Source organism: Equus quagga, chromosome 10 (genome assembly GCF_021613505.1).
Source record: "Equus quagga isolate Etosha38 chromosome 10, UCLA_HA_Equagga_1.0, whole genome shotgun sequence".
In the NCBI taxonomy this organism is placed as follows: Eukaryota; Metazoa; Chordata; class Mammalia; order Perissodactyla; family Equidae; genus Equus; species Equus quagga.
The window spans coordinates 68,477,120-68,548,633 of record NC_060276.1 but is presented as its reverse complement, the minus strand read 5'-3'; the positions used below and the strand labels follow the sequence as shown (position 1 = coordinate 68,548,633).

Sequence of the window (71,514 nt, the reverse complement as noted above, 5' to 3'; positions counted from 1 at the left end):
TTAAGAAAAAAACTGGAATCAAAACAGTGTTTTAGTCTTGGGATAATTTTGCTCCACTACTGAGGCAAAACCCTTCTCAGTATTCTACCCAGTGTCTTGTGAATTATGAAGTTTTCCCACTCGGGCTGGTGGGAATACAAACTATCTGGTCTCTGTGTGAGTTTTGAGTATTTTTCCTTCTAATCCTCTCAGGTTGTTCTTTCTCCAGCTTTAGGTAGTTTCTTTACATGCATTCACTAACTGGTACTCAGCTGAAGACTCAAGGGGGATCCTCTGCAGATCTCCAGAGCTTTCTCTCTGTACACCTCTCTTCTCTCCAGTGCTCTGTCCTGTAAACTTTAGCTTCCTTGGCCTCCCCGGACTCCCAACTCTATCTTTTCAACTCAGAGAGACTGCTAGGCTCTGCCTGGGTTCTACCTCTCTGCACTGTGGCCTAGAAACTCTCTGCAGACAGTACACTAAAGCAATCGTAAGACTCATCTCACTTGTGATCTCTTTCTGTGATCGTTATCATGTGCTGCCTGATGTCCAATCTGAAAACTGTTGTTTCATATAGTTTGTCCATTTGTTGTTGTTGTTTCAGGCATGAAGGTAAATTATTCAGTCTTAGCCACAAGTGGAAGTCCCCTCTGGGTTTTTGTGAAACTGGAGTTTAAGATTTCAGAAGTCATATTATTTCTGGGCAATGAACAAGTCCAGGATATGGCTCTGAGAGTGGAAGCTGAAATGGGGTGGAGAACAGAGTTCCTGCACTGAAGGCAGAATAGGAAATGAAAGGTTAGATTATTAAATGAATCATTCATATGGATGCTGAACAGGCAAACTAGGTGGAGGTGGAACTGACATTACAGACAGAGAGATGAGGATGAGAAAGGGCCTGGAGAAGTAAATTAACAGTGGCTGTGGAAAACTGTAAAGTATTTCTTATAGCTGGAATATAAAGTACCTAAGAAGCCACATCAGGAAATAAAGTAGACTGATGACTGTATTCAAAAGATGCTATCATACGAAGGAATTTGGATATTTTCTTGAAGGCCATTGAGAAAGTCAAGAAATTGGGAAGGCGGGGAGTCGGATGGTCATCTAGATTAATTCTGGAGTCTTCTAGCTGATGACAGGACATGGAGTAGAAAGGAAAACTGAAAGCTAGATTCAAAAATTATTACTGAATAAGGAGGCTGGGAGGATGGTTTTAAGGTTGAATAGATGTTATAAAGCCAGATGCCATGAGACTCAAAAGAACAGAAATTGTTTATCCATGAGAGATGGACTTGGCAACAGGGAGCAAAGAGAAAGCTTCATTTATTCCCCCCTCCCTCCTCGTCTTTGTGGTAGACAGAGCGTGAAAAAAGAAGCAATGCCCTTCTGGAGAGGTCTGCAGGAAGGCAGGAGCCTCAGGAGAGAGGCCCAGTTCAGTTGAGGCAAGGGCTGGAAGGGAAAGTTTAGCGAAGAAAGCCAGGGTGTAGGGTAGTTTGTTTCTCATGAAACAGGAGGTACAGAGGGGAGAGAGGAAAGGGTTCTGTGAAAAGCAAGCAGTGGGCTAAACAGATTGGGGGGTGTATGTGAAGGAAACAGAGCATCTGCAGCTCTGGTATTGGTTTGCACCTCCTTTCTAGTCTTGTGAAGGTGGCAACACCTCCACTATTGTCATTTTTTAAAATGCCTTTCTTAATGTGCTCCATTACAACCAATTTTAGTTTCGCTGGAACATATTTCTAACGCTTACTTGGCTCTCTGTTTAAAATCCATATGATCAGATTGGCATGTCTCCAAATAAATGCTCACTCTAGCCCTTATAAAATGTGCTCTCTCTACAACTAAAACCCTGCCATTCTAATATGTTAAGTCATGGTCCAAAAGGCCAAATTGTTTTCTCTGACACTGTCAAATAGCTGTGCATTCACCACTGCTCATGTCCTCCCTGCTCTTCTCAAACCTCTGCTTTCGGTTGGGTGAAGGGATGGAAATGCCCCTGACGCTCCCAAGGTCTCCAGATTTTGCCCAGGCATCATTCTGTAGAAGGGCTTTGCAGCTGACTTGTGGAAGTGCTATTCAACCCTGGGTGAGGCACCAGGGGCAGACAGAGGCCAGAAAGTTTGATCGATGCTATGACGTCCTCCCGATTTACAGTCTGGGAAGACGGCGCCTCATCGCCTTTCAACAGTACTTTAGATCCCGGATTTAATTTTTGCATACATAATGTATAGTACAAAAATGAAAATCTATGAAAAAGTACATGGTAAAGAGTAAGTTTCCCTACCTCTCTATCCCCCAATTCACTTTCCCTCCCTAGAGGCAGCCACAGTTATCAGTTTCTTGCATATTCTTTCGGAAATATTCTATACATTTATCAATGTGCATCTATATATTCCTTTTAAAAAAACACAAATTGTGACATTATATGCCCACTGTTTTGCACCTTGCCTTTTCACTTAACAGTATGTCCTGGAGATCTTTCCAGGTCAGTCTGTATAGAGCTGCTCATTGTTTTGGTGGCTGCATAATATTACACTGCTGGCTGCACCACAGTTTATCTAACCAGTTTCCTGCTGGTGGACTTTTAGGTTACTTCTCATTTTTGGCTCTTGCAAACAATGTTTCAGTGAACATTTTTGTATATGTGTCACTTCAAATATTTATTTATAGAATATATGTAGAATACATATATAGACCGTATATATAATAAATAAATATAGAATACATCCCTCGAAGTGGAATTTCTAGATCAAAGACTATGGCATTATCATTTTTGTTTGGCCATGAAGGCTCTATCCAGTAATCTCTTGAACACCATGGCAGCAAGCCACCCACTTCCACAGTCTCTGCTACTGCTGCCGAGGGCAACTGTTTCCACTTCTTTTTGTTTCCACTTACAGAATCCTCCCTCTTCTTCTGTGGAGTATGTGATAAAACGTGTTGTCTAGTGGGCCTATATAAATCCTTCATGGAGGATGCTTTGTATCTCTGGTGTAATATGGCTGGTTCAACTTGTTTGTCTTTTCACATTCTTCTACTTATCATCATAGCCTTGGTTATGGAAACCCTCTGCTGACCTCCTGGCATCTTCCCTCCCCTTTTCCTCTTTCCCCTCCTCCTCCCCCTCCTCCTTCTTCTTCTCCTTTCCCTTCCGTTTCTTCCCCTCTTCTCCCTCTTCCTCCTTCTTCTTTGTAATGGTCTTTTGATGTGTTAATTTAGCTAGGCTACAGTCCCCAGTTATTGAATCAAACTAATCTTGGTGTTGCTGTGAAGGTATTTTGTAGATCTGATCAAAGTCCATAACCAATTGATTTTAAGTAAGGGAGATTCTCCCCGATAATCTGGGTGGGCCTGATTCAATCAGTTGAAAGGCCGTAAGAGCAGAGCCGAGGCTTCTCTGATGAAGAAGAAATTCTTCCTGTGAGTAACGGCTTCGGCCTGAGCCCAAGAGCTCCAGCTTACCCTTCTTGACAGACTGCCCTATGGATTTTGGACTCGCCTAGCCAGCCTCCACAACTATGTGAGCCTATTTCTTGCAATAAATCTCTTAATAAACATCTTCTACAGGTTCTGTTTCTCTGGTTGAACTCTGACTGATACATCCTTCAAAGTATTTTCTCTTTCCAGTCTGGGAAGTCTTCATTTCATTGACAAGTGTAAGGAGGCACTCCCCAAACCCTTTTATCTGTACCTCAAGGGGGAAGATCAACTTCAGTAAATACTTGCAGAGAGCTGTCATTGCCTCTGATAAGAGGGAAAACATTCTGCAGGGCCCTGGAAAGGCTCCCCAGTGTCAGGAACAATGTGCTAGAGCTGTCAAGTGAGGCACCCTGTGATCCGTGGGTTGGTTGGTTGATGCCAGACTGCTGTTAATTGCATAAAAAAGAAAGTGAAAGTGGTTGAGCATAAAAATGGGAGTGGGCAAAGTATAAAGTAAGTATCTATGGGTCTATACTGACATGAATAAGTGATTGAATAAATAGATAAATAAAGAGGAAGAGACAAATCTCCCATGCAGAAGAATTCCAAATAATTTGTGTGGATACCTTGCCCTCGAGGAGGAGGAGCATGCTGCCGCACTCCTTAGGCGTGGGCTGCACGTAGTAACATCTTTCCAAAGAGGACAGTATGGAAAGGGGAGCAAAGAGGAACTTTGTAGCAGAGAAATCTGACAAACACGACCTCAGTCAGGTGATCAAGATCAACACCGATAGTGAAAAGTCATGTTGCTAGTGTGTGTCATGGTTGTAATGTCACGAAAATAGCACTTTACCTCTGTGGGCTTCCTCCCCAAAGCCCATAACCCCAGTGTAACCGTGAGAAAAACGTCAGAAAAATCCCAGTTGAAGGACGTTCTACAAAATACTTGACCAGCACTCCTCAAAACTGTAAAGGTCATCAAAAACAAGAGAAGTCTGAGAAATCATCTCAGCCAAGAAGAGCCTAAGAAGGCGTGACGACTGGGGGCTGTGACGTGGGCGGCGGCCAGGACACTGGCATGAGGCGGTCGGAGTCTGGGACCCCAGTGGCGTCCTTGCGCTCCCCCCTGCTCTGGTGTTCGCAGGTGAAAAGATGGCATTGTGAAGAGTGGGTGGTTGCTGCGACAGAGTAGTATTTGGAAGCGCTGGAAGAAATAGTTTGGCCTGTGGTCAGATGGTCACCTGATCTATTAGGATGACCAAACTCGGCAGAGTGTCGAGGATAAGGTCCACATGCCGGTGGACTGCATCAATATCTGCACAGGGCGTGAATGCCAGGATGTGCAGCCTCCAGATGGGAAGCCGAAAGACTGCATGCTGCAGATTCTTCGCCGAGATGGGCGAACTATCAGTCTTTGTTCAGAAAGCACAGAAGATTGTTTGGCCCAGAAATTTATGCTTCAGGATTCCAGGATAAATACAGCTTATGTTGGCTTAGAAGTCAGGTATGATGAGATGGCTGTCGCTTCTTCCCCACCTCCTTACACAGCCTATGCTGCACCGACCCCTGAGCAGGCATATGGCTATGGTCCATACGGTGGTGCATAGCCGCCAGGAACTCAAGTTGTCCATGCTGCGAATAGGCAGGCTTATGCTGTACCCTACCAGTACCCACATGCAGGACTTTATGGACACCAGCCTGCCAACCAGGTCATCATTTGTGAGCGGTATGGAGACAATGACAGTGATCTGACAGTGGGCATGCTGGCTGGAGCAGCCACAGGCATGGCCTTAGGGTCTCTGTTCTGGGTCTTCTGGAGTCCTTGAAATCTAGATATGCATAGCTTCTGATACCCTGTGTGCAATAATATAATTTGCAGGGCATTTCTGTTTGTGATGTTTTGAATGATGGTTTTAATAGTTCTTTTCAAAGTAGTGACATCATAGCTATAACTAATCCATATAAGTACCACAGAGAAGGCTTTGGACTGCTGTTTTGCTAAAACATGGACTCTTGGGGACACTGGCTCATTTCAAATTTCCTTATGGAACTCTCATAATCCCTTATTTGAACATACCTGTTAGGAAATGCATTTTCTTTTTAGAGGTAGGAATAGTGCTTAAGGGATAATTTAGTGTTATGCTGGTTGATAATATGGTGACTGTAGGGGAGGAAGACATTTCCTCTACCCGCCCTGGGTCCTTCTGGCTGGACAATGAATTAAATTCACATGAGACAGAATAACAGGAGAAAATTAAACAAAGCTTTATTACATGTATACATGGGAGAGGCTCAGGCAACCTGAGCAGCTCAGCCAACTGGCCGAGGCTGCCTGTTTGAGTATCTCCAGCTACAGACAAGGGGAACATTTAGGGTAGTGGTTTGGGGCTTCACAGGGGAGGAAGGCAACCCACATGGCAATGGAAAAGCAAATGTTTGGTAAATAGAACTTTGATAAGAGTGGGCTTAGCAAGGATCCTCCCAGTCTACCGGAACCCAAAGTTACCTATGGTGATGGCCTGTCCTGGGGACAGGCCTTTGTTTTAAATTTCTTTTAGGCAGTTGGGGGGAAAGGTCTAATGTTCTTGCTGAGTCTGAGCCCTTATTGTCTTCAGCTCAAAATAATCCACATACCAGAGTGGCGCATCTTGGGGCGGCCTGCCCTGAACCCCCTCAGTGACCTATGAGTGAGTAAGTTAGTGTGGCAAGAGAAACTGCAGCTTCTTTTGCTTTAACATCAAACCTTGAAACCTCAGACAGAACTGACTGCATGTTACTTCAGGAGTTCTAGGCTGGTGAGCTGCCTGGGAACCTCCCCGAGGCAGTGGTGTGATGTCCCCACGGCCTGTGGGGCTGTACAGACCTCCAGCCAGGCTGACTGCTCAGGATGACGGGGGCAGTTCCGCCTGGGGTGGGGGGCAGTTCCACCTTTAACAGTGATGCTTCTTCGTTTTCTTCTTGTTTGTTTTTGGTAGTGATCTTTGGAAAACACTCCAAGTTAGGAACTGGCTTGAGCCACAGAGTGTTAGGGCTTTATCCCTTAAAACTTGAAGAAGGCAAAACAATGACAAACAAGTATGCAGAGGTAGATTTGTTTTATTCAGAGACATTATGTTTTTAGTATCTGCTTTGAGTATTTTTATTGCCAACTCAGCCTACTTATAGCTTCTTTTTCTACTTGTTGAGAAAGTCATATTAAGAGAGCAGTGGGGAGAATGGAATGAGAGCCACAGTTCCAGTGCTCCCGGCTCAGGCCTTCCAGAGAGTGCACTGCACAGAGCATGCTCCTTTCCATCCTTCCAAAGGCTGTTAAAGAGCAGACTTCCTGTCCTGTGCAGGACCGGGGCACTGTGGCTGTCCCCCACCTCTGGGCTGTGTGTGGAGCCCCGGTGGTGGCACGGTGCGTGGCCGTGGGGGAGACTCAGGTTACAGACGGGAAATAAGGCCTAAGGACGTGAATGACCTCAAGATATCACTCACTGGACCAGGGCACCAGCCTTGTTTTTATTTCTGACTCAAATGTCATAGAGAAGCTTAAACCATTTAATTTTGAGCCCAACTATGTGTGAAGCTTGGGAAAATCCACAGTCCTGCGTTTCTGTTATTTCTTTATCTATGTGATTTTTTTTTTTTCAGGAAGGTTAGCCCTGAGCTAACGTCTGCTGCCAATCCTCCTCTTTTTGCTGAGGAAGACTGGCCCTGAGGTCACATCCGTGCCCACCTTCCTCTGCTTTATATGTGGGACGCCTACCACAGCATGGCTTGCCAAGTGGTGCCATGTCCGCACCCAGGATCCGAACCAGCGAACCCTGGGCCGCCAAAGTGGAACATGCGAACTTAACCGCTGTGCCACCTGGCCGGCCCCTATGTGAATTTTTAAAGCTCCTCATTATTCCAGTTTTCTGTCCTGCATGCTTTGAAAAATTCACTTTTATGAAGGCAGATTAGCACAGGGAGGGTCCCTGCTCCTACACTCCATGCAGCCCTATTTTCCATAGAATGTACTCCTAGTAGCACCAATTCTGTTTTTTGTTCTGTGTGGCCAGTTACATACACATATGCTCTTTCGTTTTACTGGCCAACCGACTCCATCTCTGAGGCAGACTTAAGTAGATCTGCGTGTGAAGCCAGATGCCAAGTGAACTTGGTGATGACTGCAGGTCTGTTTGCCTAGCCGATTCTAGCAGACTTGTTGACACTGGAGAGTCAGTTTCCAGCAAAAAGCAAGTGTAATTGTCATCTCTTTGCATGTTTGACATGGTGGAAAATTGCCAGATATGATGTATGTGGTTTTGATGGGTAAAAATGTTACTTTTATGATTTTATATCCTATGTAATAAGAATGGCTTTGTTTGGATGGTAATCATTATTAAATCTGTACGCTTTGCTTACAAAATATTAAACTCAGTTTTTAATGTTGCATTTGGGTATTAACTTTGAACTTGGAGTTACTGGAACCACACAGTATTGAGTTACGTCACTGAAATGCCCTTGAAGCAAACAGTCTCCCGGTTTTCCCCTGGCTGCCCTCTGACTGAAGGAGGAGAGCTGTAGACTGAAGCTTGGGCACACATGTGTGTGCCCCCATCCTCAGTCCCTGTCCACAGTAGGGCCAGCCCCATTGAGCAGCCATAGTTGAGACTGGAAGTTCACTGTCACGAGTGACTAGATCCTGATGTGAAATGCATACCAAGTGTAAAGATGGGCTGAGACTTCATTTCGCTGGCCTACCTCCCGTAGATGCCAATCGTTTGATTGCTTCACTTAGGTAATCCTAAATCAAGAAGTTCAGTGAGCCGGAGGGAACTTGTTCATGTTTGAGTAAGCATTTTATTTCCACGTGCACTTTTATTTCTTTTTGTTGTTGTTGTTGTTGAGGAAGTTTCGCTCTGAGCTAACATCTGTGGCCAATCTTCCTCTTTTTATTGGCTTGAGGAAGATTGGCCCTGAGCTAACATCTGTGCTGATTTTCCTCTATTTTGTATGTGGGATGCTGCCACAGTATGACTTGGTGAGTGGTGTGGGTCCGCTCCTGGGATCTGAACCCATGAACCTGGGCCACCAAAGCGGAGCATGCAGGACTTAACCACTACAGCACGGGGCTGGCCCTGCATGTGTACTTTTAAATAATGTACCTGGAAGTTGGCCGTTGACATTGTACACATGCCAATCTGATTGCTTTTTAGCTCTGTGCTTTTAATTCCTGGAGTTAACTTTAGGGTCTTAGCTGGTAAAGAGAAGGGAGAGACCAGAGGCTGTGTTTCAGGTCACCATCCGTGAAAGAGGGCAGACCAGGACCCAAGATCGATCATAAGGAGAAGTTCTTGCAGGTGAGACAGAATGACCCAAGTTTATTTTCCACATCAGTTGTGATCTTTCTTTCTCCTTCTCAAGTTTATGTAGACACAGGCATGGAATGCAGTTCCATTTTTTCCCACTAGAGTTGATCTTTTTTCTGATTGCTTCCCTGTCTCTTGTATTCCGTGTCCACAGAACCTATTTTTTCCCTGTGTCTGCAAATCGTATGTTTATAAGTGAAAACGTTAATTCAATAAGTGATTGTTGACCTTAAAAAAAAAAGAAAAGAAGACGATGACTAAATGTAATGTGGTGTCCTGGATGGGATTCTGGAACAGAAAAGGGACATATTAGGCAAAAATTAAGGAAGTCTGAATAAAGTATGGACTTTTTTAAATAATGATGTATCAATATTGGTTCATTAATTATAACAAACATATCATATCAGTGTAAGATGTTAACAATATGGTAAACCAGATGTTTGGTATAGGGGAACTCTCTGTACTGTCTTCTCAGTTTTTCTGCAAATATAAAACTGCTCTAAAAAATAAAGTTTATCTATGGAGACAATAAAAAGATCAGTGGGTGCCAGAAGTTCGAGGAGAGGAAGGAGGGCGAAGGTGGAATATGTGGAACACATAGGGTTTTTAGGACAGTGAAACTATACTGTATGATACTTTAATGGTGGATAAACGATAATTTGTCAAGGCCCATGGAATGTGCAACACAAAGAGTGAAATCTAATGTAAACCATAGACTGTTAGACTGTACCAATGTATCAATATTGGTTCCCTAGTTGTAACAAATGCACCACACTACTGAAAGATGTTCATAATTGGGAAAACTGGATGCAGGGGTGGGAGTGGGTGGGGGTGGAGAGGGCAGGTTGAGTATATGTGATATCTGCTCAGTTATTCTGTAAAGCTAAAACTGTACTAAAAAATTAAGTCTACTAAAATAAATGGACAAGTAGCTTTGATACCGGCTCAACACAAGGCTGACATAAGGGAAGCCACATTGTAGAAAAGAAACCATATTGTAACTTTGAATGACCTCTGACTAATTAACCTGGCTGGATATGTACCCTCCTTGAGATCCACCTGCTCTGTAGATTTTATGGCCCCTGCTTGCGCAGGTACTTCCCAGCTGCGATAAGATGGTCTTTGTTCTTTTGAGTTCCTTAGGAATGTGATGACTCCCGGACAGTCTATCTGGTGTGGCCGCTCCTAGTCTGTAACACCAGAGGGTCGACATTGCTAAGCCTTCCTCTGTAACCCACTGGCCTATATAACTGCTTCAAGATTCTGTGCCCCCCTTAAGATGGTTCTTTTGGACATTATTCTGCCATCTTCCCTCTTGCTAGCAAGCTGTAATAAAATGCCCTTTCTCTGCCATCATTTTGCCTCTTGATGATTGGCTTTTGTCTCACGGCAAGCAGATCGTGCCCTCTGTGCAGTAACAACTTGAATAGACATTTCTCCAAAGAAGATATACAAATAGCCAACAAACACATAAAAGGATGTTCAACATCACTAGTCTTTAGGGAAATGTAAGTAAAACCAAAATGAGATACAGCTTTACACCCACTAGGATGGCTATAATTTAAAAAAAAAAAATTTATTTTTTAAAGATTGGCACCTGAGCTAACATCTGTTGCCAATCTTCTTTTTCTTCTTCTTCTTCTCTCCAAAGCCCCCCAGTCCATAGTTGTATATTCTACTTGTGAGTGCCTGTGGTTGTGTTATGTGGGACGCCGCCTCAGCATGGCTTGATGAGCGGTGCCATGTCCACGCCCAGGATCTGAACCGGTGAAACCCTGGGCTGCCGAAGCAGAGAATATGAACTTAATCACTCAGCCATGAGGCTGGCCCCTATATTTTTTTTAAAAGGAAAATAATAGGTATTGGCAAGAATGTAGACAAATTAGAACCCTCATGCATTGCTGGTAGGAATGTAAAATGGTGCAACCGCTGGAGAAAACAGTTTGATAGTTCCTCAAAAAGTTTTTGAAAAAATGGAATTACTATATGATCCAGAAATTCCACTCCTAAGTATATACCCCAAAGAATTGAAAACAAGCATTCAAATCAAAACTTATACACAAATGTTCATAGCAGCACTATTCACAATAGCCAAAAAGTGAAAACAACCCAAATGTCCATCAATGGGTGAATGGATAAATAAAATGTGGCATATCCATACAATGAAATTTTTCTCAACCATAAAAAGGAATTAACTACTGCTACATGGTACAATATGGATGAACCTCAAAAACACTATGCTATGTGAAAAAAAGATGCAAACATCACATATTGTATGATTCTATTTTTATTAAATATCCAGAATAGGTAAATGCATAGAGACAGAAAGCAGACGAGTGGTTGCCAGGGGCTAGGGGGAGGGAGGAATGGGAAGTGACTGCTTAATGGGTGTGGGGGTTTCCATTGGGGTGATGAAAATGTTTTGGAACTAGATAGAGGTGATGTGAATATACACTGTTGAATATACCATATGCCAATGAATTGTGCACTTTAAAATGGTTAATTTTATGTTATGTGAATTTTACTTTAATTTAAAAAAAGGGGGCCGGCCCCATGGCTGAGTGGTTGGGTTCGCACGCTCTACTTAGGTGGCCCAGGGTTTCGCCGGTTTGGATCCTGAGTGTGGACCCACACACCGCTCATCAAGCCATGCTGAGGCAGCGTCCCACATAGCGGAACTAGAAGGACCTAAAACTAGAGTATAAAACTATGTACTGAGGGGCTTTGAGAAGAAGAAGAAGAAAAAAAGATTGGCAACAGATGTTAGCTCAGGGCCAATCTTAAAAAAAAAAAAGGAAAGAAAGAGGAATGTACAAAGTGCATAGAGGAACCACTAGCTGCTTTAGGAGAGGTCCAGAAGATAGGAGGATGGGAAGACCTAAAGAAATTTTCATACAAGTGATGTTTGAATTGAGTCGAGTCAATCAATTTATGAATCAATTATCAAACATTTATTGTGTGCATACTAAACACCAGGCACTGAGGCAGGCATTGAGGAGATTATATATATATGAATTCAGATCTCATTTGCCCCTCAGAGAGCTCACAATCTAGGTGGGGGAGGCAGATACTGTAATAGGCAATTGCAGTGCCTTGTGGAAGCTCAGTGATAGATGTACGCACAAGGTCTTGTGGAAATAAAGGAGGAGAGTCACCCATCACAGCCTGGGGGGTTTGAAAGAATGAGCAGAAAGTGGCTAAGTGAAGAGGGGGAAGAAAGGTCATTTTAGTAAGAGGGAACAGCACAAGCAAAGGCATGGAGCCAAGAGATAGAAGATGTATGTTTGTGTGTGTGTGTGTGTGTGTGTGCACATGCATAGGGAATAATTATGAGTGGTTTCATGTTGTAATAGGAAAAATTTTCCAAATAAGAAGTGGCAAGTAGTGAGGTTTAAACCAAGTGAATGACAGTCAGGCATATGTTTTAGATAAATCGCTCTATTAGCAGTGTGGAGGCCAGGATTGGAAAGGGACAAGACTGCCTAAAAGAACTTAAAATAGAAGGGCGTGTTCCAGGAAGGAGCTAACACCATAAGATAGCTGTAATGTGATGTAAAATGTGTCTTTCAGGTCACATTGTCTGTAGTTGGCCCACTTACATTTCCATCTCCATGTAAATTGCCTTCCACTCCCTTGAAGTCCCAAACCACTAGCCTCAGCATCCTCCTTCCTTTAGCTGAAGATCGTATTTAAGATGAGAGCCTCTGCCATTTTGGCAAGTTACTCAGTTTTCCTGAGTCTCTCTCATGTATACATGTTATAAAGCTTTGTTTGATTTTCTTCTGTTATTCCATCTCATGTGAATTTAATTCGTAGCCCAGCCAGAAAGACCGAGAGGGTAGAGGACATGTCTTCCTCTCCTGCAGAAGCTAAGCTTCCAGGAGCAATGCCCCAAACCATTGCAGAAGTGGCTGGATGATCCAGGTGCCCCCACCCAGAGCACAAGAAGAAGCTGCTACTGCTGCTGCTGCTGCTGCAAGAAGTCAACTTTGAAAACACTGGAAATTCCCTGATAGTAAAAAAAATGGAAGCTCCACTTAGAGCCAGGTTCCTCATGTTGCTCAGTTCCAAAAGAGAGTCTCATGTAGGTGCTTCTGATTAGAGGAGCCTACGTCCCGTGACTGTGTCCTAGCTACGAGGGAGGCTGGCAAATGCTTTTGACTCTTACACGAGGGAGGCAGAGCTCATAATGTGGACGTTCTTCCATATATAGAAAGGCTATTCAAATAATGAGAGCAGCCACATGTATGACACAGATGGTGCTGCTATCAACTAATGCAGTGAATACATGAATTTGGGGGCGGGGGTGAGGAGTTCCATTCTGAACATGTGGAGTTTGAGGTGTCTGAACATTCAGATATAGATGTCTAGCAGGTGGTAGGATATTTGAAGCTCTTAGCATACAGGTAGCAGTTAAACCAAGAGTGGGTGGGATGGCCCAGGGAGAGCATGTAGAGTGAGATGAGAAGACAGAAGAGAGAAACAAAACATCCCTGGATTTCTCAGTGCCCCCGTGAAAAGCCCTGGCCACCTGAGATACAGGGCTATATACAATATAAAGCTAGAGAATGTTTGCCTAGACACGTTTCACTTTTCACGTACCATGAGGGTGAGATCTCTAGCCATTTGTCTAGCTAAATACTGGGATCGAAATGGATAATAAACTTCTCTTTATCTCTCCAAGAGATCTGAATGGTTACAGCCAGGACTAGGTCCCCAGATGAAGCTCTCAAGGTGCCAGGAAGACTGAAGCACTATTTCCCTAGGCTTAATGAAGTGTTAATCACTTCAAAAGGGGTGAAGCCCAGACCTGGAAGACACCTCTAAGCTGTAAAAGCTGGAGACACAGGGCTGGCTTATCTGGTCCTTGGAAAGACTTGTTAACATTACAAAAGGTTAGTGTAAGAATCAGGAGTCTGGGGTCGGCCTGTGGGGCAGCGGTTAAGTTCGCACATTCCGCTTCTCGGTGGCCCGGGGTTCGCAGGTTCGGATCTTGGTGCAGACAAGGCACCTCTTGGCAAAAAGCCACGCTGTGGTAGGCGTACCACGTCTAAAGTAGAGGAAGACGGGCACGGATGTTAGCTCAGGGCCAGTCTTCCTCAGCAAAAAGAGGAGGATTGGCAGTAGTTAGCTCAGGGCTAATCTTCCTCAAAAAATAAAAAAAAAAAGAAAAGAAAAACAGAATCAGGAGTCTTTCCATCCTGTCTCCAAGGAGCAAAGGGTTTTCTCTCTCCTTTCAGAAGGGAGCAGGATGGCTGTCTCTCCCCTATACATAAATGGAGAAAATCCATTGTTCTCCATCCCTCATCTATGGGGTGGAACCTGCCATTCACATGGAAAGTTTCCATCAGTTCTCATCCTGTCACCTTGGGTCTGGGTGTGCAGGACCGACATGGCAATGTTACTCTGGTTGTTGATCTGGCTGTGCTAATAAAAAATTCTTTTCCCTGATCCAGGTGCCTCCTGTTTCTTTAGCATTCATACATATAAAGTACCTAACTGCAAGTGGGGTAGCATCTCAGACCCTTCACAATTCTTGACAAAACATTGAGGAACATTAACATTTAAGTGATGGAAGGAGGAAGAGATTAAAAAAGAGAACAAACAGGAATGGTCAGAGAAGTACACAATAACCAGGAAACTGAATTAATTCAATGTGATGGAAACCTAGGAACAAGAACATTTCAAGTAAGAGGCAATTGTCAGCAGTGTCAAAAGCATAGAGAAGTCCAGGAACATCAAGGCTGAAAAGTAGCTATTGGCTTTGGCAGTTTGGAGATCACTGGTGACTTTTGCCAAAATAAATTTCAATGGAAACATGTTTTCAGTAGGATGAAGCATGAAGAGATTTGAGGAAGTAGAGACAGCAAATGTAGACTGCTATTATTTGCAGAAGCTTAAGCTGAGAAGGTAAGGAGAGAAATTGGCACCTGATGAAGATTCAGGGTCAAGGGAGAGTTTTTTGTTTTGTTTTGTTTTTAAATGGTAGAGACCTGAGCATGTTTAAGGCTGAGGAAAAGGCACCACAGATTGAAATCAGGGAGAGAAGAGATAATTGATGGATTGGGATTCTGAAAGAGATCGAAAAAGATGGCACTTCGGGCACAACGGGATGGGGTAGACCTTGAACAAGACAATGGAATGAAGCCAAGGATGGGTGTTGTGGGGGATCAGAATTAGCCACCCCAAAATGTGGCTCTTTGCCTTGCCTTGATTATTTTAAGAACAAAATACTCTGAAAGAAACTTTGACCTCAGCCCCTAACTGCCTAAAAGAAGTTTAGGATAAAATGCCTGTCCCCAGGACAGGCCATCACCAAAGATGACTCTGGGTATCCGTAGACTGTGAGGATCCTTGCTAAGCCCATTCTTATCTACCAAACATTTGCTTTTCCATTTCCATGTGAACTGCCTTCCTCCCCTTTGAAGTCCCAAACCACCACCCCCACACCCTCCTTTGTCTTTAGCTGAAGATAATATTTAAGGGAATAGCCTCCGCCATTTTGGCGAGTTACTCAACTTTCCTGGGTTTGTCCCATGTATACATATTATAAAGCTCTGTTTGATTTTCTCCTGTCGTTCTGTCTCATGTCAATTTAATTCGTAGACCAGCCAGAAGGACCTCAAATGGGTAGAGGAATTCTCTTCCTCCCCTACAGTGTAAATGTAGTGGTGTTTTTTAGGATAGATTCAGCTGAGGCTGAAGACCATGGATTTATAGTGGCACTCACTTGTATAGTTTTGTTGATTTTCTTCAGCAGGGTGCAAACACCCAAGTGAAGGAGGGGAGAAGGATGGCTTGTAGTACTGACCCCAGATGAGAGGTCTGTGGGCTGGTTTGGCAGAGAGGAATGCAAAGGCAATCGAGGGTGCTGGTGAGAGAGCAGTTCACGTCATCAAGCATGGGGTTAAGGAAGGTTGGGAAGAGAAGGAAAAGAGGCCAGGAGGGGCTGACAGACTGGGAGAAAATGGAGGGCTCAAAGGGCTAAAGGGGTCCATATGAGGTAAAAGAATGAGTGTCATGTGGATGAAGGCCTGAGGGAGCACGTAGGAGAGGAGATTGTGGTCAAAATGGAATATGGGAAGGATAAATGTCAGAGGTGAGCAATTCAGGACCACAGTAAGGTTCAAGATGTGGTGCTTTGGATGTGGGTGGCTGAAGCGGAATGGAGAAGGTAATTGAGAGAGTCAAGGGACTGAGAAGTTGCTGGTTGTGTCATCTCCAAGGACAGTGAGATCCCCTAGTATAGGTGCCAGGAATTAGGTGGAGAGGGAGATCATGGACCAGGTCCAGCATCTTTACTTAAGGAGGAGAGAGTGAAGGATATATAAGAATTTTCTAGGCAGACTGGGATGGAAGGGATGGCTATTCTAGACAGAGAGAAAAGATTGGGAAAGGGCATGGTTAGAAGTGTGAAACAGCCTAATCTTTTCAGGGAACTGAAACCAGCATGAGCGTGTGGACAGGAATGTGGCAGCAGGGGAGGGTGCATCAGCAGGTGGAGCTGATATATGATGCACAGCCACTGAGGAGTTTGAAATGGAGTATTTGTGCTTAATTCTGATTTGTGTTTTAGATTTTCTAAGGTGAAGTGTGGAAGATGAGAGTCAGGTGGGGCTAGAGACCAGTTTGCGGGCTGTTGTGATCATCCAGGCCAGTGCGGGGGAGTGGCACTGGCAGTGGAGGTGGAAGATGAATTCCAGAGCTATTTTCATATCACATGTGCCTTTTGCAGCTCTACAACCTTTCGCCTATTGCCAGCACGCAACATGAAGCCTGGTCGGTTTATCCTTTCAGTTCACGCTTTCATGGCCCAGCTCTTCATCCCAGAAGCAGCTGTCAGGACCTTTGAGAATGGGATCCTTATCACTAAAATCTCCACTTTGCCCATCTTATAGGGCAGGGGATGCATTAGCAAAAGCTTTTGGTCTCAGCTAATTTCCTTTTCTTTACTTGCTTTCGTTTCCCTCTACCAAGCCTTCAATTAATCTGAGGCAGGAGTCTGATCTCTGGAACATTACGGGATGGGGCTGCTTCATTCGTTTTCGGTGCTCCATTGCCTGGAGGTACATGTGTGGCCAACTGAAAGGGCTAATACTGTATATGAAAGTGGAACTCAGTGTGTGAAAGTGTCGGTCAGGCCCCAGTTAGCACTTCCCCTCCTTTTTCACGATTACTCTCCCATTTGTGGTAGGCAGAATTCTAACATGGCCCCCAAGATTCTCACCCCCGCTGGTGAACACACACCTTCTCCCAGTTATCTGGTCAAAAACTAGTCAGTGCTGTTGTGAAGGGATTGTGCAGACGTAATTAAGATGCCAAATGAGCTAACTTTAAGAAATAGAGGGGCCGGCCCCGTGGCCGAGTGGTTAAGTTTGCACGCTCCGCTGCAGGCGGCCCAGTGTTTCGTTGGTTCGAATCCTGGGCGCAGACATGGCACTGCTCATCAAGCGACGCTGAGGCGGCGTCCCACATGCCACAACTAGAAGGACCCACAACGAAGAATATACAACTATGTACTGGGGGGCTTTGGGGAGAAAAAGGAAAAAAATAAAATCTTTAAAAAAAAAGATTAAGTATTAAAAAAAAAAAAAGAAGAAAGAAATAAAGATTATCCTAAGTGAGCTGACCTAATCAGGGGAGCTCTTAAAAGGGAGAAGACTCCTCAGTCACAAAAAGCCCAACACTGTACGAGTCCACCTATGTGAGGGACGTAAAGTAGTCAAATTCATAGAAACAGAAAGTAGAATGGTGGTTGCCATGGGGTGGGGGAGGGGAAATGGGCAGCTGTTTGATGAATCTACTTTTGGTTTTGCAAGATGAATAAGTTCTGGAGAGATCTGTTGCACAACAATGTGAATATACTTAACACTACCACATTGTACACTTAAAAATGGTTAAGATGGCCAATTTTATGTTTTATGTGTTTTTTTAAATCACAATTTTTAAAAAGTGGGAGGGACTGGGCTCTTTCTAGTGAGATTCAAAGTGTGAGAGGAATTTGACACAAGGGAGATTCTCCATTGCTGACTTTGAAGATGGAGGGGGCCACGTGGCAAGGAATGCGGGTTAACTCTAAGAGCTGAGAGTGTCCGCCAGCCGACTGCCATCAAGAATATGGGAGCCTCAGTCGTGTGACCACTAGGAACTAAATCCTGCCATAACCACAGGAGTTTGGAAGAGGACTCCAAGCCTCAGATGAGTTTGCAGCCCGGCTGACATCTTCTTTGCAGCCTGTGAGACCATGAGCAGAGGACCCAATTAACCTGTGCCTGGGTTTCTGATCCATGTAAACTGTGAGAAAACAAATGTGTGTGTTTGGGGCTGGCCTAGTGGCATAGCGGTTGGGTTTGCATGCTCAGTTTTGGTGGCTGGGGATTCGCAGGTTCGGATCCTGGGCACAGACCTACACACTGCTCATTAAGCCATGCTATGGCAGCATCCCACATACCAAAAAGAAAAATAGAGGAAGACTGGCACAGATGATAGCTCAGGGATAATCTTCCTCAAGCAAAAAGAGGAAGATTGGCAACAGATGTTAACTCAGGGACAATCTTCCACAGGAAAGAAAAAAAAGAAAGAAAAGAAAATTGTTTTTTGTTTCTTTGTGTGTGTGTGTTTAAATGAAATTTCTATTTATACACTGTATTTAGAAGCAAATACATAAATTCTTACCCAATTTATTTCCAGAAATGCACAAGAAATTACTATTATTGGTTTACAAACCAAACCACATATTACAGTCAAAGGACTTGGGGTGATTCATTCAGTGGAGTTCTAAGTACAAATGGTACACACCTGATTTGAAACAAACAGTATAAACTACAGCAGTCAGGACTGAAAGTATTAATTTCATGACACTCCAATATGACTATAAAATTTCTTCAACTCAACATGTATGCTTCTTATGAAATTCTATAAGAATTTTTCATCATCTCTAGATATAGAGTTTCTAACACTTTTCAGGAATAGCAACTACACATTTTGCCATGTCGTGATTGACTAATAAAAAGGATGTTTATAAAAAAGCTTTCTTTACAGGACTACAAAAGTATTAAAAGAAACCAAATTTGTGATTAGTAGTGTACCAACACGTTATTTTAGAAATTTAAAATTATTTATGGAACTGGCAATTGTTCCTTATTAGACTATTCAACAAAACTATCTATTGCTGGTAATATGATTTCATTTTCCAATTAAGAATTCACATTTGAAGAAAAGCCATTAAGATTTAAATATGCATATGAAATATATATTTTGAATCACCATAAACCAGTATCTCTCATGTATAATGTGAAATGTACAATAATTAAAATTGCCATTTGTGAAGACATTTTAAAGAAAATCTTTAGACTTGTATCATTAGCAGAGACATTGCACATAACATATTTAAGATTCTAGTAACTTTTATCCTGTTTCAATAATGCTGGCTCAGAAATGACAATGTATACTTTATAGTTTATTTCATATATGCCAATGATTTGGCCTTTTGGTGCATGATTGTTTTCAAGAGCAAGATGGTTGCCCTGTGTAGCCAGTTTCCTTAAAAACTATTTTTAATTCTCTGATAGTTTGCTGTGATAAACATTTTGACCTTCTAAATTTTCAGATTATTGCACCAAGTAGAAAGAGAAGTTTTTCTTAGACAGACCGGGAGAGAGACAGAGACAGAGATACAGAAAGAGGAATTTTCCAAATTCTTTCCATAGCTTTCTTATTATTTGTAAAAATGCACAATAGTGTCCTAATAAGCCTGACAATAGCTCTGGCCTCCATCAGGTTTTGTGATGAAACATTTAACAAAAAACAATTTGATCCGTTTTTATTACAGCAAATGGACACAGCTTTCCCTTTTCCTTTTTGCCTTGAGCTCAGATTTTTAGAAGCACATATTTAAAAATCAAGTACAGGTTGTTCCATATGTTGTTTAAGTGACCATTCAATAGCATCCAAAAATATAATCAAAATGTACTCAGCCCAAACTAGGGGATGAAATTTTCTCTCTTTTTCCCTTCCATTTTTAACCGGACTATTCGAGTATCATATAAAGCTAGCCATTCACATTATGTTGTGCCACCTACAGCAAATGGCTCTCTTGTACACAAAAGCAGGAAATATTGCAATACCCCTATCTTTCTGATTATAATTTAATTAGTTTCTTGGCAAATACTTTTATTTTTATCAATACACTATCAGAACCTAACAATTTCAGATTGAATTATAACAGGGCATATTTCCTTAAAGTATTTTATATTATGGATATACAAAGTCATATCAAAAATTGGCTTTCTGAATAGAACAACATTAATATTTGCCCTCCAAAACAACGCAAAATCAAAATTTTGAAACATTTAGATGAAAAGCAGAATAATGTTAACTTGACACCAAACAGCTGGATCGTGTGCACGTGGGTCTAGATCTTCTGTACATGGGTCCTAGAGCAAATTAGGCCTGAACTATCACTGCAGGCAAAAACGCTAAACTGAGGCTGGCCGACTTTGGGCACATCGTGAGAAGGCAGGATTCTTTGGAAACGACGACAATGCTGGGAAAAATAGAAGGCAGCAGGAAAAGAGGACCGCCAAATGTGAGATGGGTCGACTCCATAAGGAAGCCATGGGCATGAGTCTCTAGAAGCGGAGTCGGGCTGTTGAGGACGGGACACTGTGGACAGCACTCATTCGTAGGGTCGCCAGGAGTCAGAGCCGACTCCACGGCAGGTGACGACAACAATGCACATGGTGTCACACGAGGAAAATGTGGGGAACAAGCTATGTACGCATGATAAAATGGAGTTTAGGGCAGTTCAAAGACCTCTGTGTACCCTGATTTCACCAACAGTACATGAGGCAGTCATTTCAACAGTTATTATTAATATACAGTGGCTCTCTGACAACACCTACCACCTAGTATAGATGCACAAGGACTTTTAGCTCACCCTAGATGTAGTATATTTTATTTTTATTTTTATTTATTTTTAATTATTTTTTTTAAAGATTTTATTTTTCCTTTTTCTCCCCAAGCCCCCTGGTACACAGTTGTGTATTTTTAGTTGTGGGTCCTTCTAGTTGTGGCATGTGGGGTGCTGCCTCAGCATGGCCTGATGAGCGGTGCCATGTTGGTGCCCAGGATTCGAACTGGCGAAACCCTGGGCCGCCGAAGCAGAGCGCTCGAAGTTAACCACTTGGCCACGGGGCCGGGCCCTTATTTTTATTTTTTATTTTTATTTTTATTTGTTTTTTGCTTTTTCTCCTCAAATCTCCCCAGTACATAGTTGTATATTTTTTAGTTGTGGGTCCTCCTAGTTGTGGAGTGTGGGACGCCGCCTCAACATGGCCTGATGAGTGGTGCCATGTCTGCGCCCAGGATTCGAACTGATGAAACCCTGGGCCGCTGAAGCTGAGCACACGAACTTAACCACTCGGCCACAGGGCTGGCCCCAAGATGTATTTTAAATTGTTTAAAAATTATTTTAAAAGTAAATAGCCTTGCAAAAGAGTAGGTTAAATGTCTTACATTAATTTGATAACAGTTTTATAACTCTGTAATAATTCTTAACCAAATAGCTTATATTGAACAGTTAAATTAAACTATTACAATATTCTCCATATTTCATCTTATTAGGTGGAAACATCAGAAAATGAAAGAGGAGTCTCCACAACAAGGTGCAATCAACGCTCCACCAAAATTAAGGACCTTTTCTCCTTTAAGTCCAAATACATAGTACCATGATATTATGGCTTGGTGCCTTTTCTTGGTAATATCTCAATTCTGACCTTAAAAAACAAATAGAGGGGCCGGCTCCGTGGCCGAGTGGTTAAGTTTGCGCGCTCTGCTGCAGGTGGCCCAGGGTTCGGATCCTGGGCGCGGACATGGCACTGCTCGTCAGGCCACGTTGAGGCGGCATCCCATGAGCCACAACTAGAAGGACCTGCAACTAAGATATACAACTATGTACCGGGGGGCCTGGGGGAGGGGAGTTGGGGAGATAAAGCAGAAAAAAAAAAAAGACTGGCAACAGTTGTTAGCTCAGGTGCCAATCTTTAAAAAAAAAAAAAAAACAGAAAAAAGTAGTGATACAGATATGTTTGAATGACAAAGCCATTAAGTCTGACTGAAGACTTTTATCCTTGTGTTTAAATGAGGGCAGAGAAAAGTAAGTGACAAAGGAAGAAACTTGAATTTCATGTTTCATCTTAGATAGAAACATTTTTCTTTGAAGCTCTGTAACTGGAAACATTTTTTGGACAAGGCAATCTCAAAACACTACATTATAACATTGTGCAAAGAATAAACACTCTGCATTTCAAAATAACTAAAAATATTAGGGCTAACCACCCCCATGACTACTGAATCAGAGGTAAAATGATTAACTGATGAGTCCAAATTACTCGAGACTTACCTAAATTAAAAAGAAAGAAAAACTTTTTATTTCAATGGCAGTATACATGGTAGGCAATAAGATTTCCATATATCTGACATGGTTTTAATATTTTTCTTACATAATGCTTCACAATTTCCACATTTTTTCAACTAGAGTCTTGGGGCGGCAGAGGTCAAATCTAGCACATTTTACTAGTGACCACATTAAAGAAAAATATAAATCCAACTGCAAAACAATGTTTCCTTTTTATCTAAGTCTATTCAAAACTTTACAGAAACCTTAATGTTGCAAGAGAAGTCACAATCCACTTATGAAAATTAGTTGTACAGTAATGTTCAACCCAAGAAAATGTTGACTGAGCTGAAGAAACTGAGATAAAACGTTTGCCAAAGGAAAGTACTATAGATAACACAAAAAATTGTTATCATAGGCATCTAAGATCATGTAATATTCCTTTAATAATAGTTCTAGTTCCTTAGGTCTTTCTATGTTAAGCCAATTTGCATCAGAGTTTAACGACAGAAAGCGCAACAATTTCTAAATTGGTGGCATATATTTCTTTAAGATTTTTTAATGTGAGGCCATTTAAAAAAACATACAAATCGCTAGATGCAAATGAAGGCAACAGAAAAATTCCACTTTTCACAACCAAAATGTAGCACAACCTTGAAAATAATTTAGCAAAGGGTGTTCTAAAAGATATGTTGCTCATCTACATTCTATTACCCAAGAGTACGTCAATTCAGAATTCTAAGTCTTTCTAAAGTATGAGATTAAAACTCATTTTCAGTGTATATGTAAATTCTGCGTTTTATCACACGGGTATGTTTCTTCAATGTTATCTTTTGAAAACAGGTCATTTAAAGAGATAACTATTTTTATTCTAAAAGTTTCATTCCACTTTGAGTTGAATACACACGAAATGTGCTCTTGATGCATGAAAATCACAGCGGATAGCAGCAAAGGTCTGGGGGGGTGTGGATGAAGGAGAATCTATTTCACATTGCGATTATTTTGTACATGACAGAAGATAATTCACACTTCTAAAACCTCAAGACTTTCCTTTCTAAAAACCAAAAATAAACTCAAGACATCCTGCTGACACTTCCCCACCCCTCAACAAATTGATTACTTTTTCATCTAAGACTGAAACAGTTGTGGCAGCAAAAGATTTCGATAGCAATGGAAGTTTGTAAACTATATTTCAATCTCTTTTTCTTGAACCCAAAGTGCAAGATACAGGGTTCTCCTAACTTTCAGTAATGCTTCTCCTGTCAATAATCCATTTTGTTTGGCAAAGCCAGTTTTTGAAATGTCTATTTAGGTATACTGACATCTAACAAAACAACACAGGTACTGTAAAGAACGCACCTGCATGAATTGTGCTACTTGATTGGTCAGTCTGACAGGGTAAATTGCAGATCCAGGCAATTTGACAGGGTAAATTGCAGATCCAACCTTGAATAACAAAAAGCTCCATTTTCAGAGTCTCTGGTTGAATGTTTAATTAGATCAGTGAACTGTCCACCCACATCTGGCTGTTCATAAAAGCAAAACCTACCATTTGAGTGCTCAATTCTACTGTGAAGTGTTTTACCGCGGGAGTGAAAGCTCGAGCTTAAAAGATAACAGTCATCAGAACTATCCTGAACAAGAAAAGAACCATCTGGAACGTTTACTAGATTCCCTTCAGCCTCTCAGTATGTGACTGGTCCCCAGTACCATCCTTATTTTGCAAGTTTCTTCAGCTCCTCCGTAAGGCTTGTCATAACCATAAGACCACTACTTTCCATTGAGTCATAAACTCTTGTAACCTCAGGAACAGAGTCAGGATCAAAATCAAATGATAGCACATACTTTCAGACACGTGGACATCTGTGCTGGTGAGTCCACTGAAGTTCCTTTGCATTTGATAATTCTGCGTTGGAGGTAGCAATGGCGAACGTGGAGGGCCATCATCGTGACTCGCTCTTGGGCTTTGCAGTGGGACGCCTGTGGTGCCAATGAACAAGCCATTCACAGACTGATCCACAAAGATCTCTGGGGAAACGACTAGGTCCTGGCCTACTTGATTGTCATTTTTGGAGAAAGAGTTCCTTCCCACTTGAGAAGGAACTGCAGAAACTTCCATAGAAGAACTGTCCCGACAATAGATAGGTGATCCTTCTAAAGGACGCATCCCTTACCTACAGGCGCAGCATACCAAATGCACTCTTGAGGCGTAAGTCCAATACCTACAGGCACATGTGTGTTGGGGTGAAGATGCAAGTCTCCATTCTGAGATTCTGAGCTCTTTAGTGAATTATTTTGTTCTTGGCACAGTTTCAGGCTGAAGGTTGTGAAAATCTTTTTCAACATCATTCCGTGCTGGACTGGGAATGGAAGAATAAACCTGGGCTTTGACTCTCACCTCCTCCATTTTGATACAGCTATCCTCCGAGTTTGTAGGTCAAGAGGCCAAGGGGTAGGACCACAGAGATGATTGCCAAGGGAAGTGGATCTTATTGGTCTTTGAGCTCTCACATCTTTAAAGACTATTGGTGCTGGGGAGAGGAAAACGTATCTTCTGGCAGAGCTCCCGGAGGGTGGGCTCCCCTTGCCTTTGAGCTTTTGTTCTGCAGAAAGCCGTCTTTTTAATGTACCCATTAGGCTTCACTCTTTGATCTATTTTTTCCACCTTTTTCATCTTCACTGTTGATATCACAGCGGGCCATATATCCTTACCACAGCAGCTACCAACTAAGGAATCATGTTTTCCAAACTCACTGGCTAGTGATGGTGGTTGTACTACCATGAAATCAGTTTCTCTACTTTTATTCGGGTTCAGAGATTTCAGGAAGGTTTAGGACTAATTTTCTTCGTTATGACTGGTTACCTAATTCAGGAGGATCAATCTCTGGAATATTATTCCCAAACATCTGGAGGGCCTGCGGGGCTACATCTCTGTCTTTTTCCAGCTTCCTTGAGCCTTTGGAGCCATTTTCCAGCGGCCGCGGCGGCGGGGCGGCGGCCGGAGCGTGCGCCTCCCTCCCCCGCCCAGCGCGGGCGCGGCCGCTGCGAAATGTGTGCTGTTTTCCGCCGCTCAATTTGTGAGAATTTGTTACGCAGTAGCAGAAAAGGAATACACCATTAGTGGTGTTATTAGGGTGGCAAAGTTTGGAATTGGGGTTGAAGGAGTGGCTGATTTATTTCAGATGATTCTGAATTTAGAATTGCTGCACATAAAAGGGAGGAAAAAAAATAACCAGAAATCAGCGTTAAAAAGAACACACAAAAGCGCCTCCTTCGATGATGCTCAAGTCAGGCCTTCTTTGTCACCGTCCTCCAGCCTGAAGTGACTGTTCCCTCCCCAGATATTTAAAGACAGTAATGTATTTCATCACCTAAATAATACTCTCCTGTTTTATGCTCCGGTGGCTTTTTGTGTCTACCTAACCGGGCTTCAGGTTCCTGGAGGGCAAAGATCTTGTCTTAGTGACTTTTGTGTCCCCCACAGCGTCTTGCACATAGAGACTCTAGTAAATGTTACTTGATTGGCCAAAAAAGGTGTGTTTGTCTGATGAGGAAGTCCTTCAAACCAAATCTTTCTGGAAGGTACCTGGAGGGGGTTCTTGAGATTCCAACAGGGGTTTTTCTTTATTGAACCACTGTGAGCCCCACCATCCATCTTTCCACAGCAGCAAACTATGTCATAACGTCCTCTGACACTTGTCTCAGGATAAGGAAGCTCAGACCACAAGTATTGATGGGCCAAATAGCCTGCCTGACTGGGAACATGACCTGGCATCTAACAACAAAAAGAGTTTTAGTTAATTAGCTAGCATCTGCTAATCAGTAAGGCCTAAACATCTGCCAGTGGAATCTGAGAAGTCTGTTCTAAAAGTTGAAAAGCTGAGTTTATTCACTACAGATGGGGCACTTGGGGGGGGGGGTTGGGGGGGGGGGAGAGGTGGATGAGTTTACCAGTTAATTCAAATTAAGAGAAGAGGTTAGTGCCCAATTTCCAGGAGAGTTTGTAGAGTGAACTTCTTTTCACTGCATGTGACTCTTCATTATGAATGTGATTGAAGACATTATCAGTATCATGAGTTTTCTCTGTGCTCATATCCCTAATTAACAGTTTGTGAACTGTCTCAAAGAAATTGAAGCTGAACTTGAGGACTTAGGTGCTTTCTTTTTTTAATGTAGTGAAATGGCTAGGTAGTAGAAATGTTTTGAAGAAATTCACTGACTCGTTTTCTTAGATCAAGGACTTTCTGAAATGAAAAGGCTCTGAGAGATCCAACTTGTTGCCTCCATTGGTTTATAATAATTTCTTGCTGATGTGGCAAGCTACCTTAAACCTTTTTTGGAATAAGAGATGAGATATAAATTAATACCAATGTGACAAAATGTCTGAACAGTGGATTTGAAACTGCAGGAGGATCCTAAGAGCTAATTTGTTCAAGGAAGTGGAGGCGATTCAGACTCCATCTAGATATGGGGTTTAGGTAGATGGGAAGTGAATTCATTTATATCATTGCTGAACTGCCTTGAGCTAAACGAAATCACCGATTGTGACGATTTGCAAAGCTAGGTGGTGGAAATGGTGTCACAACTCAGAAGAGAGTCATGGATTCTGACGAATATGAATCATCTTTAATATCTTTATGGCTGTCTTTGGGGTGCAAACTCTCAGCGTGTTCCTGAGTTATGAAGCATTTGCCCTAATAGTGTGAGCAGAACTATCCTGAATACCAAAACGATTTTGAAATTTCGGGCTATATAGCCAAACTCTGAGATGTTTGGGTTCACTTGGCTCTGTGAAAGTATCAGTCTTTTTCATTAAAGTGCTTAAACCAATGGCTGGAGTCAGAATTAAGACGTGTTCAAATTGGAACCCGCCCCTATCGTTTTGACCCACAGTTCGGTCTTTGAAATGCAACCGTTTAAATTTACTTGCTCCAAGTTGATCTCTTAACCTTGCAACTATCCATTTTTGTACGAATAAAGTTGATTAAACTTTTTTAGATGCCTCTGGCATGTATGTCAAAATCTGCATTATTGGCTAGGTAATAGACTCTACGACTTGGACAAAAACGCATCCCTCCTGTCTATGGCTTTCTTTTTAACCTGCCTCTTCTAACTGCTAAACAACTTGGACGCTCCTGCCCCAGACAGTGCCCCAACCGCGAGTCAGGTTGACAGGGTTGCTCGCATGCGCTTTCGGCACAATCCGGTTTGTCGCAATGGGCCCTGCGCGGAAAGTTACATAAGACCCAGGGCCTTGGCGTGTCGTCGTCTTGTTGGGAGCACCGGCTGCCGCGACACTTCCGCGCTGGTACTTGATTGTAACAGAAAGTAGTTCCGGCCCGTGTTGTTTCGGCCGAGGAGCCACCGCCGCCATTTCAAGACCGTGAGAGGTAGGTGGCCAACCAGAGTTCCTCCGGGTTGAAGCCTGGAACTGCCGCCGCCGCTTAAGCCTGCCAACGCACCGGTACGGCTGCTGCCCTCCTTGTCCTACCTCTAGAAACATTCTTGCCAGTAGTGGCGGCAACAGGACTCAATTACCCCCTTCGTGTTTTCCCTTAAGAAGCTCCAGATGGCGTCTTCTGTGGGCAACGTGGCCGACAGCACAGGTACCGGTGTCCGTTCCACCTTGGCAGACGCCGCGCTGGGGTCTCGCGCCGTCCTCCCTCCCTCCCTTCTGGCCATCCCCATTACATCGGTGGCATTGCGGAGCTTGTCGTCGTCCCCGGCCTCTGGTCGGCTTTTCCGCTGTCGTCCGTTTTCCAGATCTTTCCCCTCTCTTGCTTGCTTTTTGCTTCCCCTCTTGCTTTTGAGTCGCATGCATTCTCCAGCTGCCTGCTCTCGGGACGTTTCTCCCACATGTGCGCGCCCAGACTGTCTCGGCATGGACCGCGCGGAGTCCCTGCGCTTCCACTCCTTCGCGACCGTTTGCCCCCCTAATTCGGCTCACCGCCCCCTCTCCCGCCACTGCCCCCCATCCCCGCTCTCCGGGGCCGCTCGGGTCCTTCGCTGTCAGTCCAGGGCAGGGTGCCATTCCGATGGAGTCATCCCCTCCCTCTGCATCAGCCAGGGCCGAGCAGGGCTCCTCGAGGGGCGGTAGGTAGCCCCGAGGAGACGGGCTCTGGGGCAGCGCCTTTCGGGTGTTCTTCGCTTGAGCGGCCCCGGTTCCGATCGGAAATTTCCAGGGGTTCCCTTGGCCATCGCCTGGTTCCACCCGCTGCCCCCAGCCTGGATTTCCCACTCCGTCCTCCCTCCCCTCCCGGGGAACCACACCCTTTCCTTCGCGAGGTTGCCAGCCCTGCGGGCCACTTCCTCTCGTCGGGGAGCAGCCACCCTGGTGCTCGGTGCTTTGGCGTTGACCACCCTGCCCGCCGAAGTCTCGCTTTGTGTTACTTCTCCCTGTGTTCCTCCGCCGCCGCCTCTGGGTCTCCCATCCCCATTCTTTAGCTCAGTAGCTCTTTATTCATAGGGTGTGTATTTTTTTAAGTTTTCATCCCTGCTTGAAGAGTTTGTAAAGCAACTGGAGTGTAGCTGCACAAGTGCAAGGCGGTTGCCCTTTTAGACAATTCAGTCGAGAGCATTTGGTACTAAAAATAAGGAAACCAAATTATAGGGGCGTCCTTCAGCTGCCTTTCCATATTGAGGCTATGGGGGGGGGGGCGGATTGGGCTGCGGTTCTAAGGTTTTCCACGAGGTTATTTTTTTGTTGTCGTTGTTTCTCAGTTGGGATGTGTCAAAGGTTTTGTTTATTGCTTTTGGACATTGTGCAGTGAGTAATAGGTGAATCTTCAGTCGTATCTTAGCCATGATTGTAGATTGTGGGATTAATAATTAGTCAGTGTTCCCCTCCTGCCCGCCCGGGGATTTTTAAAGATTTAAGATTCTGTACTAGCTTGCCCTTTTCTGTGTGTGTTATTTTATTTGAGGAAGTTGTCATTTCAAGTGTTAAAATAGCAGATAAGCGGCTTTGAAAAGTTGATGAAATGTGTTAAAATAAGGGGCTAGGAAGTTCTAGAGACTTGTCTAAAATGTAATTTTCTAGTTTCTATTAGAGATACAACCCCTCCCAGATTTGGACGCCAGTCTCTTTGCTCTCGTGTTAGTGGTCAGCTGTGTGTTCTGTCAGGAAATTTGCTTTCCTGAGCATACAGATCACTCACCAGCTCTAATGATTGGGGACCCAGGCTCAAATTTGAGCTTGTCACTGTGACCTAGGTAGGATTTAAGTAATTTGTACATGGTTTTTCATTGCAACTGTCTAGAGAAAGTGCTATGGCCAAGTTCCCAGTAATGTTTCATTTAAGTATTTAATTGAGAGTTTGTTGTTGTTTTTCCCCCTCTCACCTCTACCTATATCCTTTATGTATCTGAATTAAGTCACTTACACACAGCATAGTGCTTTCATCTATTATTCATTCTGTTGCACTTTATCAAATGGTTTTGTATTTTAGCGTTTTCCCACTCTTAAAGAAGTCATTGCAGTTGTAGGTAACTGCTTGGTTTATGTAGGGTTGTGTGCGATGTCTCAATCCTTCAGACAGTATCAGTGCTCTTTGGAAAATGCTAGTGTTAAATCATCGTGGGTGGGTTTTAGGTAATTTGGTCTCATTGTGAGTTTGGGATGATAGGGGAGCTATATAATCTTAGGTCTTTATTTAAAATGTTTGACCCCTTTAAGTATTTTGGCTCTTGACGGATGCATTCATCTTGTTTGTCAGCTATTTTAAAAATAGCACCTTGACTTTTAGTTCTTTTTTAACCCCATGCTTGTGTCTAGTGTTGCCCTTAATTTAATTTTAAAAACTGAAGTTGTGAAATCTACAAAAACAGCAATATAATTTTAAGAGTTAAAAACACATGGTGTACCAGGTTAAGAGATATATTGTTGCCAGTACCCCACCCCGCACAAATCCAACCTAAACCATGGGACAGACTATTAAATTTCCCAGTAGGTTATTTGTGACCTTGCAAATCACATGTTTTATATTTTGTTTCTTTATGTTAACTAAGGTATACAGAATGATGTTTCAGTGAATCTTTAGATGCTACCTCTGGATTTATAATTTGAAAGTACAAAGTATTTTTGGTCATAAAATGTAATCTCATTGGAAGTAAATATTTCTACCTAGTCTGGGAAAGTAAGTTAATGGGTGAATTTTAAAAAATGCCAATTCTGCATCTGATGTTAACTTGGGGGTATAAATAATGCGCAGAACACTCTAGTGCTTTACATAGTTTCAAGCGTTTTCATCTTTAAGTTTAATATACCATATTTTTACATTTTTTTGTTTGCATTTCTAACTTTTTGTTTTCCCCCCTCCTTCCCTCAAATGTTTTGATGATTCTCCAGAACCAACGAAACGTATGCTTTCCTTCCAAGGGTTAGCTGAGTTGGCACATCGAGAATATCAGGCAGGAGATTTTGAGGCAGCTGAGAGACACTGCATGCAGCTTTGGCGACAAGAGCCAGACAATACTGGTGTGCTTTTATTACTTTCATCTATACACTTCCAGTGTCGAAGGCTGGACAGGTAGGAGATGTGGGGGTACCTGCTGGTGATTGCTGCCTCTGGGTGCTGAGCTTGAAAAATGATACTTGAATATTTGAGCTTGAAATGTTTCCAGTACTGGTTTCATCCGAGCCACCGACGCACATCTTCTTTCTTGCCCATTTGTGACATGCCCAGCTGCCAATTTTTCTCCTTCCTTTTGTGGTGGTGGTGGTTAGATTATCAGCATGACTAGGGACTTTTTCTAGATTTTTCCACCTATAGCTGCTGTTTTCCTAACTCTGTTCAGGTAATAAATTATTCTTAGTATACATCTGAGCATCTAGTCTCACCTTTGTAAGACATATCAGCTCGAGGGAAGGAAGTGCGCAGAAACGATGGTGTATATGTTGTGGTAGGAAGTACATATGTGGTTCAAGTTGCAAATGCTATCATTAAGTTGTTAAGATATGCTGCTTTTATCTCAGCAGTTGAATTAATTGAAAGGGAAGAATCGGTGTTCTTGTCCCTTGAATGTCATTCTGGCTTATTTAGACATTTAAAGATGTGCATATCAACAAATGGATCATGAGACTCATGCACATAGCGTTTTCGGTCTTGATCTTAATAATCATAGCTTACAATGTGACAGTTTGGTAATAAGACTCTAGTAAGGATTTTATCTCATAAGAAAAAAGAGTGTTCCAGTTTGAAATCTGAAATACTTCCACTTTTGAAAAACTTTGATTTCCAAAATTTTTCCTACTATGCACTAGTTAAAAGATAATGTATAGTTATATAATTAGCAGTAGCACAGGATCTTCAGAAACTGTTTGAGCTGCGTATGGGCCATATCTTCTTTCTGTAACATGCATACCCATGCATCAACACTTTTCGCCTTTTCCAGATCTGCTCACTTTAGCACTCTGGCAATTAAACAGAATCCCCTTCTGGCAGAAGCCTATTCGAATTTGGGGAATGTGTACAAGGAAAGAGGGCAGTTACAGGAAGCAATTGAGCATTACCGGCATGCATTGCGTCTCAAACCAGATTTCATCGATGGTTATATTAACCTGGCAGCCGCGTTGGTAGCAGCAGGTGACATGGAAGGGGCAGTCCAAGCTTACGTCTCTGCTCTTCAGTACAATCCTGTGAGTAAAATTTTAATGGTTATTTTCCCTTCACAAAAGCCCAGAAACATAGTTTGATGCTTCAGACGCTAAAATAGGTTTTTGCATGGAATAAAGTCAAGAGTTTAGAAATGTTTGTCTACTTAAGATAGTGCCTTAACCAGATCTCCATTATGTTTTAAAAAATTCGTTTTATCTAACAAGTTATATTAGAAAACATAAAAATTATCCTTATGGGAAGAAACTCGACATTTGTTGTTATAATGCTTGTAAAAGTACAGAACAGATGATTGTTAGGGCTGTTGTGATTAAATTTGGAGAAATTCTGATTGGTGTTTGCAATAGTTAATTGATTTTTAATGAATAGTGAATAAAGGGCCTTAATCTGTAATATAAAATAGCTCAAACGAGATGCCAGTGTATGGATCAGTGACAGGGAAACTAGACTGCAAAATTTGTTCCTCAATATCCTATTCTCTTTTCTTTCAACATAATTAGAAGTGAGAGAATTGAAGTGATAGTACCCACGCCAACGTTTTGATTAGTTCTTAAAATTTTTTTGTCTAAATTGCCAGTGTTTTCTGAGGAACAGGTGAGGCCCAGCTGGCAGACATAAAGTTCACACTGTGTTAGGGTCTCTGAAAGGTACACAAAAAAAGTAAGACTTGCCCTAAGAACTTTTGATGTAGTTAGGGAAAGAAGATAGATAAAAACTTAAGAGGTAAGTGATAAAGAGAGAGATTGTAGGAATCCAGAAAAAATTTAAGAATACATTTCCAAGCTGTGTCGTCAACATTTAGTTTTGCAACAACCCTGGAATTGGTTAATAAGTAACTCCTATAGCTACTGTTTATTCAAAGTCTACTATGTGCCCAGATACTTTGCCAGTCAAGCTTCAGACATTGGCTTTAATGCTCACAGTGATCCTTCAAAGTAGATGGGATTATTTCCAGTTTTACCAATTAAAAAAAACAGACTCCAGGCTTCTTTAACTTTCTTGGGATCACACAGCTAGTAACGGTGAAGTGGATAGTAAGAGCTGAGCCTGAATCTTGAAAGCAAACAGTGAGGAGAGAAGAAATAAGAGATAAAAGGGAATGATATGCCCAGAGGGCATCCACCCCTTAAGGTGGCCCTCAAGCACAGTTTGAAAACCATTGATCATGTTCTGCTGTCCCTTAATCCCTGTTTTACAGGTTAGGAGATTGAAGCTTAATTTAGTAGTTTGCAGAAAGATCTGAAATCACTTTTTATTGCAACATCTATTAATCATTATTTTTTCAGTTAATTTTGAGGTTTAAAATTTTTTATTTTTTTCGTTCATCGCTTTTTGTATAGATACAATGAAAAGTTTACCAGCTACCCTTCTTGGAGAGGTAGCCAATGAAACTAATTTCTTATGTATCCTTTTAGAGATAGTCAACGCATATATATGTAAATTTGAGTGACTTTTTGTAATTTTTGTTGCGGTACTCTCTAGCTAGTTACCCAATAGAAGTTTTAGGGGACCCTCTATTTGCTGTCACTGGGGCTTGGACTCTGTTCTTGCCAAGGCTCAGGGCTCACTTGTGCACCTAAATTGTCATAGTAAGTTCTTTCCCTTCATTAATCAAGGTTGGTTCCACCCTTCACTTGTTGATTGAATATAAACTCACTTGTCTCCTCTTAACACAGCAGTGGCCCCTAATGTTTTTTTTTAATTTATTTTTTTCTTTTTTGAGGAAGATTAGCCCTGAGCTAACTACTGCCAATCCTCCTCTTTTTGCTGAGGAAGACTGGCCCTGAGCTAACATCCATGCCCATCTTCCTCTACTTTATATGTGGGACGCCTGCCACGGCGTGGCTTTTGCCAAGCAGTGCCATGTCCGCACCTGGGATCCGAACCAGCGAACCCCGGGCCACTGAAAAACAGAATGTGGGAACTTAACTGCTGCGCCACCAGGCCGGCCCCCCCGCCCCTAATGTTTTGTACTTTGATCCCTTGACTCGGGTTGCCAGTTGCCTGCATTTGTAGCAGAGCAGTCATTGCTGCTGACAGTAGTCATGCTCCGCATAATGACATTTCTGTCAGTGATCGACCACATATATGACAGTGGTCCCATAAGATTAGTACCATATAGCTAGGTGTGTAGTAGGGTATACCATCTAGGTTTGTGCAAGTACAGTCTGTGCTGCTCGCGCAATGATGAAATCACCTAATGATACATTTCTCATTGTATCCCTGTCGATAAGCGACGGCGTGACTGTACCAAACTGTAGGAGTATGATGAGAAGGGAAAACTAAAGTGGGAGATAGAACTATGCTTTTCAATATTTAACATGTTAACAGGAAGCGTATCATTGTGCCCTACCAAAGAAGTAAGATAGTACTCAAATAAATCATGAAACTACCCCTTGAAGGCATTGAACAGCTGTACATTCCCATCTGGTTCTGTATTTCTCCTAGTGGAAGGTGCTGCTTTATTTCTGTGTCTTTACCGGCGACAGTGAAAAAAGGATTGTGCAAACTGACTTGATTTCACCTAAATCTACCATGGTGATCGTATTTTAATTTATTTCAGGATATTTGGTCTTAACTAGATTCAAGCTTACCGTCAAATGTGTTTGTCAATTCTGACAGAATCTTGTCTGTTCCTAAATGGTGCTTTTTTTGGCAGTGCGTTGTTGGCCTGAATCATAGATGTATTTGACATTCTATGGAAAATAGTTAAAGAAACTCAGATTATTTTGGTTTTGCAGCAGTAAAATGTTAAGGTAACATTCTTGATAACCTGTTTTCAGCAGTGTTTATCTTTTTAAGTTAAACAAAATGTCAATTTAGAAGTTATTCTGTGACTTGATTACACAGAGCTGTTTCATATTTTTATAGTCTGAATTGTCTTCTGTAATGTTGGGTGATTTAATAATTTGACTAAAATTTTAGTCCATTGTATTTGAAGGTGCTTATTGTAACTAGTAATCTTTCACATGATGGCTCACTAAGAGTTGCCCATGCCTGGCAATCCCTTTTATGAATTATGCATAAAATTGTCCTTTTTAAGATGGCTATAACCCTGAGTTGCTCTAAGGAACTCTCTTTCTGAGTCTTTTTTTTCTTTTTTTTGGCTGAGGAAGATTAGCCCTGAGCCAACATCTGTGCCAATCTTCCTCCACTTTATGTGTGGGTCACTGCCACAGCATGGCTGATGAGTGGTGTAGGTCTGCACCTGGGATCTGAACCAGTAAACCTTGGCCGCTGAAGTGGAACGTGCCAAACTTAATGACTACGCCACTACACCATGGGGCTGGCCCCTTTTTCGGAGTCTTATAAGTTGTTGAACCATTGCTTCTGCTTTGATTGTGGATGCATAACACTGAGAGCTACTGGCATCCTGACCATTGCGTGTTACTGTCATGTTGTGTGTTACTGTTATGAACCTCACTTATACAGCTAAACTATAGAAAACCGTACATATATTTCTATTCCTCTCTTCTCTGCTTTTTGTTGTTTACTATGCAAATGTCACATTTAAATATTTGAGTGCTTATTGTATGTACAATGCTTTGTTAGGAATTGGGGAGATGTGTTGGGGGGGGGTGAAATGTTGTGGATTATAGTATGAGACAGGACCTGACCCATAAAGGAAGAAAGGTGTAAGCTCCTCGGATGATTATTGTTAGAGCGTATTAGTCAGAAGGTTTTTTGAGTGAGTGCTTATAACCTAAGCATTCTCTAGAAAGGTAAATAGCAAGTAGATTTCTTGGCTGAAGTGGTGAGTCAAGTAGTAACAAGAAGTGAGTGTAGTAGAGAAGAGTCAGTTGGAAGATTTGGAAAGAATAGAGAGGCTGAGGAGTTTGAATTTAATTTGAGAGGCAATTGAGAACTACTGTAGGTTTTTATCAACCTGATTTTATTTCTTGTGTATGTAGATGTTGTGGGTGGGGGTGGGGGTAGGGGGCCTCTAGGAGGAAAGGCAGGAAATAGATGCTATGTTAGGAGCGCTAGTTATTCAGGAAATTCTTACTCATTTCCATCTCCTTACCTTTATTCATACTATTTTCCCTTGTCTACAGGACCCTCCTCCTTTGTCTGTTAAAGCCCTACTCATCCTTTAATACCCAGCATAAATTTCCCCTTTGAATTCACTTGCTTCTCTAAAGTTCTTTACCACCATGTGGGCATTTAATATGTATGTGTCTTGTCTCTCCACGTAGATTGTAAGCCCCTTGAGGATGACGATTCTGTTAACTTCTTTTCTCTGCAGTTCCAGGCATATTATTGAATTGAATAAAGGTTTGCATAGAAGATAATTAACCTGGGAATGAGTAGAATGGGCTAGGTTTGAGAAATGTGTTTCTCTTAGCAAATATTGTTTTGATTTGACGAATAAAGGAGAATTGATGTCTTAGGTTTTGAACTTTTGGGAGAATAGTGATATCCTTGAATTTCTTAGAAATTAGCTGTTGATGGAGAAGTTTGGATTCCCAAGTGGGAGAATTGGATTTCATTATTATATTTAATATGGTATGTTTTAGCTTTTTCTAAAACTGCCTTCTTGATTATCTTATAGTGATCTTGAAGGTAATCTATTTTCAACTGTAGGCGTTGTGTTAACTTGATTTAGTATGCTGTAATGGATCCAGATGATACAACCAGAGATAGATAGATACACTGTTAGGACTTGGATGGCATTCATCCAAGAGTTTGTAGAAACTAGAGGGTAAAATTTTGCAGCAGTTGGCTAAATTGTATAGCCCATTAGGGTCATTGTTGGAGAATTATTGCAAGACTTTGATTATTATGGCTCAGAAAAGGCATAGGACTTGGTAAAAGTCCAAAGATGTATAACCACAACAATCAGGTGTAGAAGGAGCTTGTAAGGAGCAGATTGGATTGTTCAGTCGTCGTCTGCCAAAACAGATGGGTAACTCTTAAAGTTTAGGGGAAAAAATCATACAAAGTAGATAGCAAGATTATAAAGGTCATTACTTTTGAGAGAATAAATATGATTAAAAAGTGCTTAGACTCATTAGAGGAGGGGAAGTCTGTACTAAGGTTAATGTTACCTATGATGTATTGAGGATTAGCATTAACCTTTTGTGCTTGAAGTCGCGGGAGACAACCATTCTCTCCCAAAACACCCAGTCATTGCTCGATGGACAGACAGACAGGGTCGATCATGGAACTGACCCAGTATGGCCAACCATGAGGGTGTTCTGTGGTAGTCTGTTCTTTGCTGGATGACTTGTTTCACCTGATGGATGTTAATATACAACCACAAAAGATGTTCATCAGTAAAATTAATTTCTTGACTTTGCAAACCATAATACAGTTTCACATAGAATAATATATATGATGATACTTTGGCACAGTTGATAAAATTTCACTTTCTAGGACTTAATTTAAGGCTCCTCCACTCATGGAACAGTTTAGAATGATAAACCTACTCTCTGTTGCCATTGTTTTTACTTGTTGACTGATAGATTTGACTGACACAGGCAAACAAGGACAAGTACAAATTTAAACTCACTGGTCTGACGTGTCTTTCATACCGATGAACGGACTGGTGAGCCAGAGGACTCGCAGCACAGTCGTGCTGCTAATAAAAAGCAGAGTCAACTGCTTTTCATTATTCATCCAATCAACTCTAATAGCACTTAATACTAATGAGTAATGAGGTGCCAGGATTGAAGCTTTGGTTGGATGGTAATCCTTCTAATAGTGAAATGAAGTCAAGGTTTCTAAATATGCCTGACAGCCCAAGGATAGCTTTGCTGAGAGCTAATCATGGCTTAAATACTTTTTTCCTCCATGGAAAATTTTTGGCCCTTGATATACAGGAGTGATTCATCATAACCTTGAACAAACGTTTGATGCTTTTTTAAAAAACAATGGCTGACGTTTGGGGACAGGAGAAGCCATAGTAAGGCCCATAGTCTTTTATCTGAAACTGGTGGGATGAGATGAGTTTCAAAATTCAGAATTTTTAGGATTTTAAAGATGATAATACTGTATATAAAACTCCCAGGTGGGTCTGAAGCAGCACCTTCTAGTAAAACACATTTATATTTCTAAGCTATGAGTATTCCAAGATATGAGTATTCACACTTAAGTATTCACAATAAATTCTATAAATAGCTTTGTGCCAGTTCAGGTCAGCTTTAATCATCAAATGAGGTTTTGTAACTTTTTGGAATTTGAAATTGTGGATGAGGGATTGTAGTTTTATACTTAAATTTGTCAAGCACTATCTTTAGTTGACAGAATAAAATGACAGGGAGCTAGATACATCAAAGTAATTTCAAGATATTTTTGGTCAAAAAAGCAGAGTATAATTAATAACAGAGTATCTCTGGGTTTCTAGGATTTGTACTGTGTTCGCAGTGACCTGGGGAACCTGCTCAAAGCCCTGGGTCGCTTGGAAGAAGCCAAGGTAGGTTTTTGATAGAACACATTTAAACATCAGTGTTATGAAAACTTGTACTTTTTGCCAAGTCTTCAACTCTTCATTGAGCTGTCTTCACAAAACAGTCCTATGAAACTGAGGAAAACTGACGGCATGAATCGCCTCAGACTAGAGCAGGGCCAGGCTTTGGCATATCTGTTCTAAATCTGGGGCTAAAGCAAGAACCTGAACATTTTGGAGCCTTTCTGCTGAGCTAGATCATCTTTATAACAATGGGCTCCGTCATGATCTTATGTGGGAATAAATAACATTCCTTCAAATCTGAGGCTTGCCTGCTGATGACAAGCAGAGCGCCTGTGATTTGGCTCAAGACTCCTGTATGATGCAGGTGCCATTGAAAATGCTGCTCTTCTAAGTCCTTTGTGGCTTGTAAGTGGAGAAGAATTTCATCCAAATGTTACCCTGTAATACTGGCATTTAAAATTCTTATTTAACCTTCCTCCCTTCATCTTCCTCACCCTTTTTACAGTGGAAGAAAGGCTGTTAAAATGATTGTAAATTAATAATTGGAACATCCTGCCCCTTCTTGTCCCCACTCCCTCCCCCAAGTTCCTTTTTCCTCTTCTCCAATCCTAGTTGTCTACCTTCTTTTCTTCCTTACTTCCTTCTTTTATTCCTCCCCATCCTACTTCCTTTAAAAAAAAAAGTCAGAAGATCAAAGCTGGTTTGTTTGGGAAATGGACTGATCGAAAGAAAACTTGCCAAAGTGGAAAGGTGGCTTTTAGCATTCTGTGTTTCCAAATAATGAATTTGACCACCAGGTTGGGTTATTAAAGCTTTTGGTATAATTTTAAATTAAATTTATAAATGACATTGTCTTGTTACAAGCCACCTTACGCAACCGCGCTGCAGGGGTGAGGAGTGGGGAGAAACCAGAATGCTTCTGAAACTCCCACCTGTTGCTCTGAGCCCCACGCGCATGCTAATGCGTGGAGTGTATGCGCAGCGTAGCTGTCTGTTTGCTTCATCCAGGGAGGGAGAAGGCTTTTCAGCACCATCTAATGTTAAAAGGCACTAGTTTTAAGTGCGTAGCCCATAAATTCTGCTGACACTTTGGATTAACCTTATGTAGGTTTCCAGCTAATGAATTGTAATTTATTTCAATCTTAGCTGATAAATCTAATTGGTAATTTATAGAACAAATATTTGATAAGCTCCTATTAATTGTCACCCCACCAAGCGGACAGCTAACATGAATTGCACTTCACTGCAGCTTTAGAGATCGGTTTAGGCTGAGACATTGCGCCTGCCTTAGGTTGCTGACTTCTTTATTTCAGAGCTCTGGAGACACCTAGTTTGAAAAATGTTATTCTGTTTTTGTGAGAACTTAGTGAACAAGAAAATACTCTTGAGTGAAATGCAATGTATTTCTTTTGTAATCAGTGCATTTGAAAATTCAAGCCAGCATATTCCTAGTCGATGGAAGCAAAATTAAGTTGTCTTTGTAGAAAATGAAGAGCCTTTCTTCCAGCAAAAATCCCTGCTGTATGCAATAGCCCTGATTAACCCTCTCCCTTCTGCATGTTTCCCATGTTACAGACTTGAGACTGTCCTCATTCCCATATGTAATAGACATCCAAAGAATTTCAATTGCTTTGTTGAACTTTTACTAATGATCTTGTTTTTATTTTCTCTCTTGTTTTTGGTTTTTCACCATTGATATTGTATTTAGAAGGTTTCAGGTGGGTGAAACCTCCTATTCCATGCGTAAGGTGCCTCGCTGAAGGGAGCTCGAGGCCTGGATCTAGGGCAGACACACACCTCCTCCTCTTCCAGCAAGGAACGCACCGAAAAGTCACATGATGAGAAATATGGTAACGGGTTTGTAACTGCCACAGCAAAACAATTTGCCTCCATGCCTGAATCTTCTGTCTTGTGGCTTCAGAAACAGCTTAAAATAATTTTATTTACAAGCAAGTTATGTAAGAGAATGTTTTATACTATAGCCACAATTCTGTCAAAGATAAGTATAAGTTAATTGATATTAAAAATTATTAGAAATAATTTACTAGTAAAAGCTTCTAACTCTTCTTGTTGTTCATTTTTTTCCTTTTTTCTTCTTTGTTTGGATTGCAGCATTCTGCTCTTCTGATGATGCGCTGTGACCCTGCAGTAGCGCAAAGGCTGCGCAGCGTTAATGCGCCATGCGTGCGAATGAGCCCCTGTGAACGGTTGACTAGATGAGTAATCTGATTGACTGGCTCCCTCAGTTCTATTCTGTAGCCTTTTTGGATAAAATTGGGTTTTAACATACCTCGAGTCCAACTAATCTCATTAAACAAATATTCTCTATGGGCCTGTCTAGTAGATTAATGGATCTGGTTGGCCGTTTGCTGCGTCTAGGGGTGTTCTTTGTAGCGCAGCAGTTCGCAGCGATTGCGCAGCGCGATGCTGTTAGGTTGCGCAAGCGATGTTTGCGCTCGCATTACAGGGACCTCAACCTAGGTGCAATCCTGTCATATGAGGTTTCAGCTTCAGTCCCCTTTGGGAGACAGGGGCGTTGCGAGGATGTAACTTATAGCCTGGCTTTATAAAGATATCTGACTTGGCAGAAAAACATTTCTCTTTTCAGTAGCATAGTTTTGATGATAGGAACATTATTGTTTAGAGCAGCTTTCCCAAAATGTGTTTCATAGTATTCTAATAAAAGGCCTAGCGAAAGAAGAGTTCCATGGTCAACTAAGTTCAGAGAACCTTGTATATATTATTAAAGGCTTAGAGGAGTCCCCTAGTAGAGAAACCTGTTTTCTGTTTTCCTAATTTATTTGACCATGAAATCCTTTTTTCCAGTGAAACCTCTTAACCCCTCATAGAACACACTTTGGGAAACTGGGGGAGGGTGGGAGGGGGTGGGAAAACTTGGCCTTAAGTGATGCCCTCTAGATATCACTTGAAAACAGAGCAAGAGCGCTTAAGTGTTCAGATAAGAGAAGTCCAGCACAGAGTCGTATGGCAACTGACTTCCCAGATAAGTCCCAGTGTAAGGGTTGGTCATTGGTTGGCAGAACTGAACATGGTGGTTTGCACTTGGGTTCTGGTGGCGCAGGCGCAGGAGCAGCCAGCTGTGGCAGCGCATTAGTTTTGGCGCAAGCGAGCCTATGCTGCAGGGTCACTTTTGGCTGGTCAGAGAAGGAATAATGATATCACCTTCTTCCCCCCTCCCCCAATCTTTTTTTTTTTTTCCCTTTTACAAATTTTCCCCTTTCCCTTTACCTCCTTCCCTTCCCATCTTCTTTCATTAACCCCTCCTAAGGCATGTTATTTGAAAGCAATTGAGACGCAACCGAACTTTGCAGTAGCTTGGAGTAATCTTGGCTGTGTTTTCAATGCACAAGGGGAGATTTGGCTTGCAATTCATCACTTTGAAAAGGTTGGTCATTAAATTAATAGTGGTATTTATGAAGTGCTTATGTGTGCAGGGTGTTTTTCCCAGAGCTAAATAAGAGGCCTTTACTTAACCAGTCACATAATATCTTTGTTTCTCTGACAGTATTGTAGCATTTGCTTGATGGTATATGAGAGGATGGTTTCCAATTTTGCGTTGAAAATGTACTTTAGTAATTAAAAATCCTCTTTTGAAACAGGCAGCTTTACTGTAAAGAAGCAGGGCTTCTCAGTGAAAAGGCTGATTCCAGATCTGGGGCAGGAAATGTGCAAAATTAGTCTGGAGTGCCTTATACCGGAAAGCAAGGAAACTTTGATATATTACTTTGCTTGTGTCAAAAGGACTCAGGAGGCAACCAGAACAGGCTCCCACTGGCTAAAGATGGGACTTGGGCATCAGTAGGAATAATAACTGAAATATATTGAAACTTACCAAACACGTTTAAATCCATGAGTTCATAATTATACTAAGAAGAAATTCATTGGTCACCTTTGGAAAATAAACTTCTCGACTCATTTTGAAAACTGGTTAAAAGGGAAAGAGTAAAGCATTTGTCCCCTCTCCTGGACCTCAGGGTAGCCTGATAGTCGATAGGGAGAGTTTCTCTTTATAGAGGTATTTCAGATAATAAATGAAGAAGGAAGGATACAATCAGAGTATCACCATTAATAGATTTAGGCATTTATCAGTGGCAAAAAAGAGACACAACCAGACATGTTATGTATCTTGTGATATGGAAGTAAACAGTTCCACCAGCGAACTAGCCTTGCAAAAAGAGAAGAGAACCCAAATCTGATTACATTTGTAGTTCTAACTACCACTGTGGAAATTGGTAGGAAGTACATGGGACAGGGAAACGTTAAAGTACACCATAGGGATGCAATCAGCAAAGTCCAAACTATGGGAAGCTGTATAGGACAATGGTCTGATTTCTTCAACAAATTACAGGAATAAAAATGAAGATTTAAATTAAGCCTTTAATTTAAAAGGTTGAAAGAAACTCACAAAGGCATGTTGACAAGTTGTGTGAGTCTTATTTAAATCCTGAATCAAAGTTAATCAGAAGTTGGACCACTGAATGGATACTTGATAGTAAGGAATTGCTGTCAGTTATTTTACGTGTGATACTGGTATTGTGGTTATGTTGGGAGGAAAAAGTATTCCTGTCTTGTGCCTGAGATACATTTTGAAATATCTTCGGATGGATTAATATGTCTGGGATTAGCTTCAAAATGACCTGGAAAGAGGGGGCGTTAGGTTGGAATATAGATTAAATAAAATTAAGCATGATTTGTTAATTGTTGAAGCTGGATGGTGGAGACCTGGGAGTTTGTTATATTCCTCTCATGTATATGTTTGAAATTTTCTGTAACGAAAAGTGAAAAGTTTTTGAGGTGGACATCTGTCACTGTAGAAAACACAAGTGCATCATGTTGTCTTTACTACAAGAGTTGCCATCTAAGTGAAGAGGAGTGTTTTTTATGAATCTTTAATTCAGTTACTCATTAGCTTTATCTTTTCAGTATTTCAATTAAGGTTTGCATGTATTACACTATAGGAGTACCCCACCTCTTTTGCTCAGTGGTTCTTTACCTTGGTTGTACATGAGGAGCTTGTAAAAGATAGGGATATCCTGGCTCCATCTTCGGAGGATCTGATTTAACTGGCCTGTGATGGAGCCCAGGCGCCTTTTAGAAGGTGAATTCTTAATATACTGCCGGGTTTGAGAATCACTGCTTTAGCTACATCTGACCATATTTTAAGACAACTTCAGAACTATTTGGATAAAACCATTTATTGTTAGTATCTCCTTAAAGTAATCTGTCTCACTGAGTATACAGCTCTAATTACATATCTTACTGAAGTCGTCCTGTGTATATAGTTGTAGTTACTGAGGTATGTATTTTCTGTATCAGTTAGAGCTTGCTGCTTCTCCCTGCCGTTAGTTTTTAGAAGAGTTAGGCTGATTAATTGTGAATACAGTAGTGCCAACCATTAGAAGTATTCAGCTCAATAAAATTGGAGCAGACCCAATCTAAAATTTTTCCCTTCAGGACACATTTTGCTCTTATATTATGCGAGAAGTTATTTTGATAACGTTGAGATTTGTGAATAATGAGTGGGTACTAAAATAATTGGGTTTTAAAAATGAAAGAAATAAGATTTAATTATACTAGAAAATGTAATCAGAGGTCTAAAATTATCTCAGAATAAAAAATTATAGTTGGGAGCTTAATCTGAAATCTTAATTTGCTCTAAGTAACTGTCTTCTGATTTTTTAGGCTGTCACCCTTGACCCGAATTTTCTGGATGCTTATATTAATTTAGGAAATGTCTTGAAAGAGGCACGGATTTTTGACAGGTGAGAGAATGTTATATTTGATACATTTTCTCAAGTCTTTGTTGTGTCAACACTTGAGAGTTTGGACTGAAACTGTGACAGTGTCCCTTGAAATACATTTCCCTTTTCTAGTATGTTGCTTTTCCCTGATCATGTCTGCTGTTTTACCTTTTATTTACCTGACTTTTCATTGTTGACTTTCCACAGAGCCGTTATCCTTCTCACTAGGAGTTTAGTTGAAATTTCCTTTCTTTTGTAAGACTGTTGAAATGGTTATCTTTAGACTAAATTATTCCTTTTATCTGATTCAGAAAGCTGCGTAGAGCCTGACTTTTTGTTGTTGTCAAAGGAATGCCTATTTCTTGTGTGGGAATACAATATTTGTCAGTGTGAAAATACATTTTATAAAGGTGCAGTTTTGATTTGAGGTTAAGTATACTGTAGGATGCATTAATTCTAACAAAGCATCCATTAAAAGTTAGTTTCATTGTGTGTCTTTTTTTTGTTTCCAGAGCTGTGGCAGCTTACCTTCGGGCCCTAAGCTTGAGTCCAAATCATGCGGTCGTGCACGGCAACCTGGCTTGTGTATACTATGAGCAAGGCCTGATAGATCTGGCAATAGACACCTACAGGCGAGCTATTGAATTGCAACCACATTTTCCTGATGCTTACTGCAACCTAGCCAATGCTCTCAAAGAGAAGGGCAGTGTAAGGATTTTTGTTCAGTCTATTTCTTTGTTACTTGGTAGGATTAAAAAAGTCTTTTTACATATTATTATTAAATATTGAGGTGGTAAATTATTTTACTTTGGAGTTTGGTTGAGAGGAAGAATAGCAAAAATAATGTTTTCTGGAATGTTACCAGTGTTGAACAACAAAATTCAGCCGAGTAAATTTGAAGATCTAATTGACTTTTATTAAACGATTTATGAATCAGGCAGCACCCCATCTAGCAAGCAGAAGGGAGCTCAGAGGGGTTGTACCAAATGGAAGGTTTTTACAGGAAGAAGGGTGGAGCAAGGGAGCTATTAGCAAATGAAAAGAAAGGATTATTTTTAGGCCTGGACATCTTTTTTTAGAGGGAAAGGAAGGCAAGGGTTTTATGTGTAGCTTGCCTCTTCTTCCTCTGGGTGATTGAGAAGGGCCTATGTGACAGATTACCTCATTGGTGCTGACCAGAAAATTCCAGACTGGTTGATTAAGATTTACATTTCTGGGAAAGGTTGAAACTGCAATTAGATTAGGTATGAAATCTAGATTTGGTATTATGGGCTTTAGCGTGAGTGACGCCATTTTGGCCTTTTGGTTTTCTCTTTAACATCAGCCATTAGGCTTAATTAAACAATTGTTAGAATAATTATCAGTGGTAGCTCTTTGATTCCTCCGATAGGTTTTGAATAGTTTGTTTTGTTTTCTAGGTTGCCGAAGCGGAAGATTGTTACAATACAGCTCTCCGGCTGTGTCCCACTCATGCAGACTCTCTGAATAACCTAGCCAATATCAAACGAGAACAGGGAAACATTGAAGAGGCAGTTCGCTTGTATCGTAAAGCATTAGAAGTATGTTGAGGGTGGTGTGGCTGGGTATTTTGTGTATGTGATAGTAGAGGGAAGGCAGTCAAGTTTGCCATGTCGTCCACCTCTTGTAAAAATAGAGAGTGGTTGAATCTTGAACCAGTAATTGACTGCCTAAGGTATGAGTGAGGTCCTGTGTGACATTCAAGAAAATCTCTCCATTGAGTTTATTATTTTATGGGTAGATAAGATCTGCACACAAAAATTAAACAGTCAGCTACAGCTTAAGAGAAATTACCAGTAAGACCAGTAAGTATATAATTTCAGTGCCTGATAGCTGTAATGGTGGTGGTTGGTGGGTGTGGCAGGAATTTAGAAGAGAGAGATTTCAGAAGAGATGCTGGAGTAATCAGCATAAACTAAGATGAAGAGAGGTCTACCTCATTATGTTTTGAAACAAGAGGTATAAAGTAAAGGAGGAGGTCAAATTTGAACTACCCAGCTTTGAAGAATGAGTAGACTTAGAGAAGGTGGAGAGAAGTGTAGGAATATAAAAGTACTTGACCAAAGTTATTGTGGTAAGTTATCACTGCTGTTGAGTAGTTTTTTTAAACCTCAGTTGTCATCTGACTCTTTATAGGTCTTTCCGGAGTTTGCTGCTGCCCATTCGAATTTAGCAAGTGTATTGCAGCAGCAGGGAAAACTGCAGGAAGCTCTGATGCATTATAAGGAGGCTATTCGGTGAGAGGCTCACAGCCTTGTTTTTTTCTTTTTCTTTGAAATTTTAAAATATTTGACATTTGGCACATTTGGCATGTGCTAAAATGACTTGTAATAACAACAGACTAAATTAACATTACAGAGGGTGAGAGGGTTTTGTACTAGATAAATAAAACCGTTGTCCTCTCCTTTAGAATCAGTCCTACCTTTGCTGATGCCTACTCTAATATGGGAAACACTTTAAAGGAGATGCAGGATGTGCAGGGAGCCTTGCAGTGTTATACTCGTGCCATTCAGATAAACCCTGCGTTTGCAGATGCCCACAGCAATCTGGCTTCCATTCACAAGGTACTACTGTTTATTATGATGTGTGCATCTTAGCACCTAATGTTTAACTGTAGGAAAATTTTTAATCATCTCACTTTATTTTTTCCAGGATTCAGGGAATATTCCAGAAGCAATAGCTTCTTACCGCACTGCTCTGAAACTTAAACCTGATTTTCCTGATGCTTATTGTAACTTGGCTCATTGCCTGCAGGTAAAGAATAACAGGCTAATAGTTGGCTTTCAGTGTTGTAATCACTTTTTAATAGTTACGTGCTGTATTAATCCAAGCCTAGCTGGAGACAGTGTTTTTAATAGGTTATCTGACATTACTTTTGGCCAAAGACACATAAAATGTTAAATCCTGGAATAGGGTTTTTCAGATAATAACTTCTTTTTGCCTCCTCTAGATTGTCTGTGATTGGACAGACTATGATGAGCGAATGAAGAAGTTGGTCAGTATTGTGGCTGACCAGTTAGAGAAGAACAGGTTGCCTTCGGTGCATCCTCATCATAGTATGCTATATCCTCTTTCTCATGGATTCAGGAAGGCTATTGCTGAGAGGCATGGGAACCTCTGCTTGGATAAGGTGTGATTCTTTTGTTTTAATCTTTTTATTGTAAAGTAAAACAGAGAAGAATACATGAGTCAAATGTATGGCTTAATGAGTTATCAGAAGGTAAACACCACCCAAGTTGAGAAATGAATCTTTATCGGCCACCCCGGAAACCCATTCCGTTGTGTCCTGTCTTCAGTCAGAACCACCTCCATCCCATAAGGTGGAATCTTAACTGATATACTGACAATAGACTGATGGTGTTTTCCTTTAATTTGAAAACCATAATGTTTAATAAACTGGTATTTTATACTCACCTTGGAGAATTAGAGCACTGCTTGATCAAAGCTGGGAATTTGCTTGGCAGCATAGGTTGGATGGAGTGCTAGGTGTAATTCTGATTTTTAAAAATGCTTCCCTACAGAATTTTCTAAAATGCAGTGTTTGTCATGCTCTGTCCACACTGCCTCCTTTGTACAAGTTTTAGATTTGCTCGTCTATGTCATTAGGCCCCAGGAGCAGGTCAAAATATGAAGCGTATTATAGACTGCTAAGGTTGCATTGAACTGGTGATCTGAATTAAAGTATTCTGGCCAAACCATTTTCAACAGGTGTGAGGTAGAGGTTTGGTATTGTTTTTAGTCAGTTTTTCTAGATGCAAATTTATGGATAGACTGAACTTTACTAACAAGCATTGGATTCCATTGGTAGATTAATGTCCTTCATAAACCACCATATGAACATCCAAAAGACTTGAAGCTCAGTGACGGTCGACTGCGTGTAGGCTATGTGAGTTCTGACTTTGGGAATCATCCTACTTCTCACCTTATGCAGTCTATTCCAGGCATGCACAATCCTGATAAATTTGAGGTAAGACTAGTGTTTCCCTGTAGTCATTGTTTGTTTATGGGGAAAAAAAAACCCACGGTGGTGGCTTTATTGTCACCATTAGATGTTAAACCTAGTGTCTTTTTGGAAAGATTTGAGCCGAAGTTGTTAAATATACTGTATGCTGCCTTTCAGGTGTTCTGTTATGCCCTGAGCCCAGATGATGGCACTAACTTCCGAGTAAAGGTGATGGCAGAAGCTAATCATTTCATTGATCTTTCTCAGGTGGGTGAAATTCTTGAACTTGCAACTTTTTATTTTGAGAAAAGAGTGAATAAAACTATTGGCATATAGCTAGTATTTTTCATGACAGGTATTAAACATCCACTACAGATAGGCAATAGCTTTGATCTTATTTCCTTGGTCGTTTGCATTTATAATTGGCATGGATTTTGCTGAGGTTGCAAATGAAATAGAAATGTGGTATATATGTGTTTGGACGTAAAACTTTTTCGGGGATTGAGCCAGCACTTGGGACAGTAGACACTTAATATTAACTGACTAAGTTGAACAAAATGGTGGCGTGGAAGGAGAGGTCAGTTAAAGAAAATAGGTGGACTATGGTTCATCTATTTTTGTGGGCCTTTGCCTTTGGTTATCTTTATACTTGCTCTATTGCTATTTCCTCTAGGGGTGTACGTTTTATGATAAATGAAGATTGGAACCTGTAGGGGAATTAATTTGCTGAGGGTGTAGACTTTGAGTTTTTTCTTTATAGGCTCTATTGGCCACTTTGGTGACTAATAGATTTATGCAGTATATAGTATATCTAGTAATTCCTATATGAATCATTGAAGTCCTAGCAGAAGGGTTGTGAGACTCTTGTCATTGAAGAAATAATATACGTACCAACCTCTTTGCAGTATAGCTGTTGCTTCGGAAGTATACCTGACCATTTTTGATGTCGGGTTGGACTGTATGACTAAGAAGCATACCGCCCTCCACCTCTGAGACTTTCAGGGGCTCAGAGTTTAGCCAGGCCTTCTAAGTTTGACCACAATCTAGTTTGCCAGTACTTTTCACCCACCATTTGCCCTCATGTATACTCTACCAAATAGATGTGATCTACTCACCCTTTTGTAAACCCACCATGCATTTTACTCTGGTTCTTTATTCATACTGTTCTCTACCAAGATTGTATTCTGTCCAACTCCCTTAGACCCCTATCCATCTTTGAAGGCCCATTTCAAATAACCAGTTCCTCTATGAAGCCTTGTTATTCATACATTCAATCTAGAAGTAAACTCTCCTTTCTCTTTATTCTGTTTCTGTAATGTTTTGGGCCCATATTTTTACCTTGCATTGATGTAATTTGTGTTCTTACCACTTTTGCATCTGGGAATCTGAATTCCATTTAATGTCGTTAAAGCTAATTGAATCAGTCTGCGGTTCTACATAGTGCGTTCTTATTGTTTTATTCCATAGATTCCATGCAATGGAAAAGCAGCTGATCGCATCCACCAGGATGGTATACACATCCTTGTAAATATGAATGGTTATACCAAGGGTGCCCGAAATGAACTCTTTGCTCTCAGACCAGCTCCTATTCAGGTAAAGGAATTAATGATTGCTTATAATGTGTATTGGGCTAAAAAGACAGTGATGTGTTTTTTTCCCCTTTGGTTACCTGACATTTGAAACCATAGGGCAGATGTGCCTGACTTAAGGAAAAAACGAAAGTGTAGTACTTGAGATGTACAGGGACAAAAAATTTTGAGTGTGGACACAATGCCCACAGGTACATGTTTATGGAGACATGCAATTCAGAGTTGGGTATAAACAGTTCTATCTTGTAAATTGCAGGAACATTTTAGCACTTAGAAGGTTAGTCTAAAATACTACTTGATTGTTCTTGGCTAAAGAAGTCAGCCCTCCTTGTTTGTTTGTTTACTTATTTAATTTTGGACCCGTTTGATGAAAGTTCTTAGTTTTTGGTCTGGCTTGACTTTTTTTTCTTTTAGGCAATGTGGCTGGGATACCCTGGGACTAGTGGTGCGCTTTTCATGGATTATATCATCACTGATCAGGAAACTTCACCAGCTGAAGTTGCTGAGCAGTATTCTGAGAAACTGGCTTATATGCCCCATACTTTCTTTATTGGTGATCATGCTAATATGTTCCCTCACCTGAAGGTAGGTAGAAAAACAGTGCTGTGGGGGCATTGCAAAGAACTATAGTCATTTATTTCCTTGCTGGTGTCCCTATGCATCCTGAAAGACATGTATGAAACTTTTTTCCATTAGAAAAAAGCAGTCATCGATTTTAAGTCCAATGGGCACATTTATGACAATCGGATTGTTCTGAATGGCATCGACCTCAAAGCATTTCTTGATAGTCTGCCAGATGTGAAAATTGTCAAGGTCAGAACCTGGTCAATATTGTCATTGAAATAAAGTTATCTGCATTTGGGATCCTTTTCCTAATGATGCATTTTGTGTTATTTTTTTTAAAGATGAAATGTCCTGATGGAGGAGACAATGCAGATAGCAGTAATACAGCTCTTAATATGCCTGTCATTCCTATGAATACTATTGCAGAAGCAGTCATTGAAATGATTAACAGAGGACAAATTCAGATAACAATTAATGGGTTCAGTATTAGCAACGGACTGGCGACTACCCAGGTGAGAAGAGAATAATAGAGCGTAACATGTACCACCATGTATGCATTCATTTCCTTTAGATCTCATAATAACCCTAGGAGGTAAGCATCATTATCCTTGTTTTATAGATGAGGAAATGAATTCAGTGGAAATTGGCATCGTGTGATTTTTAAAAGTCTCCTGGATTCAGCCAGCGGGTTGTTTACCGAGTCTTCTGTGTTAATATCTTGTTACTCCCTGCCTGTGGCTTTACTCTGGTCAATGCTGAACTATCTGTAGGCATCATACAGTTTCTTGCTTCTGTAATTCATCCTTTCCCTGGTTAAATCTTGTTCATCTTTAAGACTTTCCGTTCAGATAGCTCCTCCAGGAATCCATTCCTATCCTTATCCCTAACCTGTCCTTCCCTGCTTTATTGGTACCTGTCTTCTCTGCTTCTGTAATATTTGGGGTATATCTTTGCATCCAGCACAACGTGTTATAATTCCCTGGGTTTGTATTCTCCACTGAATTGAATTACTTTAGGGCCCGTATCTTAGCCATAGTGATGTAGTATGTACTCAATAAATATGTATCAGATACTTGTAAGTGAATATGTAGCTCTGTGAAGAGATGATAAGGCAAGGATCTCTGGCCTCCTAGGAGTTAACAGTTGTAGTGGTATAACAGTTTATACCAAGAGTGCTCGAAATGAACTCTGCTCTTCAGGCCTGCTCCTGTTCAAGTAAAAGAATTAATAATAATCGCTTATAATGTATGTTGGGCTAAAAAGACAGTGATGTGTTTTTTTCCCCTCTGGTTAACTGGCATTTGAAACAATAGGGCAGGCATGCTTAAGAAAAAAAATAGTATAGTTCTTGAAATGCACAGGGACAAAGAATTTTGAGTGTAGAACACAATGCCCATATGTACCCAATGTCCATACACACCTGGAATAGTTACGTAACAATGTAAGGCAGTACTCAGATGTGTGGGAATTGCAAGATAAGACTATAGTTGTGTACATAGATGCCCAGAAATAGTGATGATCAGTGTGAGGAGAGACAGTCTTAGTAGAGATCGTTTGGAATAGTGATTTAAGTTTAGCCTTGAAGGTGGGTGTGATTGGGAAAGGACATTTTATTCATGAAGAAAAGAGTGAGCGAAAGCTTGCTGTTGGATTAATAGCGTTTTTTTTTTTTTGTTTTTAAAGATTTTATTTTTCCTTTTTCTCCCAAAGTCCCCCGGTACAAAGTTGTGAATTTTTAGTTGTGGGTCCTTCTAGTTGTGGCATGTGGGATGCCGCCTCAGTGTGGCTGTGATGAGCGGCGCCATGTCGGCGCCCAGGATTCGAACCGGTGAAACCCTGGGCCGCTGAAGCGGAGTGCATGAACTTAACCACTCGGCCATGGGGCCGGCCCCCTGGATTAATAGGGTTTTGAAGGGAACTTTTTGGTTAGAGTGAGAAGTTTCATAGTACAGTCCTCCCCAAATTAAGATAATCCTGTAAGTTTTTCCTTTTTAAGTTTAATATGTCATGAATATTTTCTCCTATTATAGTTCAGTGACCTTTTAATGGTTATACCATTTCGCATCTTAAAGATTCTTTATTGGGGCTGGCCCTGTGGCCGAGTAGTTAAGTTCGTGCGCTCCGCTGCAGGTGGCCCAGTGTTTTGTTGGTTCCAATCCTGGGCACGGACATGGCACTGCTCATAAGGCCACGCTGAGGCGGCGTGCCACATGCCACAACTAGAACGACCCACAACGAAGAATATGCAACTATGTACTGGGGGGCTTTGGGGAGAAAAAGGAAAAAAAAATCTTTAAAAAAAAAAAGATTCTTTATTGAGTAAAAAATATTATACTACATTGACTTTAAATGTAATCATCATATTCTTGTTCTTGTTCAGATCAACAATAAGGCTGCCACTGGAGAGGAGGTTCCCCGCACCATTATCGTAACCACACGTTCTCAGTATGGGTTACCAGAAGATGCCATTGTGTACTGTAACTTCAATCAGTTATATAAAATCGATCCTTCTACTTTACAGATGTGGGCAAATGTGAGTATGTGTAGATTCATTGTTAATGTCTAGAGACCAGTAAAGATTCTGTATGTAGGCCATCTTGCTGAGGCTGCCCCCTACCCCCATTCAGGAGCTGTTTTGCTCATTTCTAATCTTCAAGAGTTGTAGATTTTTCAGCCATTTTTGATTTCTTCTTCCAGTGTCTAAGTATCACATTATGAACCTATTTAATTTATGTATTCAAAACCAGGGATCAGCAAACTTTTTCTTAAAGGGGCCAGATGGTAAATATTTTTGGTTTTGCAGTCTGTACACTGTCACATTTACTCAACTCTGCCATTGTAGCAGGAAAACACTATAAACGTTATGTAAATGAATAAGGGTAAGTGTATTCCAATAAAATTTTATTTACAAAAACAGGCAATATGCCAGGTTTGGCTCACAGGCTATAGTTTGCCAACTCATGGTCTAAACTGATAGCAGAAAGTGTTATGTACATCCACCCATGTTTAAAATTCTTGCAATATTGTAGAGTTATAACTAATAAGGAATTGATTTATGCCATTACCTCTCAGTCAGTTCATCAGAGCAGTTTGCATAAGTAGGACCTCTGAAGGTTCTAAACTTTGCTATCCATCACTGGCTCTTATTTCCCTAGAGCTAAAATGGAGATAATTCTTGGTTGGTTTTTTTTTCTGATTAATATGTTTTTTTTAAAGGAGGGGGAGGGTGGAGGAGAAGAGGAAGCAGATGAGTATAGGTTTACTATCCCTTAATCTTCACTTCCCAATGTTCAAAAAACCCAAAAACCAAAAGGTTTTTTGTAAGTTTGTGGCAAATTTATTTGGCAGCAAAACTACCTGAACTGATGTTAGGCTATTTGTGGTCTTTTATTTATTCCATTTAGTATGAACTCTTACATCTCGCTGCACAGGTACTAATGTGTTTGTTTATAGGGAGTTGCTGCTGAGGGTGTTATGTAATATGTATGCACAGTACTACTTTTCTAAAATCTGAAATATTCTGAATTCCGAAATTCGTCTGTTCTCGTGTCTTTCAGAGACGGGATGGTGAACTTATGTGGTACATTGGGTAGAAGCAGATCTAAATTGGGTTGGCAAACTATGGCCTGTGGAACAAATACAGCCCATTGCCTGCTTTTGTAAATAAAATTTTATTGACAAAGCCACGCCTACTTGTTTACATATTGTCTGTGACTGCTTTCCAGTGACAAGGGCAGAATTGAGCAGTTACGACAGAGTCCATGTGGCCGCAAAGCCAAAGATATTTGCTGTCTGGTCCTTTACAGACAACGTCTGCTGACACTTGATCTAGATTAGGCGAGTCTGAGCTAACTCTATTTGTTGTGTCATGGTGGGGGATTTAAAATTTGAAATGGAAAATTCCTATCTTATCGGCAAAAAACACTGCCAGTATCAATTCCCATAGGACATAACCGCCTCAGATTTTGCCAATTAGTAACTTGTTTTGTGTCTTCTTACATCAGTCTCCTCTTTCTTTGAACTCTCTTTGGGGACAGCTTTGCAGAACAGGAACCTATAATTCAGTTGCTCTCATTCGTCTCTGTGAAGGAAAGGCTTAAGTTCACAGTAGGCTGCTATCTGGTGGAAGACTACAGTGTGGTAGAATTATTAGAGATGTATAGGAGCCTTTCTTGAGAAGGGCAGAGCTGCGATTAATAATTCTTATTTTCCCTATTTTAGATTCTGAAGCGTGTTCCCAATAGTGTGCTGTGGCTGTTGCGTTTTCCAGCAGTAGGAGAACCTAATATTCAACAGTATGCACAAAACATGGGCCTTCCCCAGAACCGTATCATTTTTTCACCTGTTGCTCCTAAAGAGGAACATGTCAGGAGAGGCCAGCTGGCTGACGTCTGCCTGGACACACCACTTTGTAATGGGCACACCACGGGGATGGATGTCCTCTGGGCAGGGACACCTATGGTGACTATGCCAGGTGAGTTCCTGATAAATCGTTGGAATCTTCCTTGTTCTTTTTAAAATCGTTTAGAGGAGACACCCTCCCCCGTGATGAGAAATCATGTATACGAGAAGCAACATGTAGGGCAAGATGGTAGAAAATGAGACTTGTTCAAGTCTGAGCACTTGGCTTTATTCTCCTCATCTGCATTGTGTGGATACTTAACATAACATTAATAACCATGTGCTATTTGCGTTCTCAGATGTGCAAATGTTATCTTTCTTATTACAGGAGAGACCCTCGCTTCTCGAGTTGCAGCTTCCCAGCTCACTTGTTTAGGTTGTCTTGAGCTTATTGCTAAAAATAGACAAGAATATGAAGACATAGCTGTGAAACTGGGAACTGATCTAGAATAGTAAGTAAACTTTTCCATGAACAAATTGCAGTTGTCCCTCAGTATCCATGAGGGATTGTTGGTTCTAAGCCCCTCAACAGATAGCAAAATCTGTGGATGCTCGGGTCCCTTAGTCAGCCCTCCCTATCCACAGGTTCTACATCCACAGATACGGAGGATTGACTGTATATGGTAAAGTGAAGGAAATAAGGAAAATTTACAGAGAATATAAGTGATATAAAATGGAATCATAAAATAAGAGTATAAAATAGGTGAATTAGTTGTATGATCTCTGGATAGGAGAAGAACTTTCTAAACTTTCATAAATGATCAATAGGTTTACTATGTAAGGAGTAAATGGCTGAATAAAAGTAAGCCAAGAAAATGAAAAGGCAAACAAGGGGGGAAAAAAATCTTTGTTTCTTATGTCGAATATTAATAGCCAGGCTATACTTAAGAAGTATAAAGGCTGAAAAAATTTACATTTTAAATCCTTAATAGGAAAGTAAACAAGGAAATAACCAGACAGCTTTCTGAAGTAGAATTATAAACAGTTAACATGAAAAAAGTTTCAACCTCTGTAGTAGAAATGTAAATTAAGATAACACTGGGGTATACCTGTTATTTGCCTATAAAATAAGAGATTTTTAATATAGCAGTGATGAGGGAGCATTGAGGCACTGGCCTTTTCATTTATTGGTACAACACTTCATCAAAGTTTTGAGAGCCTTAAAAGGCCAGACCTTTGACCCTAATAGTGCCACATCTTCACTGTAGCATAAGGAAAAAAAGCAAACATAAAAGCCCCAAAACGAATGGGAGTTAGAGGAGTGATGCGTAGATAAATGATGCTTTATCCATAGTTTTTATGAAATAGTGAAATAATGTTTCTCTCTTAATTGCGGTTTTTTTCTTTGGGTATTATGGGTGGTTTTTTTTCTTTTTGTTTTTCTCAGAAGTAGCATATTATATAGAAGTTTAAAGAAACACCCACTTTGAGTCAGACTGCCTGGGTTTGAATCCAGGATCTCCCACTTAAAAGCTTTGTGACTTTGGGCAAGTTAGTGTCTGTGTGCCTTGAGTTTTCCATCTGCAAAATGAGGATGAAGGATAGTACCTACCTTGCCGAGATGTTGTAAGAATTGAAAAAAAGGTGTTCCATGTAAAGCACTTATAATGGTTCTTAGTACATAGTAAGCATTCAACAGATATGAAGCATTTATTTATTATTTTCAAAATTTTCTCCAGGGAGCATCATATACATCTAAGAAAAATGAGTGAAAATTTTGAGCCCAGGCATTAAAAAAATTAAGATTCATGTCCATCATCCCAGAGATAACTACAGTAAATAATTTAGTGTATTTTTTTTTTTTTTACTTTTTGGAACTTAGTTGATTTCACATACTACTTTTCCCCAACATTTTGTTATGAAAATTTTCAATTTTATAATAAACACTTCTATACCTACCACCTAGATTCTACCACTAACATTTTACTACACTTGCTTTATCACGTATCTGTCCATCTATTTATTCCTCTATCCATCTAATAATCCATCTTATTTGATACATTTTCGAGTAAATTGCAGACATCAGTACTCTTCACCCTGAATACTTCAGAATGGACATCATTAGCTAGAGTTTAATATTTCTTTCTTTTTTATTTTAAGGCAGAAATTATATTCAGGGGAATACACAAATCTTGAGTGAGTTTTGAGAAATACCTTTATAACTCAAACCCCTAACAAGATAGAGAACATTACCATCACTCCAGAAAGTTCCTGCATGCCCTTTCTCAGTTGGTCTTCCTCACCAACCCTCAGAGATGACCACTGTTCTGATTTTTTTCCCCACCATAAATTACTTTTGCCTTTCTACAACCTTAGACAAATGGAACCATACAGTATGTGCGCTGAAGGCTTCTTTCTCTCAGCGTAGTGTTTTGAGATTCATCCATGTTGATGGCTTGTATCAGTAGTTTATTCCTTTTTGTTGTTGAGTAGGATTTTGTTGTATGGATATACCACAGTTTAACCATTCTCCTATTGACATACAGAAGTTAAAAAAAGAGCACTGAAATATTTTTATTTGGAAAGTAGCGTTAATATGGTCATGTTTGGGTTGAGGCCAACAGATATGCATAGCCATTTTAGTAGTTCTGTTGCAATAAACATTAAAACAACTTCTTATTGAATTGCTTTTAAAAATGCACAGGAATATTATAGCTTCTGGTTCTGAAGTAATAATTTTCTCCATATAAGAATAATTTCATGACAAATGCTATATTCAGAAGGGGAGAATAGAGAGAGAAATCTTTGCCCCTGTTTCCAGAAGAAGTGATTTTTCCCCCTGTTTCTGAACAGAGCAGTAGTCTTGGTGATGTTAGGAACACTTTTTTATATCTAAATAAGCAACTCAGTTCATGTATAAGTGGAAAATTATGTCACTAGACATTGAATTTCTTTTCCCGTTGAGTGTTTTCCTATTTTATTAAAATGTTCATAGACTGAATATTTCACCTTCTGTTTGTGACTTGGCTCTTGTAAATGATGCTTTAATGAGCATCTTTGCATGGCCAGGTGTATCTGCGTCTCTGATTATTTCTTTTGAATAGATTTAAAAGTGTTATTGATAGGTCAGTGGGTTATGAACATCTAAGGTTATTAATACACACATTGCTAAATTTCTTACCAAAAGGATAAGCAGTTTACATTCTAACCAGTGGTACATAGGAATAGATGCATCATTGCCAATTCTTATTTTTATTTTAAAGGTAGAAATGAGATGAATTGGAGAAAGCATGGTGTCTGTTGGATATACTTGTTTAGGAAAGAACTAAAATTTTTCAGAGTATGTGGAGGTGAACTTGTTATAAGCATTAGCATTATGTTAGCTGTGACCCTTCCCTTTTTCAGCATTGAGGTAAGGGGGCAAATCAGAAGAGAAAATAGTGTCAAGTTTGGTCACCATATATTTCACCACAAGGGTGACGAGGTGTTTATGGGGGCTAGTTCTGAGTTTCTGCTCTGATTTGTAAACTTGGCTTTTTTTTTTTTTTTTTAATTACCCAGCCTGAAGAAAATTCGTGGCAAAGTCTGGAAGCAGAGAATATCTAGCCCTCTGTTCAACACCAAACAATACACAATGGAACTAGAGCGGCTTTATCTACAGATGTGGGAGCATTACGCAGCTGGCAACAAACCTGATCACATGATTAAGCCTGTTGAAGTCACTGAGTCAGCCTAAATAAAGACTGTATGCACAGGAGAATTACCCCTATACCTGAGCCTCAACCTTCTGGGGGAAAGGGAACTAGATAATGTACTTTTTACTTACCTGTACAGTATCATGTTGCAGATGGGTGACAAATAACGATCATAGAATAGCACAGTCAGACTTGCTTCCTGCATGATAGGGAGAGACACAAGAGGTGGGAAACTGCTGTTCCACAAGGAATCTCCGTAGAATTTGGCAGCAACCAGGTGGTGCATAGGTCTGGAAGGTCTGATCTCCCTTGGTCTTCCATGGGATGGTTAGTGTGGAGGGGAGATAGAGATTGTCCAGCCGTTTTGTGATTCCATGGATTGATTGAGTCTTCTGAATTGAATCTTTTTCTTTATATTTTGGGTATTGGAGCTTTTAAAAATGTTTGGTTTCAGGTATTTTTATTCATGTGAAGTGTGTATGGTTCTCTTGAGATAAGGTTTTAAGCTGAAATGTTGCTCCTTGTTTTAGTTTCTGAACTCCACAGGTTCCTGAGGACTTTGCTGGTGTAGTCTTTTTATAGGTTTTATAAACCACTTGAGCCTATATCAGTCGTTTTAGTGTCTGACCTAATGTTTGGAGCTATCAGTGCTTTGTTGGTTTAGGTGATGATTCAGTTTTTTTCTGGTCCATTTCCCATTTCCTTCTCTTCCCCTCCCCCCACTTTAAAATTTCTCCTGTAACTCAGCTAACAAAACCAAGTCTGATTCAAAACATCCCAGAGTGTTTCTGTTAAACACATCATCTGGTGCCAAATGAAAATTCTGAGGAGTGATTATTAATTATAAAGGGCACAGTTGTGGTACTGTCATTGATGATAATAATAGAGATTTTTTGGGCCTAGTTTTGACCTATTTCACCAGTGTTTTACCTTTGACTGCCCCTTTATGCTGCTTCCAAAAGTGATAGTGTGTGATAATATTTTTACCTTCCTTTCTAAAGTTTGTTTTTTTTTTAAGTGAGTCCTGTTCTTCCTATTTCTTTCAGCAGAAATGAAATCCCAGGTAAGTATAAGTATTCAAATATTTGATCCGTAAGTCACAGTTGTCTCCAATACATTAAATAACTTTCGTCAAAAAACTTGTTATAGGTCAAAAGCTCTGAAGGACCAGCTATGTATATGAGTAATCACTTTTTAGCCCTCTAGGGTCTCATAGACTAGCTGTCTTCTGGACTTGGTCTTGAAGTCTCTGTGGAGTCAGCCTCCGTAGTAGCGAACTGCACCGCTACTTGGTTTGGAGTCCAAATGAGACTTTAGCCTTCCTGGAGCTTGAGTTCTTAAAAACCATAGGAATAAAATTATGGATCTCAACAAAGGATTGAGGGCTTGAGGCTTAAACAAGCCGACATATGAATATATGTTTTGTCTTGCTGTGCTGCACTTAAGCTATCTAGTAACAGATAATCTGTGTCTGCTGGTAGTGTTCTAGATCATGTCTTTCCAAAGCGCTGAGGCAGTGCACCTGTTCTGTAGTTGCAGCTGATGTCTGAATGTATCCTAGCTGACAAATTATGAATAAGAACTTGAATTTCTGAGCGATTCTTACTGTTAACCAAAATCGGAGCAAGGAATCTCAAATGTAATTCTTAGTCAGAATTACATGTTAATGAACTGTGTACCTTTTAATAATGTAAATCAAGAAACATCAGTTTAGGAATTTCTTAATTTATTTTTTACCTGATTGAAATGTCAGTTTAAGGTTGCCAGCATGGTTGCAGATAAACTGATGTTTGAAATTCACCAAACTACATAATGTGGAATAGGATAATATACTTCCAGTGCCCTCAGGCTGTGGCCTTGCAGCCATTTACATAGCACATCATTCCTCCTATAGGGATGGACTTTTCCTGGCACGAAAAGTAGCCGCTCTGGGTGAAGCTTTGCTTATTGTAACAGGCTTTCCAGGTAACATGTCTGTGGAAGACTTAATTCTGAATAGATATAGATATTGCTGGAAACGAATTGTTTTTTCTATTATACTCTGCTTTATCAAAAAAGTAAAACATTTAAATTGTGCTACAGAAATCCAGATGTTGTCTTGCGATCTTTAAACAATAAATGAATGATTTGCCCTTAATATGGCTGATGTATTTTGTGTTCTGTTAAACTGAGTTTTGGACAGAATAGACTAATAGGCTCATCCAATGATGGAACCTACACTTGAAGGGCTCTGAGCAACAAAAGGACCAGATTTCCCTAGTGTAGCTATGATATTAAGAATTTTGTTGTCTCGGCCAAGTGTGGTAGAGGAATGAGGTTGCTGTATGATCCATTAAAACGACCAGAAAGCCTGTGGCTCCTTGCACAGCCATTCATGCTTGTTCCTGACTGCTCTGGTTTCATTTGCTCTCGTAGTCTAATTCTTTATGTGGACTGTTCCTTCCTGCTCTGTACGGTGGTTGAACTCAGCTGCAGGTGTCAGGGAGGAGGATATCAGTGCATCAGGGACCAGAGCAGGCTGTTTAGCTGCCTGTTTTCTCAGATATCGATGAGAATTTTTTTCAATAAAATTTCAGGTAATTTACCTCTCAACTTCTGTGGGTTGTGATCCTCAAAGCCCTAACGTGAACTAGTGTTTGTTTCCTAAAAGATGGGGAGGAAAGGTGTCCAGTAGCCTACTCGGCAAGGTTCTTACCCCGACCCTCTTCTATTGCACATGCCTCTTAATGTTAACTGCAGCTAACATTCAGGTTCTTTGCCCAAACTTCTGAGGCACACAGTTACATCATCCCCATTTTTATAGAAGGGGCTTGTGGAGGTACACTTGCAAGTTTGTTGTAGAGATAGGGTTATAATGATTAGCCCCTTTTATCTGATTCTCTGTCAACTCACAGCACTTTTACATGTCTATGTAGGTAGTTTGGTGCTTAAGAGTTTAGGTTTTAGAAGTAGTGCTGCTGGAGTTCGAAGCCCAGCTCTGCCGCTTTTTAGCCATGTGATCTCTGGAAAATGAGAGTGCTAGCATTCCCTACTTTTTAAAGTGTCGTAAGGATTAAGTCCACATAAAACACTTGAACAGTGCCCAGCATGAAATAAACTATTATTAATAACTTGAAGTGCAGGGATATTTTATTTGTATTCTGTTGGTCAAATGCTTAAATTTTGAAATTTATGGGTGTCTGCCAGAGAAACGGGCACAATCTAAAAAGCATCTGCTTCCCCTGTTTGTGTTTTTCTTGGTGTGTTTGGAGCTCGTGCCAAAAATCTTAAGTAACAAACCTCCTCTTTATCTCCACGGTTCCAGCAGATGTCATAGTTCAGTGTTGCCAGGCGCTGTTGGGTTGCTGCCTTAGGCTTATCTAGGGGTCTGGGTGTCCTCGCCCGTGCCACTCCCCCACCTCGCGTCCCCCTCCAGCCCCCCCGCCCCCCCGCCCCCCAGCTCGGAGTGGTTTGGAGGGCAGGCAAACACGTAAAGGTTTGGGCGGTTCAGGCAAGGAATAGGGCTCGCTTATCCAAGTTCTCGCAAGGGTGGAACTTTGGGAGGGCTCAGCTCAGTTTTTCCCTGTCCCCCAAAAAGTTAATTTAGGGATCACCAAAGTACAGAAATGGGTGTGCGGCCCTGAGCTCTGCATGAAACGGTGCTTTCGGGATAAATAAGCAACACCGGGTGGAAGTGAACTGATTCCGGAAGCACTGCGGCTGAGCGCCAAATTTGAGTTCATAGTTGCGAAGTTAGTTTAAATTTGCCTGGTGACCACGCTGTGATTGGTGGGTACAGGGAGGGCGGGAACACGTCAGTTCCTGTCTCTCCGAGCCGTGGCTCTATAAAAGGTGCTGTGATTGGTGCCCCTCGGGTGCTGAGGATCCTGCATACCCCCTACGCGCAGTCGGAGGTGAGCTGCGATCGGCCACGCGAGAGGCGGCAGAAGCAGGTAGGTGACTGGTGGTACCAAGGTGGGTACTGAAGCGGGAACAATCCTGAAGCTCGTTCTAGTTGAGCAGACTTAATTAAAATCAGGACCACCATATGCCCTGGACACTCTGATTGTCCATGAACCTTGGGACTGAGATTCTGACGAAATATTTGTCCTGTTTCCACACACGCGCGCAAAAGGGCTCTCAGAAGAAGGGAGTTTTTAGGGATATTAACTCTGCTAAAGCGAAGATGGGGAAGCTGGGGGAGTAGGAATCCCACTGGGGACATGAGGGAGCGGCTGAGGTGGTGTGCGGTTTTGGGGGTGTCTAGGCCTGAGGGGTGGAAGAACAGCTGGCGGGGTGAGGTGGGAGTGGTGGGTGCGTGGGGGTGGTCAATGTCCGAGGGTGGAAGGCTGGCTGGCTGACTGTAGTCGGAGCAGAGGGTAGTAGCCGGGCAGGTGGACGACAGGTAGGGATGTGTATGTGAGAGGTCGATGCCTGATACTCTAGGATCGAAAGGCGAGCGAGGGGACGGGGTGGGGGGGTCGTGAGGGGAGGTGTCGAGGCCTGATTGGTGCAAGACTGGCGGCGGGGGGGAGCTCAGAGTCGGGGAGGGGTCTAGACCTGATCCTGCGAGATTTCCTGGGGACGAGAGGCGGGAGCGGGGTGGGGGTGGGGGGGGGGCGGGGGGGGGGCGAGGGGGGGTGTGGCGGGAGTTCCGGGGGACGAGAGGGGGGAGGCGGGAGCAGGGGGGTGGGGCTCTGTGGGACGTCAGTGGGGGTGTTGAGACCTGATTGGTGCAAGACTGTTGGGAAGCGGGAGTTGGGGGAGGGTTCCAGGCCTGATCCTGTGAGAGTTCCAGGGGACGAGAGGTGGGAGCAGGGGGGTGGAGGTGTAGGGGGATGAGTAGAGAAGTCGAGGCCTGATTGGTGCAAGACTAGGCGGGAGTAGGGGGAGGGGTCTAGGCCTGATCCTGCGAGAGTTCCTGGGGACGAGAGGCGGGAGCAGGTGGGGTGGAGGCGTGGGGGGCGTGAGTGGAGGTGTTGAGACCTGGTTGGTGCAAGACTGGCGGGAGTGGAGGGAGGGGTCTAGGCCCGATCCTGTGGCATTTCCTGGGGACGAGAGGTGGGAGCATGAGGGGTGGAGGCGTGGGGGGCGTGAGCGGAGGTGTGGAGACCTGATTGGTGCAAGACTGGCTGAGGTGAGAGGCGGGAGTAGGAAGAGTGAAGACGTGAGGAGCGTGGAGGGCAATATAGGGGGTGGGAACCGTTTGGGGACAAGAGAGTGCTGGGCTGGGCGCCCAGTAGAGGTTAATGCATACAAAAGCCTTACAATGGGGAGAAAATTTATTTGGGGGCTAAGAAATGAATGAATGTCATCCTTGCACATCTCCACAACATGTCATGATCGAGGTGACTTAACATCAGGGGCCACCATGTGCTTTGGGCTTTCTGATTGATCAGCAAAGAACCTTGGTGGGGCAAGGTGGGAGAGCGGTGGTACCACTTGTCTCAAATTTTCTCCGTCCAGGAAAAGTTTGCAACAAACAAATTTAAATACTTCTCGTTTTTTGTTTTTTTTTTTTAAAGATTTTTAGTTTTTCCTTTTTCTCCCCAAAGCCCCCCAGTACATAGTTGTGTATTCTTCGTTGTGGGTTCTTCTAGTTGTGGCATGTGGGACGCTGCCTCAGCGTGGTCTGATGAGCAGTGCCATGTCCGCGCCCAGGATTCGAACCAACGAAACACTGGGCCGCCTGCAGCGGAGCGCGCGAACTTAACCACTCGGCCACCGGGCCAGCCCCAAAATACTTCTCGTTTTACAGAGCAAAGTTTTGGCTTTACATTAGGATGAAGAAGCTGCTCAAAGATAAATGCAGAATATAGAATGTCTAATTGGTTCTAGGTTCTAGTTTTCTCAAAAAAGTATATCTTTGTCTTGATTACAGACGCGGACATGTCGGCAGAAAAGGCTAGCCAATCGAAGATCCAGGATGATGACTGGTGAGGTTTGAAAAATTTTATTTTCTCTTAGTTTAGTCCTACTTTGTTGGCAAAACGACTTACTCAAGAAGTGTGTTTATTTCAGTTAGAGTCTGCGACTTAGTTATAAAATGAGAATTATAAAAAAGAGATCTTAGAATCATAGGAGTCCAGCCTCCTACTCAATGCACAAATCCTTTGTATAACATCTCTGTTAGTGACCAGGAGTGCACAACTCCATAAAGCAACACAATGCATTGTTGAATATGTGTAATTTCTCGAAAGTTCTTGATTCTGATGAACTTCAAATCTGTCGTTATTTCCACCCCATTGTTCATAGTGCTTCCCTCTAGAGGTACACGGATGAAGTATTTTTCTTCTTCATGGTAACGTGGTATTTTAAGATAGTTGTTTTATCTTCTCTAAGTCTTCTCTCTCCTGGAGCACTGCCCTGTTTTCCTCCTGCATGGATAAGCATGTAAGTGTATGATATGGCAGAAAGTAGAAACCACAGAACAGAGAGTCTGGAAATAGGCCCAAATACATATGAAAATTTAGTTCATGATAAAAATGACATTTCAAATCAGTGGGGGAAAGATTAACAACAAATAATTTGAACATAATTAGCTGACCATTTGGAAAAAAATAAGAATTTGGTTCTTACCTCATCACTCTTTATACCAAAGTAAATTACACGTGGATAAAATATTTTAAAATAAAAAAATGAAACTATTAAAATGTTAGAAAACATGGGTGGATTTTGCTTCCAATAATTTTGGAGTGGGGAAGGTCTTTCTAAGTTTGATATCAAACAAAAGCATAAAAATGACAACAAACTGGAAAAATATTTGTATTATCTATGATAAAAGAATATTTTCCTTAATCTATAATGAACTTTCACCAATCAACAATTAAAAAAAGGTAAACAGGGACTGGCTGGTGGCATAGTGGTTAAGGTCACCCGCTCTGCTTCCGTGGCCAAGGGGTTTGCAGGTTCAGATCCATGGTGTGGACCTACACCTTGCTCATCAAGCCATGCTGTGGCGGTGTTCCACATCCAAAATGGAGGAAGATTGGCAACAGATGTTGGCTCAGGGCCAATCTTCCTCACCAAAAAAGAAGAAAAAAGTGAACAAATAGAAACTGGACAAAAGATATTAGAAGGTAGTTCTCACGGAAAAAATACAAATGGACCACAGACATTAAAATTTATTCAACTTTTGATTATATTACTTATATTTAAAGAAATGAAAAGATTTTAAGTGAGATACAATTTTTCGTATATCAGATTGTCAAGGATTGAAAAAAATTTGATAATACCCAGAGGTGGCACATTTGTAGGGAAACAGGCAATTTCATGTAGTCATGGTGGGAATATAAATTGGTGGAATCTTTATGGAGGCGATCTGGCAATATCAAAATTTGAAATGCCCATGTCCTTTGACTCAGTAATTCCACTACTAGGACTTTTACTTTTAGAACAATTTTATTTACTTTCTTTATACATATACTCACATATATGTAAGCCTCATAAACGTGGTTATATACATGCTCTTTTTATAATTCACTTTTATTTTCTCTTGATTCCTTTCTCCCTTCTCCCCTGTCCCTGCTCCCTGTAACTCATGTTCATTTAATCATATATAGACATATACAGGCTGTTTTGGCCTTTGTTCAGTTCTGTGGAAGAAGGATTTATGATTTAATTAGTAGTACACAGAGAAATACATACAAGGATGTTCATTGCAGCATTGTTTGTAATAGCACAAGCTTGGAAGGAGCTTAAATGTCCTAAGGGTGTAGTTGAATCAGTTATGGTTCATCCAAAAAATGTGATGAGCTATATGTACTGATAATAGAAAGACTACCAAGGTATATAAAATGAAAGACTGGGGCCGGCCTGGTGGCGCGGTGGTTAAGTTCACACGTTCTGCTTCGGTAGCCCGGGGTTCACCAGTTCGGATCCCGGGTGCGGACATGGCACCGCTTGGCAAGCCATGCTGTGGCAGGCGTCCCGCGTATAAAGTAGAGGAAGATGGGCACAGATGTTAGCTCGGGGCCAGTCTTCCTCAGCAAAAAGAGAAGGATTGGCGGCAGATGTTAGCTTAGGGCTAATCTTCCTCAAAAAAAAAGACCTAAAATAAAAAACTGCAAGCCGCAGAAGAATTCATATAGCATAATACTATTTGTAAAAAAAGATATGTGCACTTATGTGCTTATGCTTAAGAGCTTTTGAGAAGAATAAATAAGATACATCATTTATCTCTGGAGAGAGGGCCTACTGGTAGAACAGGGATAACGTATTCCTCGTTCTCACTCCTCTTTTCTGTGTTCTTTGTATCAGTCACAAAACTTCTGGTAAACATTATTTTGTGGTAGTCATTAAAATGGGGAGGCCTTAGCAAAAGAAGGCAGAAAGCAAACATTGGAAGAGATATGTCTTAAGAAGTAATAAGGGGCTGGCCTGGTGGCGCAGTGGTTAAGTTCCCGTGCTCCACTTCAGTGGCCCAGGGTTTGCAGGCTTGGATCCTGGGCACGGACCTACACACCACTCATCGAGCTGTGCTGTGGTGGTATCCCACATACAAGATGGAGGAAGATTGGCACAGATGTTAGCTCAAGGCCAGTCTTCCTCACCAAAACAAAAAAAAAGAAGTAATAAAAAGAAATGCTAACTAAAAGATTATTTACCCATTAAATTAGTAAATTTTAATCCTATTTTAGTAATGCTGCTGACATTGTAAACTGATACAACCTTTTGGAAACGATTAAGCAAATATACCAAGAGTTATAAAATTGGTCATGCTTTGAGTAATTTGACTTTTGGAAATCAATCCTAGGAAAATCCAATTTATGAAAATAATTAAATGCACAAAGATGCTTGTTGCAGCATTCAACCACAAAGTTAAAGTAATATGTGTGTGATCGGAATTGCACAGGGTAAAATCCTAGCTCTCTCATGTCCCTCAGTCTCTTGCCCCAAATAGAGTGCTCAGGGGAGGTGGTTGGCGTTAGTTCTCCTGAGAAGGAAACAGGCACTCTGGTTTATTAGTCAGCCCCTTGCAAATTTGGTTAACAGGAGTCGCTCCTCTAGCATTTGATGAAGAATTGAGAAACCTGAGTTCCTGCAGCTACAGATACGAAGACCAGATCTTGGACTTCTAGCTGGAGATCGCCCTTGAGGCTGGACAATGACCTGCCAGTCTCTCCACCCATTCTCACTGCAAGTTGGGACCATATGTGTCAGGATCTGGGCGCTGTATTTTCTTTAATGCAGACAGTATTGGTACTTTTTTGTTTGTTTTTACTTTGGGCTGATTCTGTACCTCATGCCTTCACATGAATGGGCATGTGTAATTAATTTTTTTTTTTTGAGGAAGATTAACCCTGAGCTAACATCTGCCACCAATCCTCCTCTTTTTGCTGAGGAAGACTGGCCCTGAGCTAACATCTGTGCCCATCTTCCTCTACTTTATATGTGGGATGCCACCACAGCATGGCTTGATAAGCAGTGCATAGGTCCGTGCCCGGGATCTGAACCAGTGACCCCTGGGCCACCGAAGCAGAGTGCATGAACTTAACTGCTATGCCACCAGGCTGGCCTGTAATTAGTCTTTTAAATGGAGAAAATTATTGCTCGGTGAGATCTGGTAGGCAAAATCCTTTAAAAATGAGGTTCTGTGGGTGTGTAGGTGGGAGGGTGCAAAATAATAAAAGGGGTCCTTAGAACCACTTTTTTTTTTTCAGATTTTTTTATTTTTTTCCTTTTTCTCCCCAAAGCCCCCCGGTACATAGTTGCATATTGTTAGTTGTGGGTCAGAACCACTTTTTGAAATCCACTCATTCACCAAATATTCACTGAGTACTTTGTACTGAACAGTGTGAAACAGATATTCTTCCAAATCCTTGCATAGCTTACCATCTGGGATGGGAGAGAAAAACGTGTAGACAGGCAATTACGGTATAGCGTGATAAATGCTGTGATGGGGGGAAGTACAGGATCCTCTAGAAGGGCGACGTTATCTTGTTTAATTTTCACGATAGCCCTGTGAGATAAATGGTTCTTTACAACTAGGGCCCAAGAACTGATAAACAGAAGTCGTGAGAAGTGATGGTGGCTTATCGTGGAGGTGAATTGATTTGGATGAATATAGGATATTTTGTAGTTCATCAATTCTGAGACTTTTTCACATGTTAACATTTCTGAAATTGGGATGCGTCATACATTTGATCGCATGTCATCATTTTGGTAGTGTTTTTTTTTTGCTTAGAGGTACATGTAATAATGTCTTAGATTAGATGAAGTATACTCTAGAGGTGGAGCCAACAGGTCTTGCTGATGGATTGGATGTGGGAGGTGAGAGAAAGAGAGAAATCAAGGATGATTCCTAAGTTTTTGGTTTGCGTTACTGGGTGGATGGTAGTGTCATTGACTGAGATGGGTAAGACTGGTTATAGGAACAGGATTGAGGGAAGAAATCAAGAATTGTGTGTTGGCCATGTTATGTTTTAAGTACTTAGTAAATGTCCAAGATTTCACGTGGACAGTTGGCCTTCAGTGGAGAGTTCATGGGTAGAAATACAAAATTGGGAGACATGGGGTCTAGGGATAGTAGAATGAATGATCCAGGAGGGAGGGGACAGTAATGCAGCACAGAACAGGAGATCGCAGGAATAAAATCCTTGAGAAGGCTGGAGGGGGATGAGATCCAAAGTACAAGGGAGAGCTCGGCCTTGGATAGGGCTGGGGGACACTGTGTTCCTTGTTACTGATAAAGAAGGCAGAATTGGGTGTTGTTACACGTAGGTCAATAGATTCGTTGGTGGGAGGATGAGGGAGTTCCTGTCTGATTGCTTCTATTTTCCCAGTGACTTATGAGACAAGGTCATTAACAGAGTGAAGGGAGTTTTATCAGTTTGAAGGCAGAAGTGCTATTGAAATACATAATGCAAAGACTGGGGAACTAGTTCTTCATTGATCAATCAAAGCCTAGTTAGTACTCTCTGATGGCCTACTGACTGGTCTATTTATTTATTTATTTTTATTTATTTATTTTTTTGAGGAAGATCAACCCTGAGCTAACATCCATGCCCATCTTCCTCTACTTTACATGTGGGCTGCCTGCCACAGCATGGCTTGCTAAGCAGTGTGTAGGTCCACGCCGGGGATCCGAACCTGGAAACTCCGGGCCTTCGAAGTGGAGCACATGAACTTAACCACTACGCCACCAGGCCGCCCCCCTGACTAGTCTTTTTTAGCTCAAGATTCTTTGTTTTGTTACTACTACCACAAGACAGACACACAAAAAAATTGTATTTTAAAAATTACCATTATACTCAGTTTCAAATAATCGGATCAGAAAAGCAAATGGATCACCTAGCGGGCTGGCTAGTGTCGATGCTCAATAAATATTGAATCAGTGAATGAATGAACCACAGATGGGCTCATCATCTTTACTTATAGCATATTTATTGAGTTTCAAAAGTTACCAAGGGAATACGGGCATGTGGTAAAAATAAACTACAGAAGCATCTAAAGTAAGTGAAAATCCACCCTCACACAGACACACCCTCCCATTCTTCTGAGGTAATAATTAAGAATTTGGTGTTGGTTCTTCTAGATGTTTTTCTGTAATCATATAAAAGCATACATAATCTCTGTGGTTGATGGCACTGGTTTCAAAAGGGAGATCTTCAGATCCCTTTAAAGTTTTTGAGGGTTTTTGTTTGATATATCTTCAAAGCCTTCTAATGTCATTTCTTAGGCCTTGCACGATAGAGTCATGGTTAAGCCAACTGGCTTTTCCTAGGTGCATATATTTTCTAATAACGGTGACATTGAGCCTTGAAATACTTTCTAGAGACTTGTACTCCTGGTGGTAAATTTTACTTGGAAAAAGTCTCTAGCAAAGTCTGCCTCCTTTTGACCACCTATTTCTTCCTCAGCACTTTCCTTGGACCACTTTTCCTGTTGATTACTATCCAAACTGGAATTTGATATTTTGTCTTTAGGGATTGGAGTGGAGCTCTTTGTCGCGTAACTTTTTGTGTCATATTTCTGATCCCTTATTCCTTTTGCCTGACCTCTTAAAAAAATGTGTGTGTGTGTGTAATGCAAAAGTATGTAAGAAGATAGATGAAGTATGAATCACGTTTTAGTTTGTATATAGTGCTATTTATTGCTAATAGGTCTCAAGATAACCAAGGTCACATTTTGACCCATATCTAGGAAAGCTTACAACCAGCAACAGTTTGCTTTCCTGAAGAAAAAAATAACCCAACAACCTGAAGTCTATTACTGAGTAAGGCCAGTGTACAGTGATCAATAAATGAATAGGGGATTTAATCAAGGGGGTGAACTAACCTGTGTCTTGAAAGTGTATGATCAGTTCAGTAATGAACCTCAAGGCCAAAATAAAAGTCCTCAAGAAGTCGTTAAGGCTAATTTTTTATATATCAAACTTCCTGTTTTTTCCTTTTTCTCTCCTAAGCCCCCGGCTACATAGTTGTGTATTTTGTTAGCTGTGGGTCCTTCTTGCTGTGGCATGTGGGACGCCGCCTCAGCATGGCTTGATGAGTGGTGCCATGTCTGTGCCGAGGATCCGAACTGGTGAAACCCTGGGCCACCGAAGCGGAGCGCGGGAACTTAACCACTCGGCCACGGGGCCGGCCCCTATATGTCAAACTTTATAAATATGTAAAACCATATACATATATGTAAAACCTTACTATTATGTCTATCTTCTTTTGCACTTTTGGTATCCTCTGTGCGCTCTGTGTCACAATAACTAATGTTAAGATTACCTATGATTAGGTCCTAGACCGTAGCCCGGCTCGAGCGCTGAAGTGATGCTTCTTGCGGCGTGACTTCTCTGAGCTGGATTGTGGATCTGTGTCATGAGTAGCTGACATGGGGTATTCAGTCAGCTGCTGTCAGGTGAGCTGAAGGATCCCAGGCCGAGGCTGAATGTGCTTTGGCGTCCCCTCAGGCAGTACCGCACAGCTATAGCAACAGGCCAAGCAGCCTGCCAGAGGACGGGGAAGAATGAGTGCTAGGGCCTCTGGCAAATTGTGAGGCAGAGAAGCAGAGGCCCCAACGTCATAGTTCACTGTAGGAAGCAGTTCCCACTTTGAAATCATCCTTTGATTGCTCCCCAAGAAATAGACTTCAGCGTTTGTCTGTCTACCTCGATAGCAATCGCGGTAAGTAGGTCCTCTTCAAGCAGTAAAGCCCCCAAAGATGTCCTCCTTGCTCTTTTGCCCCTTTGATTTTTAACTGTCATCTGTTTATCCTCAAGTCCTTTCTCCTGTGCCCGCTTTCTCAGCATTCGCTTTTATATCTTTAAATAGAAATAAATCACTTGGCAGAAAACAGGCTTCTCACTGATAGCTAATGAGTCTCAACTACCATTCTTCCGCGCTCTTTGATTCCGCAGGAAAGACTGAGCAGCTTGTTGCTTCTAATGTTTCTTCGCCTCCCCTATTGGGATCTTAATTTCATAAGCCCTTTGAAACTATTTTGCTTTTCAGAAACTCTGATCTCTTCATTTG

General features: G+C 41.3%; 1 protein-coding gene and 2 pseudogenes across 5 annotated transcripts; 2 read left to right on the top strand and 1 right to left on the bottom strand.

Annotated features, from left to right (window-relative positions):
* The first annotated feature begins 4,562 nt into the window (after positions 1-4,562).
* Positions 4,563-5,222, top strand: LOC124245472 (pleckstrin homology domain-containing family B member 2-like; annotated as a pseudogene).
* An 18,153-nt stretch (positions 5,223-23,375) lies between these two features.
* Positions 23,376-24,961, bottom strand: LOC124245471 (suppressor of cytokine signaling 6-like; annotated as a pseudogene).
* A 2,463-nt stretch (positions 24,962-27,424) lies between these two features.
* Positions 27,425-60,206, top strand: OGT (O-linked N-acetylglucosamine (GlcNAc) transferase). 5 transcript variants are annotated; one of them, XM_046672660.1, is made up of 23 exons: positions 27,529-27,595; positions 27,692-27,737; positions 30,479-30,659; positions 31,525-31,768; positions 38,092-38,160; positions 41,447-41,563; positions 43,861-43,940; positions 44,432-44,627; positions 45,338-45,478; positions 46,074-46,174; positions 46,348-46,501; positions 46,590-46,691; positions 46,888-47,067; positions 47,746-47,904; positions 48,058-48,147; positions 49,348-49,473; positions 49,884-50,054; positions 50,166-50,282; positions 50,375-50,545; positions 52,414-52,566; positions 54,255-54,507; positions 54,763-54,886; positions 57,936-60,206. In XM_046672660.1, the coding sequence occupies exons 2-23, from the start codon at positions 27,701-27,703 to the stop codon at positions 58,108-58,110; spliced, it is 3,141 nt and encodes a 1,046-aa protein (XP_046528616.1). In that variant the 5' UTR covers positions 27,529-27,595; positions 27,692-27,700; the 3' UTR covers positions 58,111-60,206. The 5 variants fall into 5 exon arrangements, with proteins under 5 accessions (XP_046528618.1, XP_046528617.1, XP_046528614.1 ...); XM_046672662.1 differs by lacking the exons at positions 27,529-27,595; positions 27,692-27,737 and adding an exon at positions 27,425-27,521; XM_046672661.1 differs by having other exon boundaries at positions 27,528-27,737; positions 30,509-30,659.
* Positions 60,207-71,514: the final 11,308 nt, after the last annotated feature.

What these genes read in the sequence shown, in the direction of transcription:
- OGT (XM_046672658.1), top strand. Translation starts at nt 27,701, where the DNA reads ATGGCGTCTTCTGTGGGCAACGTGGCCGACAGCACAG. An exon ending in ACTTGGCTCATTGCCTGCAG is followed by an intron (nt 46,692 to 46,887) that starts GTAAAGAATAAC and finishes TGCCTCCTCTAG; the next exon opens with ATTGTCTGTGATTGGACAGA. An exon ending in GGAACCTCTGCTTGGATAAG is followed by an intron (nt 47,068 to 47,745) that starts GTGTGATTCTTT and finishes TTCCATTGGTAG; the next exon opens with ATTAATGTCCTTCATAAACC.